This window comes from Vicia villosa, linkage group LG2, assembly GCF_029867415.1.
Source record: "Vicia villosa cultivar HV-30 ecotype Madison, WI linkage group LG2, Vvil1.0, whole genome shotgun sequence".
Classification (NCBI taxonomy): Eukaryota; Viridiplantae; Streptophyta; class Magnoliopsida; order Fabales; family Fabaceae; genus Vicia; species Vicia villosa.
The window spans coordinates 199870-271958 of record NC_081181.1 but is presented as its reverse complement, the minus strand read 5'-3'; the positions used below and the strand labels follow the sequence as shown (position 1 = coordinate 271958).

The following is a 72089-nucleotide window of genomic DNA, read 5'->3' as shown; positions in this document are numbered from 1 at the left end:
AAATACCAATGTATTCAAGTTTAACGAACTTCGTGACTTTTATGTAGTATAGCACACAAAACACTTCGAAAGTACCAAATTTTGAAATTTTAACGAACTTCGTGACTTTTATGTAGTATAGCACACAAAAATCTTCCAAAATATTAAAATTTACAAGATTAACAAACTTCCTGACTTTTATGCAGTATAACACACAAAAATCTTCCAAAAGACCAAATTTTGGAAGTTTAAGAAACTTATTGACTTTTATGTAGTATAGCACATGAAAATCTTCCAAAATATTAAAATTTGCAAGTTTAACGAACTTCGTGACTTTTATGTAATATAGCATACGAAAAATCTTCTATAATACCAAAATTTTCAAGTTAAGAAACTTCTTGACTTTTATGTAGTATAGCACACGAAAATCTTCCAAATTACCAATGTATACAAGTTTAACGAACTTCATGATTTTAATGTAGTATAGCACACGAAAATCTTCCAAAAGACCAAATTTTACAAATTTAACGAACTTCGTGACTTTTATGTAGTATAGCACACAAAAATCTTCCAAAAGATCAAATTTTGCAAGTCTAACAAACTTCTTGACTTTTATGTAGTACATCACAAGAAAAGTTTCCAAAATACCAATGTATGCAAGTTTAGCGATATTCGTGACTTTTATGTAGTATAGCACAGAAAATCTTCCAAATTAGCAATGTATACAAGTTTAACGAACTTCTATACTTTTATGTAGTATAGCACACGAAAATCTTCCCAAAGACCATGTTTTGAAAGTTTAACAAAATTCTTGACTTTTATGTAGTATAACACACGAAAATCTGCCAAATTACCAAATTTTGCAAGTTTAACGAACTTCATGACTTTTATATAGTTTAACACCCAAAAATCTTCAAAAGGACCAAATTTTAAAAGTTTAATGAACTTCGTGACTTTTATGTAGTATAGCACACGAAAATCTTCCAAAAGACCAAATTATTGCAAGTTTTACAAACTTCAAGACTTTTATATAGTATAGCACACTAAAATATTACATAATACCAATGTATGTAAGTTTAACAAATTCTGTGACTTTTATGTAGTATATAGCACACAAAAATCTTCCAAAATACCAATGTATTCAAGTTTAACGAACTTCGTGATTTTTATGTAGTTGTTAGTTGAAGATTTCGTTTGAGAAGAATGTCCTTCGAAGATTCGGAATTTAAAGGAAGATGGTTACTGATGATCATCTTTGGAGATAAAAATGGCTACTGATGGCCATGCTTCGAGAATGATGTTTAAGTTGGAACAAAGATAGTGAGCACCGAAGCTAAATACGAAAAGAATAGTTTTTGGGACTTAAACATTTTTGCGAAATATGCGAAGTACTGAAGCTTAGCGTGTTTTCGTGGCATTCTCGATTCTGATTATGTTGCCACACGTCGAAGGGAGATTCAGGCGGGATGATTTGAATTTCGAAATAGTTTATGTAACCGCACGAAGACAAATGGCATCCCTGGATTTTCTGTGGGCAACGTGGCATTAGATTAGTGTAGGACCGTTAGGGTCGAAACTAGTATAAATAAGGGTCTTAATGTTAGGATTCCGTGTGTTCATTTTGTACAAATCACTCACATATTACTCAAGTATCAAGTGTTAAGAGAAAGAGTTCGCTGAGAAATGTACGTATGACACCAACACCAATTTAAATACATGTGTATTTTTCTCTTTATTAAAGTATCTTTCGATATTACTGCATTTCATTTACTTTATGTCATTTATATTCCTGCACTCGTTACTTTCATGTCATTTAAATTTTCAAAGTATTTAACTTCTCTGCACTTTAAGATTCTTGCACTCTTACAGTTTTGTCTTATGTTTTATTTTTAACTTACCCTTCGCTGATGTTATATTTACGTGTATAACAAGGTGATTGCTAATCTTTATTTCTGTGATTAAGTATTTCTTATTTCAAGACACACCAATCATAGACATAATTCGAACTATCATGAATAACAACCTTTTTGACTATGTCCTAGGATCAATCTAGTCGATCCTGCGAGTAACCAAATCAGATTTATTATAGTTTGGAAGACTAGCGGTTGTTTACCGGAAATAACCGTAAACAAATTGGCACGCCCAGTGGGACAGTGTCAAACAGATTGTTATTAATCTATTGTTTTGTTTTGTCTAGAAAATATCAAGACCTTGTATGAACCTTAGGAACGGTAAATTAACAAACAGTGCACAACCGATTCCCAAACGAAGGTACAACAAGAAAATGGTCGTTACGGCCAGTACAGGGGGAGATCAAAATCCCCCACAAGGGTCAGGAACTGGAGCGGCAAATTCTACGCATGTTTTGACTTCTACTCAAGGAGCGCAGGATATACCGGGTCTGACTAGATCGAGACTTACGGATAGTTCCTAGGCTATACCTGAAAATAATGCAGCGACGACAGGGACTATCCCAGTTTTAGTATCGACTACTGCGCCTCCGTCCTCAAGTGCGAGCGGAATGCAACTTGCCTCGACAAATGCTGCAAATCAGTTATTTACCCCAGGATCATCCGCGTTCGAATGGAGAACAAACAGTCAATATGGAATGCCAAATCCATACATGACAGGTACACGAGCAGCAGGACCCACATATACTACAAACCCGGCAGCGTTTTCGCCAAATGCTGGATCAGTGGGTCGAAGCGCACAAAACACTAGCTTCTCTGCCCAAATACCCAATTTTACCACAAGCAATCAAGCAGCATTCCGACAAGAGATGGACGCAAGTAACCACGATATGTTAGGAACCCTGGCCAGAGAATTCGCGTCAATCCTGAATCCATTAGCAACCAATATTGCCAATGCTAATCGGGAGAATCTGGAAACTTTTCAAAAAATATCTTCTCAAATGAATCAAATGGCAGAATTCATGGGAGTTCAACAACCCAAGCGGAGAAATAACCAATCCTCTTATCGAGAAGGCGGTCCCATTCTAGAACGTATCCAAAATGCGGTTCCTCCTGTAACACCCTTCTAATACCCCGCATAAATAATAAACAATAATCAGAGTAAACATGAATAAGGGCATTACAACTTCCAAATAATTAAACAATAATACTCATGTCATGCCATAAAAGAGAACGTCAACCAAATTTATTCAGATCATCATGTTTAACACAGCGGAATTATCTTTAACATCTGATTAACAAACAGCCAAGTCACAGACTTAAAACATCAACATAAAAATCCATCCAAAATAAAAAGAGTTTAACAAGTAACTCTAAACAACGTCCCCAGTGTTACACGACCAGAGCATGACACGGACCCAACTGACTCTAACGAACTACTTGACGAGCTAATCCTCACCAAGTACGAGAGCTACTCCTCAATCTGAAAAATAACAACAGTAAGGGTGAGTCTCATTCACATTTAACTAATGTTATAAGATATAGATAATAAAATATCATTTCACATGCCATTCACCCAATCACAGTTATGATCAGATTCAAACCATACAATCAGTGAGCAAACAACCAAATTAACACATATTATAACATTGGACAATCTTCCATTCATGTTATAATAGAAAAACAGCCTAATGCAATGCAACTACATGCATGTGGTACCAAAATCTGGGATAACCCAACTCACCGACCCACCATCGTCAAGGATACGGTAACACCCACTCACTAATTCCACACAATGGGAATTAGCTACCACTGATCCACCATCGTCAAGGACCAGCCACATAATGATTATGAATGCATGCATCAACCATAACATGCTCATCACCCACATACATCGATCAATGTCATAATCATCAATAAAACACATATTTCATACCAACAATACATGTATAATAAACACCAGTTATAACCACAACATCATACAGGTAAGACATTCATTAGTGTACCTATAAACATATCCCACCACAAACAAATAAAATCGGGTGTTTTAAAAATAATTCAAGCCACCACTCAAAACACCATTTAAGTATATAAATTATTTGATTAGCTTCACTGTACTCGAAACGGCACCAAAATCCGGTTTACGGTTTAAAAGTTACACATTTTTAAACTTTTCAAAACGGCCTATCGCCAACAGCACGCGGCGCCACACACAGTTCGCAGCGCGGAACGAATAGGAACTACGCCTTCGCGGCGCAAACAAGGGTTCGCGGCGCGGAACGAATAGGAACTACCCCTTCGTGGCGCAACCAAAGGTTCGCGGCGCGTACTGAACACAACACAACTTCCTGGCTTTCTGCCAAGCAGTTCGCGGCGCCAACTCCTGGACGCGGCGCGAACTGGCGATTTCCAGAACTCCGAATCGCAGAAAACAGCCTGCGATTTTGCCCTTCCTTCACCAATTCATGACCAAACCAATCCCATTCCAACCAGATTTGCATACAGTGAAACAAACACATATTATAACACATTTACAATACATTCAACCATCCAATTATCACCAATACATGATCAATATAATCATTATGCATCAATCCTCCCAAAACCTAACACTTCTATAACCTAAGCACAACCCAATTGATACGAATAACACGATCAAATTCTATCATACTACCTATAATCCCATAATAGAAGATAAACGGAAGAGTCCCCCCTTACCTGAAGGTTGATTCTTCGCTCTTCCTCGGGTCGCACTTCTCCGCTCCTCTTCTCTTTTCACGTTCAGACTCTTCTCTTCTCCTTAGTTCTCTTCCTCTTTCCCACAATTCCTCTAATTTGTGGAAAATAAAATAAAACTATTTTAATTAGTAATAGGGCCTACCAATACACCCCCCCCCCCTCTTTACTAAAAGCGACACTGGCCCATCAGTCTCATTATTCCCATTTTTCTCAGTTAACTCAAATAATTCTAATATTTAATCCAAAAATTAATTAAATTAAATAAAGAATTTTATGGGGTGTTACAACTCTCCCCCACTAGAAAAGTTTTCGTCCTCGAAAACATACCTTAGGCAAAGAGTTCCGGGTAGGAGTCCTTCATCTGGCTCTCCAATTCCCACGTGACATTTCCACCGGCTGGTCCTCCCTAAGCTACTCTGACTAATGCTATCTCCTTGCCACGCAATTGTTTCACCTTCCGATCTTCAATCCTCATAGGCAAAGTTTCAACTGTCAGATTATCCTTTACCTGTACATCATCGACTTGGATCACATGAGATGGATCAGCAATGTATTTCCTCAACTGCGATACATGGAATACATCATGCAGATTCGCAAGTGTCGGTGGCAACGCAATGCGATACGCCACTTCTCCAACCCTCTCCGTAATTTGAAATGGACCAATAAAACGCGGAGTCAACTTCCTTGACTTTAGTGCTCTACCAACACCAGTTGTAGGAGTCACCCTCAAGAACACATGATCTCCTTCTTGAAATTCAAGTGTCCTTCTTCTTTTATCATGATAACTCTTTTGACGACTTTGAGAAGTCTTCATCTTCTCCTGAATCATCTTAATCCTTTCTGTTGTCTCCTGAACAATTTCCGGCCCAATCACAACACTTTCGCCAGATTCGTACCAACATAAAGGCGTTCTACACCTCCGACCATACAAAGCTTCAAACGGAGCCATACCAATACTCGAGTGAAAACTATTATTGTAAGTAAATTCGATCAAGGGTAGATAACTATCCCAAGCACCGCCCTTTTCCAACACACAAGCACGCAACAAATCTTCTAGTGATTGAATAGTTCTTTCTGTCTGTCCATCCGTCTGTGGATGATAAGCAGAACTCAATCTCAGCTTAGTACCCAAAGCCTTCTGCAAACCTTCCCAGAATCTGGATGTAAACCTCGGATCTCTATCTGAGACGATACTCGAAGGAATACCATGTAAACTCACTATCTTTTCAATATACAATTGAGCCAGCTTCTCCATTGGGTAATCCATTCTCATTGGTATAAAGTGAGCAGACTTTGTCAACCTGTCCACAATAACCCAAATAGCTTCACAATTCTTCACCGTCCTCGGCAAACCTGAAACAAAATCCATAGATATACTATCCCACTTCCATTCCGGAATAAATAACGGTTGCATAGCTCCATACGGTTTCTGATGCTCAATCTTCGACTTCTGGCAAGTCAAACAAGCATAGACAAATTCAGCTATTTCCTTTTTCATTCTAGGCCACCAAAACAGCTTCTTTAGGTCATGATACATCTTGATAGCACCAGGATGAATACTCAATCCGCTACGATGTCCTTCTTCAAGAATACTCTTCCTCAATTCGGCAATGTCAGGGACACAAACACGGTTACCAAACCTCATTATACCATTCTCGTCGATTCTGAATTCATCTCCTTTATCTTGGTTAATCAGAGTCAACTTATCAACCAACTCTACATCAGTCTTCTGACCCTCTCGGATTTCCTCAAGAATACCACTAGTCAGCTTCAGCATACCCAATTTAACACTGGTAGGAGTGTCTTCACATACTAAACTCAAATCTCGGAATTGCTCAATTAAATCCAATTCTCTCACCATAAGCATAGACATATGCAAGGACTTCCTACTCAATGCATCGGCAACAACATTTGCTTTACCCGGATGATAATTCAGTTCAAAATCATAATCCTTGAGAAATTCTAACCATCTTCTTTGTCTCATATTCAGCTCTTTTTGGTCAAAGAGATACTTCAAACTCTTGTGATCACTAAATACTTCAAACCTTGAACCATATAGGTAATGCCTCCACAATTTCAACACAAATACCACTGTTGCCAACTCTAATTCATGAGTCGGATAGTTTCTCTCGTGCACTTTGAGTTGTCTCGACGCATAAGCGACTACCTGTTGATTCTGCATTAGTACACCTCCTAATCCCGACAACGAAGCATGACAATAAACAATAAAAGATTCCGCCGGATTCGGAAAAATCAAGATCGGCGCACTAGTCAACCTCTTCTTCAAATCTTGGAATCCTTCTTCACATTTCGAATCCCAGACGAAAGCTTGACCCTTCCTAGTCAACTTAGTTAACGGCAACGCTAACTTTGAAAAACCTTCAATGAACTTTCTATAGTAACCCGCAAGACCAAGGAAACTACGGATTTCGGAAACTGACTTCGGAGCTTCCCACTGAGACACTGCTTCTACTTTCGTTGGGTCAACGGCAATACCATCCTTGGAAATTACATGCCCAAGAAAGCTCACTTCATTTAACTAGAACTCACACTTTGACAGTTTTGCATAAAGTTTCTTTTCCTTCAATAGTTCCAATACCACTCTAAGATGATCCGCATGTTCTTCTTCATTCTTAGAATATATTAAAATATCATCAATAAATACTACTACGAACTGATCCAGATAAGGATGGAAGATCCTATTCATATACTCCATGAAAACCCCCGGCGCATTGGTTACTCCAAATGGCATCACTGTATATTCGTAATGACCATGCCTCGTTCTAAATGCCGTTTTCTGAATATCGTCCGTCTTCACCCGAATCTGATGATATCCCGACCTCAAGTCAATTTTGCTGAACACACACGCTCCATCTAGTTGATCCATCAAATCATCAATCCTCGGCAAGGGATACCGATTCTTGATAGTAACCTTGTTCAGTTGTCTATAATCCACACACAACCTCATTGAACCTTCTTTCTTCTTCACTAGTAACACCGGTGCACCCCACGGTGAGACACTAGGACGAATAAATTTCTTCTCAAGTAACTCTTCCAATTGACTCTTCAACTTAGTCAATTCCGATGCCGACATACGATAAGGTGCCATCGACACGGGACTAGTTCCAGGAATTAATTCAATAGCAAAATCCACCTCCCTCTCTGGCGGTAATTCTCTTACATCTTCTGGGAAAACTTTCGGAAATTCACATACTACCGGGAAGTCACTACTCACCGCTTTCTTTTTCGCTTCCATGGACGCAATCAACATAAACACGGCAGCCCCGTCCTTCATTGCTTTATCCACTTGTCTAGCCGTCATCTCTAAGTCCTCAACAATGACATCTTCAGGAAAAATAACCGTTTTCGTGAAACAGTTGATATGAACCCGGTTAAATTGCAACCAATTCATGCCCAGGATAACATCCAGTTGTTCCAACGGAAGGCACACTTAGTCCATTCCGAATTCTCTACCAAAAATATCAATTGGACAGTTCAAACAAGCAAACGAAGTAGTCACTGAACCCGACGCAGGAGTGTCAATGATCATACTTCCATTAATATCAGATATTTCCAAATTCAGTCGTTTAGCACAATCCAATGAAATAAACGAGTGAGTTGCTCCAGTATCTATTATTGCAATTAAAGGAGTGCCATGGATAAAACACGTACCTTTAATCAACCGATCCTCTGGAGTAGTCTCTGAACCAGATAAGGCGAACACCTTACCACCAGCTTGATTCTTCCTCGGCTTAGGACACTTAGGACTAATATGACCTTCTTCCCCGCAGTTGAAACAAGTTACAGTGTTCCCTTTGCACTCAATAGCAATGTGACCTGCCTTTCCACATCTATAGCACTTCTTTTCCTCACTTTTGCACTCGTGAATGCGATGTCCAGGTTCTCCACACTTGAAGCACTTAATAGGGGCACTAGAGTCTCCCCCACTAGGCTTCTTCCAGCCTCCAGCTTTCTGGTTACCCTTACCATATGGCTTACCACGATCCATATGCTTTTTCCCTTTCCTGTCGACTAACTCGCGAGAGTGTGACGACTTCAGTTTAATATTGTCCTCTTCAAAGATTCGGCTGCAGTCAACCAAATCGACAAACCTGCGAATCCTCTGGTATCTGATACCCTGTTTAATCTCATCACGGAGACCATTTTCAAACTTAACACACTTCGAGAATTCACTAGCCTCATCATTATTGTAGTGGACATAATACTTTGCCAGCTCAACAAACTTGGACGCATACTCCGGCACAGTCATGTTACCTTGTGTCAGCTCCAAAAATTCAATCTCTTTCCTGCCTCTAACATCCTCAGGAAAGTACCTCCGCAAGAATTCTCTCTTGAACACAGCCCAAGTGATTGCAATACCTGCAGCTTGCAGTTCGTCCCTACTAGCCATCCACCAATCATCAGCTTCTTCAGACAGCATGTGAGTCCCATATCTCACCTTCAGATTTTCGTCACAATCAATCACCAGGAAGATCCTTTCAATTTCCTTCAGCCACTTCTGGGCGCCTTCGGGATCGTGAGTTCCTTTGAACAACGGAGGGTTGTTCCTCTGAAAACTATTCAGCTGCCTGTCAGCACCAATTCCAGCTCCATTGGCATTCCCTCCCAACACACCAGCAATCATACCGAGAGCCTCAGCAATCGCATCGTCGTTCCTTCCTCCTCTTCCGGCCATTGTTCTGCTAAATATCAAACAATATTTATTAGAACAAGAAGTATCGACAGTGTCAATCTTACACTAATCGCATACGAGGGGTCAACCGACACTAAGACTCTGACTCAAACGACCGACTATGCTCTGATACCACTATTGTAACACCCTTCTAATACCCCGCATAAATAATAAACAATAATCAGAGTAAACATGAATAAGGGCATTACAACTTCCAAATAATTAAACAATAATACTTATGTCATGCCATAAAAGAGAACGTTAACCAAATTTATTCAGATCATCATGTTTAACACAGCGGAATTATCTTTAACATCTGAATAACAAACAGCCAAGTCACAGACTTAAAACATCAACATAAAAATCCATCCAAAATAAAAAGAGTTTAACAAGTAACTCTAAACAACGTCCCCAGTGTTACACGACCAGAGCATGACACGGACCCAACTGACTCTAACGAACTACTTGACGAGCTAATCCTCACCAAGTACGAGAGCTACTCCTCAATCTGAAAAATAACAACAGTAAGGGTGAGTCTCATTCACATTTAACTAATGTTATAAGTAATAAAATATCATTTCACATGCCATTCACCCAATCACAGTTATGATCAGATTCAAACCATACAATCAGTAAGCAAACAACCAAATTAACACATATTATAACATTGGACAATCTTCCATTCATGTTATAATAGCAAAACAGCCTAATGCAATGCAACTACATGCATGTGGTACCAAAATCTGGGATAACCCAACTCACCGACCCACCATCGTCAAGGATACGGTAACACCCACTCACTAATTCCACACAATGGGAATTAGCTACCACTGATCCACCATCGTCAAGGACCAGCCACATAATGATTATGAATGCATGCATCAACCATAACATGCTCATCACCCACATACATCGATCAATGTCATAATCATCAATAAAACACATATTTCATACCAACAATACATGTATAATAAACACCAGTTATAACCACAACATCATACAGGTAAGACATTCATTAGTGTACCTATAAACATATCCCACCACAAACAAATAAAATCGGGTGTTTTAAAAATAATTCAAGCCACCACTCAAAACACCATTTAAGTATATAAATTATTTGATTAGCTTCACTGTACTCGAAACGGCACCAAAATCCGGTTTACGGTTTAAAAGTTACACATTTTTAAACTTTTCAAAACGGCCTATCGCCAACAGCACGCGGCGCCACACACAGTTCGCGGCGCGGAACAAATAGGAACTACGCCTTCGCGGCGCAAACAAGGGTTCGCGGTGCGGAACGAATAGGAACTACGCCTTCGCGGCGCAACCAAAGGTTCGCGGCGCGTACTGAACACAACACAACTTCCTGGCTTTCTGCCAAGCAGTTCGCGGCGCCAACTCCTGGACGCGGCGCCAACTGGCGATTTCTAGAACTCCGAATCGCAGAAAACAGCCTGCGATTTTGCCCTTCCTTCACCAATTCATGACCAAACCAAACCCATTCCAACCAGATTTGCATACAGTGAAACAAACACATATTATAACACATTTACAATACATTCAACCATCCAATTATCACCAATACATGATCAATATAATCATTATGCATCAATCCTCCCAAAACCTAACACTTCTATAACCTAAGCACAACCCAATTGATACGAATAACACGATCAAATTCTATCATACTACCTATAATCCCATAATAGAAGATAAACGGAAGAGTCCCCCCTTACCTGAAGGTTGATTCTTCGCTCTTCCTCGGGTCGCACTTCTCCGCTCCTCTTCTCTTTTCACGTTCAGACTCTTCTCTTCTCCTTAGTTCTCTTCCTCTTTCCCACAATTCCTCTAATTTGTGGAAAATAAAATAAAACTATTTTAATTAGTAATAGGGCCTACCAATACACCCCCCCCCCCCTCTTTACTAAAAGCGACACTGGCCCATCAGTCTCATTATTCCCATTTTTCTCAGTTAACTCAAATAATTCTAATATTTAATCCAAAAATTAATTAAATTAAATAAAGAATTTTATGGGGTGTTACACCTCCGCCTGGTACAACCACTGCTGGCGTGATTCCTCCACAAAGAACAACAACGGTCGAAAGGAATCGGGTAATAGATTTAGAGGCTTCGAATCAAAGAACTGTTCCCGTTCAGCAAGAGTATGAGGAAGAAAGACCCAGATTAAGGGTGGTAGGTAGGAACGAACACCCAGACGAGGTAGTTCAGAGAGTCAGGAGAGAAAACCTGGCTACAGAGAATAACCTTACTGCCATGATAGAGAGAGTTATGGCCAATAATGGCCTCAGTACTGGACTTCGACGTCCAAATTATACATCCCCCATAGCGGATTATATTATGCAAACAGAATTGCCAAGGGGTACCAAAGTACCCAAATTCACGAAGTTTTCAGGGGACACCAGTGAATCAACGGTGGAACATATTGCCAGGTATCTGACAGAAGCTGGAGATTTAGCAGGAAATGAGGATTTAAGGATTAAATACTTCCCTAGTTCGCTGACAAAAAATGCTTTTGTTTGGTTCACTACCTTACCCCCAAATTCCATAGATGCATGGGCCCACTTGGAGAGATTATTCCATGAACAATTTTACATGGGTCAAACCAAGATAAGTCTGAAAGAATTGGCTAGCATCAAGAGGAAATTCACGGAGTCTATTGACGATTACCTAAACAGGTTCCGTTTGCTGAAATCAAGATGCTTCACGACTGTCCCAGAGCATGAATTAGTTAAAATGGCTGCAGGTGGCCTAGATTATTCGATTCGAAAGAAACTGGATACTCAGTACCTGAGAGATATGGCCCAATTGGCAGATAGGGTTCGACAAGTTGAACGGTTAAAAGCAGAAAAGGCTAGAGCAAGTAAAAGTTATAAGAAAGAGAGAGTAGCATACGTCGAAGCAGACGAAGTTAATGGCGAACCTTTCGAAGACTCGTACGACATGGAAGAGGTCGAAATAGATCTTGCTGAGTTAAAGGAAGCGCCACCCTATGCTTGCAAATTACTCACCCCTTCTAATGGAAGAAATCCAGTAGATAATAATAAAAGTGATAGATTACCTAAGAAAACTTATACATTTGATGTTACTAAGTGTGATAAAATATTCGATTTACTAGTGAAAGATGGCCAAATGATAGTGCCTCCTAATTCTAAAATTCCTCCGTTAGAACAACGGAAGAAGAGAGGTTTTTGTAAATATCATGGTTTTCTAGGCCATAAAACCTCACAATGTTTTCTTTCAGGGATCTAATCCAGAATGCTATCAAGGACAGACGTCTGAAATTCGCTGACAAAAGGAAGAACCCTATGAAGGTTGACGCAGATCCTTTGAACGTGGCTAACACTAACTTGTGTGAACCACTTGATGTCAACATGGTGGAAGTATCTGAAATTCATGCTGCTGAATCAGAAATAATTTCAGATGGAAAGCAGGCTACTGAAAGCCTAAATGCCAACCCGATCCTCAATGCTGATGTTGAAGGATCCTTCGATGCTAAAACGACGGAAGTTTTGAAAGAAGAAACCAGTGAGGCCACTGAAGACCTCAGGGTGAAACTTCAACAAATTCAGATTTCTGAAACCCCTCCAGCAGTTGTTAACATGGTCAATGTTAGGCGTCCTTTATCTGAAATCGAAGAACTAGAAAAATGGTTGATAAGAGAGAAAGGAAACATTGAGATCCCGCCTAGAGGAAACAGTCTGAAAGATTATCTCTGGGATTGCCATGTAAAGAATGGTGGAAAAAGGGTGATGTGCCCAAGATGTTCAGTTATGAAAAATCGGAGGGTTCAAGCCAATTTCGAGAGGGCCTTGTGAGAAAGATTAGAGCAACCTTGGAGAGGAGGAAACTTGCTGTTGAAAGTATACCCAAGGTCTGAAGAAAGCTTGGTTGGTTTCTTGGTCAGGTGTCACAACGACAATTCTGAAGTTGCACTATGCCCTAGATGTGGTGCAGTCTATGACGAATTGCTAGCAGGATCATTCGAAAGGGTGTATCTTTATATGGGTCGGGAGACTAAGGGACTTCGTCCTAACTTGTTTGGGTTCGACAATCGGACCCCATCGAGAAGGCCTGGCAGCCCACACCCTAGAGCTTGAAGGGTCACATTCAAAGTTCCTGCAGACATATCCAGGGATAGATGGATGCAAGCTGGTGCCAGAACCAACAAATGGCGAAGTTGGGACCAAGGAGGAAGAACTGCAATGGCATATAGGAAGCAATTCCAGACTTCCAATCGAGAGATGTACAGGTTGGAAAACTACAAAGGTAAAAATCCTATGTCTAGATCCCAATGGAGAAGACATTAGAGGATGAAGAAAGCCCAGAGGGAATTCAAACCAAGGGAGGCTGGAGAGTCAAGTAGCAATCAAATCCCAGTGCTAGGGGCAGGAACAAACAAACCTACAGTGGAACGCAAGTTATTTGATTCTGAAAATGAGAAAGAAGAGGAAAAGATGCATTCCAGCCTTTGGAAAGAAGATGATAGAATGACAAATGATTTTGACTCTGATGGAGTATCATCTATAAACCTCAACTGCAATGTTGTATCTGTACTCCCTCATGAGTTTAATCAAGAAACTGAAGTTGAAGATTGTGAAGAGGCTGACGTCGAAGAGATGGCGAAACACAGACCTGTGTGTTACTATGTGCTGAACAATGGTGCAGTTGAAGAGCAGAATGCTTTCTTCGAAAGGCCAGATGAAGGTATGCGAAACCATTTGAAACCACTCTACATAAGGGCTAAGATTGAAAATGTTGGCATTAATAAAGTCCTGGTAGATGGAGGGGCAGCGGTGAACCTAATGCCCCAATACATGCTGAAAAGAATTGGTATGTTTGATACTGATATAAGGCCACATAACATGGTTTTGTCTAACTACGAAGGCAAAATAGGGCAAACCTTGGGAGTTGTCCAAGTAAATCTAACGGTGGGTTCAGTCACAAGGCCAACTATGTTTATGGTCATACCAGCGAAAGCAAATTATAACCTCTTGCTCGGAAGGGAATGGATCCATGGAGTTGCTGCTGTGCCTTCGACAATGCATCAAAGGTTAACCATTTGGAGAGAAGATGGCATAGTAGAGAATATTGAGGGGGATCAGAGTTACTACATGGCTGAAGTTAACCAAGTTAATAAGACTAACTTCGATAGGAACTTGGCAAACATAGGACCTTGCCATGCTGCGGAAGATATATACACCCCAAACAAGAATGTGTTGTATTACTTGTCTTTACACCCAAATGTTTTCCAATGGAATAGGGAAATAATGGATGGCCCAGAAGATACCGCACCAATGGAGCATTATCCAACAATACGGCCAACAGGCTGGCATGACGACGTTGATGATGTCTAAATCATCATTTTTCGAAAAGATTTCGGCTTATATAGCCGAGAATAAAAGAAAGACGGCTCTTGAAGCTGAATTATCAAACATGTTGGCTAATGCAGGTCTAAGAAAGGAGGAAACGCCAGATTCGGGGATACATATGATCCCTCAAATACCTGAAGATCCAGTTCGAGTCGAAGAGATCTCAGGAGAAGAGATAAGTCAAAGATTGGATGCAATCTACGACGAAGAGCCTTTGGGTTTCGAGAAAGACCCAATGGGGGCAAGTATCAAAATGTTAGCCCAAGATCCACTTGAAGAAGTAAATCTCGGAGATGGAGATCAGAAGAGGGTAACATACATCAGTGCGAAACTGGCGCCAACGCTAAAGTCAAAAGTCATCACGTTGCTGAAGGAAAATAAAGATTGCTTCGCATGGGATTGTGACGAGATGCCAGGTTTGGGGCGAGATTTGGTCGAATTAAAGCTACCCATAAAGGAAGGGAGAAAGCCCATAAAGCAAACTCCTAGAAGGTTCGCACCAGAAATTCATTCAAAGATCAAAGCAAAAGTCGAAAGACTTCTACGATGCAAGTTCATCAGAACCACGAGGTATGTCGAATGGATTGCTAATATTGTACCATTTATTAAAAAGAATGGTTCATTAAGAGTATGCATAGATTTTCGTGATCTGAATGCAGCAACTCCTAAGGATGAATATCCCATGCCTGTGGCAGAAATGTTAGTAGATTCAGCCGCAGGCTTCGAATACCTAAGTATGTTGGATGGATACTCTGGGTATAATCAGATCTTCATTGCAGAAGAGGATGTGTCTAAAACAGCTTTTCGTTGCCCAGGGGCAATATGCACCTATGAGTGGGTTGTAATGCCTTTCGGTTTAAAGAATGCTGGGGCAACCTATCAAAGAGCAATGAGCTCTATATTTCATGATTTTATAGAAACATTCATGCAAGTATACATAGATGACATCGTTGTGAAATCTGTCTCAGATTACGATCATCTCGATCATCTAAGCCAATCATTCGAAAGAATGAGAAAACATGGCTTAAAGATGAATCCCCTTAAATGTGCTTTCTTTGTGCAGGCTGGAGATTTCCTGGGCTTCGTAGTCCATAAGAAGGGAATAGAAATTAACCAGAATAAAACAAAGGCTATCATGGAAACCAAGCCTCCATCCACGAAGAAAGAATTGCAGTCCTTGCTGGGGAAGATAAACTTCTTAAGAAGGTTTATCTCTAATTTGAGTGGACGCACGCAAGCTTTTTCCCCTCTACTTCGACTCAAGCAAGAAAATTTCGAATGGCGTGTTAAACATCAAGAAGCTTTTGATAAAATCAAGCAATACTTGATCCATCCACCAATTTTGTCTCCCCCAAATGGGAAGAAGCACATGCGCCTGTATATTTCGGCTTTAGATAATACAATAGGCAGTATGTTAGCACAAGAAGATGAAAATGGCATCGAAAGAGCCATTTATTATTTAAGTAGGGTACTCAATGATGCAGAGACTAGGTATAGTGCAATAGAAAAACTCTGCCTTTGTTTATATTTCTCTTGTATCAAACTTAAGTATTATATAAAGCCAGTTGATGTTTATGTTTCGTCTCATTGTGATGTTATTAAACATATGCTATCAAAGCCAATATTGCATAGTCGAATTGGCAAATGGGCTCTAGCCCTTACTGAATACTCACTGATATTTCAACCTCTTAAGGCAATGAAAGGTCAGATTGTATCAGATTTCATTGTTGACCATGCAGTGGTTGAGAACCCTCAACAATATGTAGACTTGAAGCCTTGGAAGCTATACTTCGATGGTTCGACTCATAGAGAAGGAACCGGTGTTGGAATTTTGATAATTTCTCCTGATGGAATTCCAACAATGCTCAAGTACAAGATTGAAGGTCCCTTATGCTCTAACAACGAAGCTGAATATGAAGCACTGATTGCTGGACTTGAAGCTTTGTTAGAATTGGGGGCAACCAGAGTCGAAATTAAAGGAGACTCCGAACTAGTGATTAAGCAACTAACAAAGGAGTACAAATGCATCAAAGAAAACTTGATCATGTACTTTGTCATAGCAAATATGTTGTTTAAAAAATTTGAATATGTGGAGCTAAATCACGTTTCGAGGACCAAGAATCAAGAAGCAAACGATCTGGCACAGTTAGCCTCAGGATACAAGGTATCGAAAGAGAAATTAGAGGAACTGATCGAAGTAAGAGGAAAAGCAATGGCTACCAAGCTTTCCCCAAGTGACCTGGAGAATTCACAATTAGGTTTTGCCAACAAAGAAGAGTTTGAGGTATTAAATATAGACTCTTTAGCGGACACAGATTGGAGGAGTCCAATTGTGAACTATCTAAAAGATCCTTCGACAGACACAGATAGAAAGGTGAAGTATAGAGCTTTATCATATTTTCTGATGGGGAACGAATTGTTCAAGAAAACTCCTGAAGGAGTCTTGTTGAAATGTCTAGGAGAAGCAGAAGCATATTTGGCTCTCTCAAATGTGCACAATGGAGCATGTGGGGCACATCAAGCGGGGCACAAAATGAAATGGCTTCTGTTTCGATATGGAATGTATTGGCCTTCTATGTTAAAAGACTGCATAGAATTTGCGAAAGGGTGTCAAGAATGCCAAGAGCATGCAGGTATTCAACACGCTCCAGCGAATGAATTAAGTTCAATAATAAAACCATGGCCTTTCAGAGGCTGGGCATTGGATCTGATTGGAGAAATTCACCCTAAATCCTCTAAGGGTCAAAAATACATATTAGTAGGAATAGACTACTTCACAAAATGGGTCGAAGCGATACCACTGGCGAACGTAGACCAAGAGGCTGTGATTGAGTTTATTCAGAAACACATCATATACAGATTTGGAATCCCAGAAAGTATAACCACAGATCAAGGATCAGTGTTCACTGGGCGAAAAATGCAAGACTTCGCCAAAGAAATGGGTTTCAAGTTGTTTACTTCTACACCTTACTATGCTCAGGCAAATGGACAAGTTAAAGCAGCGAACAAGATAATAATCGGTCTCATAAAGAAACATGTGGGAAAAAAGCCTAAGAGTTGGCACAAAACCTTGGACCAAGCGCTTTGGGCTTGTCGAACATCTCCAAAAGAAGCTACAAACACTACGCCTTTCCAATTGACATTTGGACATGACGCAGTACTCCCAGTTGAGATATATTTGCAGTCAGTTCGGATACAAAGACATGCAGAAATCCCTCCTAACATGTATTGGGAGTTGATGATGAATGAATTAGTAGACTTGGACGAAGACAGACTTCGAGCATTGGAGATGATAAAAAGACAAAAAGAAAGAGTGTCCAGAGCATACAACAAAAAGGTGAAAGGTAAAACTTTTATCAATAATGACTTAGTTTGGAAAGTTATTTTGCCTATAGATCGAAAGAATCAAGCACTTGGTAAATGGTCTCCATACTGGGAGGGACCCTTTCGAATCTTGAAAGTATTCTCGAATAACGCTTACGAGATAGAAGAGATAGCAGAAGATCGCGGGATCTTAAGAGTAAACGGGAAGTATCTGAAGAGATACAAACCAAGCATGCATGAAGTAAAAATTGCAAAAACGTAGATATTGGGGTGTACTACGTGAGCCAAAATGGTTGAACTAACACCAAAATGGCTTTGTGTTCAAACGAACATGTATGGCAAATAAAGAAGAAGACAAAGAAACTTCAAAATATCTTCCATTTATATTAAAAGAGTACATTCATTATAGGAAAGGTGGTTCCCTAAACATTGAAGGTCACAAAATCCAAAACATAAAAAACCTAAAGCAAACTACCTCCTAATTGATCCTTTGGTCTAAACCCTCTAGGGGCAACATGGGCAAGCTTTCTGCCTCGAACATGTCCATGGATCCAGAGTTACGCATCCTCCTTATTATTCCCTTTTTGAGGAATATGTAAGATAAGAGCCTTCCATATGGAAGACAGGTTACAGCCCCTTGACGAGCAGCAGCCATGGAAACTGCTTCAACAAGCCCTTTGAAAATCATTAAAGGGAAGTTGATTTTGTTAGAACAAGATTTGTTCTTATCAATTATCTTAGTTTTGATGATAACAATAATATGAATTTTGCTTAAGATAATATGGTACTCTAATCCAATGCAATTTCCCTTTCAGGAAATATATAAAGAGTACGCATAATTCAGCGCTCAGAAGTTGTGTCTCAAATGGTTCAGCATGCAACATCAGAACATGGTCTGGCAAGACATCAGAAGATGGTCGAAGCAGAATCAGAACATGGGTCTATGGAAGCATCAGAAGAACATGAGATCAGAAGCACTGAAGATCAGAAGATGGTATCACGCAACAGAAGCACTTCAAGATCAGAAGATCAGAAGATGCTATGCACCAAGCTGTTTGACTCTGATGATATTCAAACGTCGTATTCACAAACATCAGATCAGAAGGAAGTACACGTGGCAGACTACGCTGACTGACAAAAGGAACGTTAAAGCTACTAAAGGCAACGTCAGTAGACACAGCGTGAACAAGGCTCGAGGTAGTTGACAAAAGCGTATAACATTAAATGCAATGCTGTACGGAACACGCAAAGCATTAAATGCACTCAACGGTCATCTTCTCAACGCCTATAAATATGAAGTTCTGATGAGAAGCAAGGTTAACGATTCTGAAAAAAGACAATTCAAATTAACTTGCTGAAACGCTATTCAATCAAAGCTCAGAATCTTCATCAACTCACTACATTGCTGTTGTAATATTTTAGTGAGATTAAGCTCAAACGTTAAGAGAAATATCACAGTTGTGATTATAGCTTTTAAGAAGCATTTGTAAACTCTTAGAATTGATTACATTAAGTTGTAAGGAACTAGAGTGATCGTGTTGATCAGTATACTCTAGGAAGTCTTGGCAGTTGGCTGAGCAGTTTGTAACTAGAGTGATCAGGTTGATCAGAATACTCTAGAGGAAGTCTTAGGAGTGAACTAAGCCTAGAGTGATCGTGTTGATCAGTAGACTCTAGAAAAGTCTTAGAGGGTATCTAAGCAGTTGTTCCTGGAGTGATCAGTGTGTGATCAGAAGACTCTGGAAGACTTAGTTGCGGACTAAGTGGAGAACCATTGTAATCCGTGCGATTAGTGGATTAAATCCTCAGTTGAGGTAAATCATCTCTGCGGGGGTGGACTGGAGTAGCTTCGTTAACAGCGAACCAGGATAAAAATAATTGTGCAATTTATTTTTATCGTCTAAGATTTAAAGTCACACTTATTCAATCCCCCCCTTTCTAAGTGTTTTTCTATCCTTCAATTGGTATCAGAGCGCCGGTTCTAAGGTGCAAGCACTTAACCGTGTTTAGAAAAGATTCAGGAAGAGAAAAACGCTTTATTTAAAAGATGGTTGATGAAAGTGAAAAGACTACACCTACACCTGCATCTACATCTGGCTCTGCTGAGCAATACAACGGTAACAATGGTTATACTAGACCGCCGGTATTTGATGGTGAAAACTTTGAATACTGGAAAGATAAACTGGAAAGTTACTTTCTGGGTCTAGATGGTGATCTATGGGATCTTCTGATGGATGGTTACAAACATCCAGTAAATGTCAGTGGCGCAAAGCTGTCAAGGCAAGAAATGAATGATGATCAAAAGAAGCTTTTCAGGAATCATCATAAATGCAGAACTGTTTTGCTGAATGCTATCTCTCATGCTGAGTATGAGAAGATATCTAACAGGGAAACGGCCTATGACATATATGAGTCCTTGAAAATGACTCATGAAGGAAACGCTCAAGTCAAGGAGACCAAAGCTCTAGCTTTAATCCAGAAGTATGAAGCCTTCAAGATGGAGGATGATGAAGACATTGAAAAGATGTTTTCAAGATTTCAAACTCTTACTGCTGGATTGAGAGTTCTTGACAAGGGATACACCAAGGCTGATCACGTAAAGAAGATCATCAGAAGCTTACCCAGAAGATGGGGTCCTATGGTGACTGCATTCAAGATTGCAAAGAATCTGAATGAAGTTTCTCTGGAAGAGCTGATCAGTGCCTTGAGAAGTCATGAGATTGAGCTGGATGCAAATGAGCCTCAAAAGAAAGGTAAGTCTATTGCATTAAAATCAAATATCAAGAAATGCACTAACGCTTTTCAGGCCAAAGAAGAAGATCCTGAAGAATCAGAATCTGAAGAAGAAGATGAACTGTCCATGATTTCCAGAAGGCTAAATCAACTCTGGAAGACCAAGCAAAGGAAGTTCAGAGGCTTCAGAAGTTCAAGGAAATTTGAACGTGGAGAATCTTCTGATGAAAGAAGATTTGACAAGAAGAAGGTCATGTGCTATGAATGCAATGAGCCTGGACACTACAAGAATGAATGTCCAAATCTTCAGAAGGAAAGTCCCAAGAAGAAGTTTCATAAGAAGAAAGGTCTTATGGCAACCTGGGATGAGTCAGAAGATGATTCAGAAGATGAGCAGGCCAACTGTGCGCTGATGGCGACAGAAGATGACGGATCAGAATCTACATCAGAATCAGATTCTGAAGAGGTATTTTCTGAACTTACTAGAGATGAGTTAGTTTCCGGTCTAACTGAACTTCTGGAACTCAAGTCTCAGATTAGTCTCAAATACAAAAAGCTGAAAAAGCAATTTGAATTTGAAACAAAGAAGCTTGAGTTGGAGAATTCTGAATTAAAAGAAAAACTTTTAAAATTATCCAATAATGTTGGATCTCCTTCTGATTCAGAAAAATCCACTCCCAGTCTAAACCATATTCTGAAAGAATATGATTTAAGTTTCAGGAAGTTCTTATCTAGAAGTATTGGCAGAAGTCAGCTAGCTTCTATGATATATGCTGTGTCTGGAAACAAAAGAGTTGGCATTGGTTATGAGGGTGAAATCCCATACAAACTTGAACCTGTTAATGAAATGAAACTCACATACAAGCCATTGTATGATCAGTTCAAGTATGGCCACTCACATGATATTAGGCACACTTCACATGCTCAAAGTTTTCACATTACACACACTAAGAAGCATGTGACACAACCTAGGAAATATCATGAAACTCACATTAAGAATTATCATGCTGTTCCTCCTATTGCTTACAATGTTAAATCCAAGTTCAATCAGAACTTGAGAAAATCTAACAAGAAAGGACCCAAGAAAATGTGGGTACCTAAGGATAAGATTATTCCTATTGCAGATATCCTTGGCTGCAAGAAGGACAAAGCACAACATGTCATGGTACCTGGATTCTGGATGCTCGCGACACATGATAGGAAGAAGGTCTATGTTCCAAGACCTGGTGCTTAAGTCTGGAGGAGAAGTCAAGTTCGGAGGTGATCAGAAGGGCAAGATAATTGGCTCTGGAACTATAAAGTCTGGTAACTCTCCTTCCATTTCTAATGTACTTCTTGTAGAAGGTTTAACTCATAACCTCTTATCTATCAGTCAATTAAGTGACAATGGTTATGATATAATCTTTAATCAAGAGTCTTGCAAGGCTGTAAATCAGAAGGATGGCTCAATCCTATTTACAGGCAAGAGGAAGAACAACATTTATAAGACAGATCTGCATGATCTTATGAGTCAGAAGGTGACTTGTCTTATGTCTGTTTCTGAAGAGCAGTGGGTCTGGCACAGGAGATTAGGTCATGCTAGTTTGAGAAAGATCTCTCAGATTAACAAACTGAATCTTGTCAGAGGACTCCCTAATCTGAAATTCAAATCAGATGCTCTTTGTGAAGCATGTCAGAAGGGCAAGTTCTCCAAACCTGCATTCAAGTCTAAGAATGTTGTTTCTACCTCAAGGCCATTAGAACTCTTGCACATTGATCTGTTTGGACCAGTCAAAACAGCATCTGTCAGAGGAAAGAAATATGGATTAGTCATCGTAGATGATTATAGCCGCTGGACATGGGTAAAATTCTTGAAACACAAGGATGAGACTCATTCAGTGTTCTTTGATTTCTGCATTCAGATTCAATCTGAAAAAGAGTGTAAAATCATAAAGGTCAGAAGTGATCATGGTGGTGAATTTGAGAACAGATCCTTTGAAGAGTTCTTCAAAGAAAATGGTATTGCCCATGATTTCTCTTGTCCTAGAACTCCACAGCAAAATGGGGTTGTAGAACGAAAGAATAGGACTCTGCAAGAAATGGCCAGAACCATGATCAATGAAACCAATATGGCTAAGCATTTCTGGGCAGAAGCAATAAACACTGCATGCTATATTCAGAATAGAATCTCTATCAGACCTATTCTAAATAAGACTCCCTATGAATTGTGGAAGAATAGAAAGCCCAACATTTCATATTTCCATCCTTTTGGATGTGTATGCTTTATTCTGAACACTAAAGATCATCTTGGTAAGTTTGATTCCAAAGCACAAAAATGTTTCCTTCTTGGATATTCTGAACGCTCAAAAGGCTACAGAGTATACAATACTGAAACATTGGTTGTAGAAGAATCAATCAATATCAGGTTTGATGATAAGCTTGGTTCTGAAAAACCAAAGCAGTTTGATAATTTTGCAGATTGTGATATTGACATATCAGAAGTTGTTGAGCCAAGAAGCAACGCATCAGAAGCAGAACCTCTCAGAAGCAAAGAATCGGAAGATCAAGTATCAGCTTCTCTGGAGGATCTAAGCATTTCTGAAGAGCCATCTGTCAGAAGATCATCCAGACTCATCTCTGGTCATTCAGAAGATGTCATTCTTGGAAAGAAGGATGATCCAATCAGAACAAGAGCATTCCTTAAGAACAATGCAGACTGCCAATTAGGTCTTGTATCTTTGATCGAGCCAACTTCTGTTGATCATGCTCTAGAAGATCCAGACTGGATAATTGCTATGCAAGAAGAACTAAATCAGTTTACAAGGAATGATGTTTGGGATCTTGTTCCTAGACCAGATGGATTCAATATTATTGGTACAAAATGGGTCTTCAGAAACAAGCTCAGTGAGAAAGGTGAAGTGGTAAGGAACAAAGCCAGACTGGTGGCTCAGGGTTATAGTCAGCAAGAAGGGATTGATTATACAGAAACCTTTGCACCAGTGGCCAGGTTAGAATCTATTCGCTTATTAATTTCTTTTGCCACTCTGTCGCACGCTCGCGAAAATGAACAGAGTCGCCACCAATATATTTATCCCAAAGAGGGAAAGGAATATCAGAAAACCTGGGATAAGAAATGGATAAGAAAAGAGGTCTTTCGACCAGAGATAGGGTACGGGAGTCGGTTACGCAAGGGGAAGGTATTAGCACCCCTCACGTCTGTGGTACTCCACAGGATCCACTTATGTTTGTTCTATTCTAAGGGTGTATAAATCTAAAGCTTAATACTAAGGGAATGCATGCAAATGAAAGAAAGAAACACGGGGAAAATAAGGTTTTTAAATAGTTGTGCTCGTTCAAGCCCCGCGACTTGATGCCTACGTATCCCTTTCAGGAATCAGAGCGCCGTAGTTCGGCTCTTTAGTTTTTGTTTGTTTTTGTGTTTTTTAGTTGAACAGTTACATTCGCACTCCGCTGCTCGACCTCTGGAGTCTTAAGCTGGGAATGGAGCGGAAATAACGTGTCCGATTAGGAGAAAGAATGCCCTGAAGGCAAGAGAAAGAATGCCTCGGAGGCAAGAGAGAGAAGAGAGAAAATTGGTTTGTGTCTTTTAGGTGTAATTCCATGATGGACGAAAACCCACTACAAGGCTTCGCATCACTTCCTTACTTTGTTTAAGTCTGAGCCTTTATTAAATATTTTGGAATGTTTTTGGTTAAGTGTCTTTTAAGGGAAATTAATTTGTGACTTGAATCATGCCTAAAAAAGAGTTTTTTTGAATATTTAGAGAATGCACATCGAGGCCTACGCCACAATCGTTTCTCTAAATGAAATACAGTTTTTGAATATTTAGAGAATGCACATCGAGGCCTACGCCACAATCGTTTCTCTAAATAACGGTTAAGAAATACACCGAGGCCTACGCCTCAATCATTTCTCTTCCGCTAAATGGGAAAGAACATACATCGGGGCCTACGCCCCAATCATTTCTTTCACACTAAAAAGGTATTAGCATGATTCGCGTCGTCCTTTATTAATGTTTTAAAAGTTGAAAAGGAAAAGAAAACTAGCCTAAAATGAAGTAACTAGCCTAAGGTTATGATTATACCTAAATGTTAGGATTAAATGAACGAAATTACAAGCACAAGCGGAGATCGAGAATACAAGTAAAAATACAAGTAAATAACGATACAAAAATTAGTGTAAAATGGCTAACATAAACACTTGGAAATATGGTACAAGACATGAAAGTGAACGATGCAAAATAGTACAAAAAATCGAATTTAAAGAACTATTATTTTGTTGATTTTTTATGACAAAGTACATGATTTTAATCAAGCAAAAAGAAAATAAAAGCCTAAAACTATTATTTTTATGATCATTTTTTATGTCAAAAGATTGGATATTAAGGTCTAAAAATTATGGTAGAAAAAATAGCATTTTTATGTTTTTTTGTTCAAGTTCTTCAGCACACAAAAATGGTGCATGCTGGGCCGAATGAGGGTGGAAATAGCGCTAGATTGGCCCATAGATTCAGCGATTGATCCAACTTATCATTCAGATTTTTATTCATTTTTTTTTTGCAACTAATCAAATCCAAAATCCATTAATATCAATTAGTTTTCAGTTAATCAAATTCTAATCTAATTAAACAGACTTATGGTGATCAATATTCTAATTCACATACTGATTAATTAACACATTAATTGAAAAAAAAGAATTAAAATAAAAAGGGATTAGGGTTTACATGAGAGTGGCGATTGAAATCTCAGACTCTCCTCTCATCGGACACGACGGCGACACAGCGGAGAGGCTCACTTTCTCCGACCAAATTCGCGGCGCTGACCGGCCATTCGCCTCCGTTCTCGCACTCGCTTCTCCCTGATTTCAACATATCTTCGCTCAGATTCTCTCGTCTCAGCGCGACATCGCGATCTCCGTCTTCTCCTTCGCGACAAAGCGGCGGTGATGTTACCAGTCTTCTCCGGCGAACCTCGATCGCTCAATCTCTTATCTTCTTCCGTTCTCTTCGCATTTGTTTGTTGTTGTTGCCGAAATTGATGAATGAATCGGCGATGATGATGATGATTTGGTGTTCTCGTGCAGAGATGACGTGGAGGCTAGTTGAAGATGCTGAGATGCGATGTGAAGATGATGAAATTAGCGGTGAAGATCGATGATGAAGATGATAAAGAACGGTTCAGAGAAGGTTTTTTTTCGTTTTCTGTTCTCGTTTCTCTGTTATGCGATTCTTATCTCTGAAACTCTGTTATGTTCTCGTTCTTGCAGATTCTCAGTGATGATTGTAGTTTTTTGTTGTGATTGAGAGTGCTGAAGATTGGAGAAGTGAAGAATCCAGAAGATGAACGAAGGTGGCGGTAGAGAGAAAGAGGGTGATGTTATGTGGAGAATGAATCGAAGGAGAGTGGGAGGTGAGGTTCTGAGTTGGAGAGTGAAGTGTATGGATTGGTGAAGAGTGGAAAAATCGTTGTGAAGATGGTTCAAGGTTTGAAGTGAAGCCCCTCAAGAATGAATCCAGGTTCTGACTTTATAGCTATGAAGGTTAGTTAAAACTCTGGTTTTTCTGTTGAATCTCTGTTAGTGTTCAGTTGGTAATTCTGGTAGTTATGAAACTGATTTTCTGTTATGGCAGTTAGGATAGGTTAGTTGGTTAGAGAGTTTGAGAAGTTAGTTATGATATGGTTAGAGAATTAGATACCTGTTGAATGTCATAACTGAATCGGTTAGGTTGAATGGTTAGAAACAGTTAGTAGGAGGCTGGTTGCAAAATGAAATTAAAGCATGGCTTGGCTTGAATGAATCTGTGCAGGGACCTATTTGCTTTATGTGGTTATGGTCCTTTTGATGTTAGTTTAGAAGTTTGGTTAGAAGGTAATTTGATAGCTGATTTAATTGGAAACTTGCTTTGGTAGATATCTGAATTACTATGAATTAGAACAGGTCTGAATAACTGAATGTGTGGGGCTGGTTTTGATGGGTTAAATACTGAATTGAACTTGATGGTGATAGATATAAGTACTGAGCTGTGTGTCTGACTGTTTCTGTTCATCCCCTTTTGCTGATAGTTTTTTTTTTTGTTTTTGAACTCTTCTGGTTATGCTGATTCGGTTCTCAATAGAACAGGGGTTTGGTTTGATTTATGCAGGGCTAAAAAAGTATTATTCTTTGCTCTTGAATGTGTAAATGATAAACTGATATATTTGAAATGGTTTGAATTATGGCAGGTTTGCTGCAGAGTCGGTTTATCCGGAGGTTGCAGCTCCGTTTGGACATGACACAAAGATTGGTCCATATGGAAATAAGTCATGAGGCTGAAGGGGCAGTGACTCAATGGAAATAAATTGAAGCAGGCTTGGAATCAAGATAGGGCTAGAATAGGTTTATATGTACATGTTTTTTTTTGTAATGACAATGATGTTGTAATGGATATTGGACTCTTGGTTTATGGATTTTGAATGAGTATATAAATGTATCTTTGAATAGAATTTGGATAATGGATGTTTGAATTTGCTCTCGGAATTGTGATGGTTTTTTTAATGAACTTTGAATAATATACTCAAAGCGTCTAAGTTTCCTTATGAGTTTCTATTGAGATTCCAATGTATTGTCAAATCAAAAAATGGATGAATATAATCTTTTAAAGAAGGAATAGATTTCTCGACCCATGAAAACACCTGATTATTAATCCACGAAGTAAGTTCGACAACCCAACTGATTACTAATTATTTAGGGAAACAAGCTCCAAGCCAAGGATTTTATTTGGTTGCTCGTATAAATGAATCATGAAGTCCCTCTATCTAAATATCACGTACCACCTGCTTCTTTACTTATGACACGTGGACGAATAAATAAACCTCATTATGATGTTTCTCCGAGCTCTTTATTATTATACGGGATAGGGAAATAAACCCTGATCCATATTCCAGGAGAACTTCAATTGAAGCGGACTTACAAACGATAATGAAAGCCTAATTCGTCCCAAGACCTTTGATCTCATGCCAAGTGATTGATTAATGAATGAATGATGTATTAGATGATCTAGTGAATGTATGCAGATGAATGTGAAACTTTAAGCCAATTAGAATAAAATTAGATGGGCAAATTTTGGGGTGCAACAGCTGCCCCTATTTAATCATCTTAAACATGAAAGTGAGATTGGCGCTAGCCTTTCGAACATTCAAGGTAGAAGAAGATTAAATATCAAGAGAACCTGAAAATTTGCCTGATGAGAGATAAGATCCACTGGGGAAGAAATGGTGTCAACTCCACTGAGGAAAAGTGTATCAATTATGGATTGAACAAATTAACTCTGGGTTAGAAATGGAATAAACATCAACTCTGGGTTGAAAAGGAAAAGTGGGTCGACTCTGGGTCGAAGGATAAAGGGAAGTCAACTCTGGGTTAGACGAGAGGTGAACATCAATTCTGGATTGAGAACAGAAAGGGAAATCAGTATTAGTGGGACAAGATATAGGCATCAACTCTGGGTTGAGAGAAGAAAGAAAGAAAATCAACTCTGGGTTGAAAACAAGAGATAGACATCAACTCTGGGTTGAGAGAAGGAAGGATGAACAATTAGAAATAACCGTCAACTCTGGGTTGAGTGGGAAAGGAAATGAAATTCAATTCTGGATTGAACAAAGGATAACCGTCAACTCTGGGTTGAGTGGGAAAGGACAACAGATAACCGTCAACTCTGGGTGAGAGGGAAAAGGAATTAATTATGGATTGAGCAAGAGATAACCATCAACTCTGGGTTGAGTGGGAAAAGGGAAAAGATGACCGTCAACTCAGGGTTGAGTGGGAAAAAGGAGAAGTCAATTCTGGATTGAATAAAGGATAACCGTCAACTCTGGGTTGAGTGGGAGAGAAAGACAAGGATCAACTCTGGGTTGAATAAAAGATAACCGTCAACTCTGGGTTGAGTGGGAAAGAAAGACAAGGATCAACTCTGGGTTGAATAAAAGATAACCGTCAACTCTGGGTTGAGTGGGAAAGAAAGACAAGGATCAACTCTGGGTTGAATAAAAGATAACCGTCAACTCTGGGTTGAGAAAAGAAATAACCGTCAACTCTGGGTTGAGTGGGAAAAAGGAAACAAGAGATACCGTCAACTCTGGGTTGAGTGGGAAAGAAATAAGATAACCGTCAACTCTGGGTTGAGTGGGAAAAGACAAAAGATAACCGTCAACTCTGGGTTGAGTGGGAAAAAGGATAAAGAATAACCGTCAACTCTGGGTTGAGTGGGAAGGAAGAATAAAAGATAACCGTCAACTCTGGGTTGAGTGGGGAAGACAAGAGGTAAGCGTCAACTCTAGGTTGAGTGGGAAAGACAAATAATGACCGTCAACTCTGGGTTGAGTGGGAAAAGACAAGGGATCGACTCTGGGTCGGATAAAAGATAAACGTCAACTCTGGGTTGAGCGGGAAAAAACAAGAGATAACCGTCAACTCTGGGTTGAGTGGGAAAGACAAATAATGACCGTCAACTCTGGGTTGAGTGGGAAAAGACAAGGGATCGACTCTGGGTCGGATAAAAGATAAACGTCAACTCTGGGTTGAGCGGGAAAAAACAAGAGATAACCGTCAACTCTGGGTTGAGTGGGAAAGAAAGACAAGGATCAACTCTGGGTTGAATAAAAGATAACCGTCAACTCTGGGTTGAGTGGGAAAGAGAAGACAAGGATCAACTCTGGGTTGAATAAAAGATAACCGTCAACTCTGGGTTGAGTGGGAAAGAGAAGACAAGGATCAACTCTGGGTTGAATAAAAGGTAACCGTCAACTCTGGGTTGAGTGGGAAAGAAAGACAAGGATCAACTCTGGGTTGAATAACAGATAACCGTCAACTCTGGGTTGAGTGGGAAAGAGAAGACAAGGATCAACTCTGGGTTGAATAAAAGATAACCGTCAACTCTGGGTTGAGTGGGAAAGAGAAGACAAGGATCAACTCTGGGTTGAATAAAAGGTAACCGTCAACTCTGGGTTGAGTGGGAAAGAAAGACAAGGATCAACTCTGGGTTGAATAACAGATAACCGTCAACTCTGGGTTGAGTGGGAAAAGAAGAAATTAATTTTGGATTGAATAAAAGATAACCGTCAACTCTGGGTTGAGTGGGAAAGGAGAAACAATTAAGAAATATCCGTCAACTCTGGGTGAGAGGTAAAAGATGATTAACTCGGGGTTAAAAGATGAAAGGAAAATCAACTCTGAGTTGAACACAAAACGTCAACTCTGGGTTGAAGAAATATGAACATGATTGACTTTGGGAGATGACACCACAATGTTAACTCTGAGTGATCCAATGGATTATCAATTGAGTGCTCGTAGGGACTTCATCTGATGAGTAACTTGGCTTATGCTTCATATGCAAATGTTTGATTTATCTTATGCACTTCTGGAGATGCGATGTTATGGATTCTATATGTAGTGTATTGATTGATTTGTCAGGGTTTTTGCTTTGTGTGGAATAGATTAGGTGGAGTTCTGAAACTCTGCTTGAGAATCAAGGTGGGGTGGATGCCCCTGTTTTATTGATGATTGGATTATTGAGGGAGATATGCTAATGAGAGTGCAATGATATGTATGATGAATGTATGAATGAAATGATTGTTTCCAAGATATAGGTGGATGGAGGATGCCCTTGTGGAAAGGATCATAGCTTGAAGGATAGAACTTGTGGAGGCGAGGTGTTTGGCTTGACTCCTCGACACTTGTCTCGATATCTGACATTTGATTGAAGATGAAGAAATGACTTGTTTCTATCTTGCCCCAGCTTGTATGATCTTTTGAGATGGAATTTTGATGTGCTTGAATCATGGAGATGTGCAATGGTCTGCCCCAGTGTTGATCATGGAATGATTGCCCCAGATTGAAAGGAATTGTTCCACCAGATGGATGCTTCAAGTATTTGCCTTTGGATGACCAACCTTTGCCTTTGTAGGATTACTCGATGGAATTTCAATGTTGAACTTTCCTTGGTATCAAGTACTTATTTTCAAGTTTAGAGACAATTCTGTTTTGAAAAGGATAATGAGAATGCAATGCACATGTTAATCTCAAAGAAAAGTTTTTATTTGTCAAAATGTAGTACTGATACTAATACAAGTGACAAGCAACATTAGGAGTCAGTTTGAAATGATTTCACAGTTTGTATGCTTTCGGAACGAAACCTGCTTCAATTAGGACTTTTGAGGGTTGTAACGTGGCCGGGTTCACGGTTTAAGAAACAAAGGATAAAGGCTCAAGTTCTACTTAACCCACCCCTTCTTCGTGATGTCCTCCAGTCCTATGTTCAGTTAGTTTGACACGAGTGTTCGCCTTTCAGGAAGGATTGTGATGGATGAGGATCCTTTGTAGCTTTGATGGAGGTGGCAGTCACCCTTTGGTTCTTTTGTTGATGGTCGCAACAACTTGTTCCTCGAAGGTTTTTTTTTCTTTTGCTTTGTCTTTTGCTTTCCCTAACTTTTGCCTGGACAAAAAGTTTCTTTTGATTTTGGATTTCGTTGTCCAGCGGGATATGCCCTAATTTTTGCCTAAGTCATTTGCTTGAAAGCTTTTCTTTCTTTTGACTTAGCGAGCTATTGTTCTTCCTTTTTTCTTTTTTTTTATTCATAACTTTCTTCTATTCTTTTTTGTCTCGTTCGGGAACAAGTTGTATGACTTTTGTGATTGACTTGATGGAAAGGTTGTGACTGCCTTCTTCTCAGTGAATGGGAGACATCCATTGTGGATTGTGCTCTTCTTTTTTTGTCGTGAGAGATGAAATATGATCGATCCTCTGATGGAATACCTGAAAGTCGAGCGCTCGGTCGCACTAACTGAAGACTACCCTGCCCCTGGTTAAGATGAAGGGTTTTGCATTTTTTTTTGAAAAGAAACTACTACTCCATAGGCTCAAAGGGGTTTGCGAAGGTTTCACTCCCTTATAACTCCAGTGTTTGGGAATTGAAACAATGCCTGTACATCGTCAGCAAGATCTTGTTCCAAAAGCATACAATTAGTAGTTCATGTGTTTTTGATTTTCATCATTCTCCTTTTTTAGTTGCTTAAGACAAATGAGTGAAGTATCAATGAACATAATGACAAAGATGAAATGATTTGAGAAAAACATGTATATTACATTATTTTTATTTATTCAAACAAAATGAGTTTCTTACAATGAGAAGTACTTGATAACAACAAAAGTAATACAATTGAAAATACTAAAGAAATCTATACAATGGCAAGCTTGGCCTTATTCTAATGCAAATGAAATGTTCTCTGACAAACATAAAAGTCTTCATGTTCCACTGGTGGAAGCTCCATTGTGAGGTGGCATGGGATTGTTGACCACATTAGGTGCCACAGGTGCGAATGTAATCTCTTTTGCATCAAGCAGATCCTGAACCTTGTCTTTGAGAACTCTGCACTCTTCAGTGGTGTGACCAGATCCTCCAGAGTGGAATTCACACTTGGCATTAATCTTGTAATTTGGAGGGAGAGGGTCAGGAGGAGGCCTCGCTTCAGCTAATTGAATCAGTTTTTGATCAAGCAAGGCGGCGAGAAGTTGGCTATAGGACATTGGTACACGATCATACACCCTTTTAGGCCTATTCTGCCTCTGTTGACCTTGTCTCTGCTGATAACCTTGTTGTTGGACATATTGTTGATACGGAACCCAAGGTTGTTGACCAACAGGTGCCACATAAGCTTGAGGAGCGGTGGCGGCCACTTGATAGCGAGGAGCTTGATCTTGAGCATAGGTGGCACTGGTCTCGCCTTCTTTCTTCTTGACAAAGTTACCCTGAGGCTTCTTATACCCATATTGGTTTGCAGCAGTAGTATTGGCGGGATTCTGGATCTTACCAATTTTCAAACCATTCTCAATTCTTTCACCAATCCTGACTAGATCGGAGAAACCAGAAGAAACACTACCAACCATTCTCTCATAATAATGTCCTTGAAGAGTGTTCATGAACATGTCAACCAGCTCGGATTCAGAAAGCGGTGGATTAACTTGAGCAGCCATTTCTCTCCACCTTTGGGCATACTCTTTGAATGTCTCATTGGTCCTTTGCACTTGATTCTGAAGTTGCAACCTAGTCGGTGCCATGTCAATGTTATACTGATATTGCTTGAGAAAGGCATCATACAAATCCTTCCAAGATCGGATCCTATTACGCTCCAGATTCATATACCAGTTCAGAGATGCCCCAGACAAGCTATCTTGAAAGCAATGGATGAGCAATGGTTCATTGTGAATGTGAGAAGCCATCTTACGACAATACATGATGATATGGCTCTTCGGACAGCTCAAACCCTTGTACTTCTGGAAGTCGGGAGTCTTGAACTTAGGAGGGACAACCAGATTAGGAACTAGACACATATCCTCAGCATCCATCCCATAGGCACTAAATCCTTCAATGGCTCGAATTCTTTCCTCAAGGATTTTGTACTTCTCAGCAGATTTCTCAACGGGTCGAGCTCTTTCAGCAGTTGGTATTGTTTGCATTTCTGGATTAGCAGAACGAGTACCACAGAAAGCAGGAATAGGAATCTCTGTTTGAGAAGGTGGAGTAGGAAATGGGCAAGTAGGCCCAGTCATAGTTGGCACTCCAGAAGTTATGGGCATGGATCCTCCTTGGTTTAAAGCTCCAAGAGTATCAACAGTCATGAAGTTGAATGGCATCCCAAGAGTAGCATTAGTCCTTGCTTGGAACTCAAATGGAGTAGAAGAAGGTGGAACGACCTCAAGTTGGCTAGCAGCAGCTTGGTTACCAACAACGGGAATCTCTTGTGTAGCAGGAACCCTTTCAGTTCGCAAGGCTTGGATAGCTTCCAGGATAGCATCGACCTTGCCTTTCATTTGGTCCATCTCTTCTCTAATGGCAGCCTGATCTTGTTCATAGTTCTCCATGATTCTTCTTCTGTGAGCTCTTGTCAGATATCGGTGTGGAGGAATCGTTTTGACTGATCTGATGGAGAGAAATAGGTAAGAGTCTTGGTAACCATGGATGCACATGCATGAATGCAAAAATGTTAATGAAGATGCAAATGTATCATAAATCAGGATCAAGGCCTCTTGGATAATAGCTTTTCATGGTCATAAGATATGGTCGAATCCTCCAGATTCAGAGGTTCGACGTTGCTTTCTGGATAAACAGCTCGTGCATAAGTCAAATATGGTCGAATCTCCAGATTCAGAGGTTCGACGTTGATTCTGATAGATAATTGATGTAGAACTTCTGCATAAGTCAAAAATGGTCGAACCCTCCAGATTCAGAGGTTCAACGTTGATTCAGGATAGATAACCTTTGCATAAGTCACATAAGGTCGAACCCTCTAGATTCAGAGGTTCGACGTTGGTTATGATAGATAGTCTGAATGGGCATAGGGTAGGATGAAGGCATGTTTTCCTGCAAAACAAAATTTCCCAACCCCTCTCACAGGTAGGATCTAATACAAGGTAGGTCAAAAGGTTGCCAGCGTTAACAGTTCTCCTGAGACACCATCATCGTTGCAAATACATGCCAACGATGGTATCCCATTTGAACCTTAACTGGTCGTGGGTCTCATGATCGCAATCAACAGAACCTGACATTCTGTTGGCGTCATGACTATCCACTCTGTCCTAGGTAGCCTAAGTATCACTCTGGCCTGGGTATTGGGCCTTTTACCTCATAGAAACAACCCACCCAACCTGCAAACAGAGAAAATATGCGGCCCCCACGGGGACCCATAATATAGTCCAGAATGCGAGAAAATAAACATGATATGCGAGCAGTAAATAGTCATGATATGCAAGGCATAAAGAAATAAAGCAATAAAGCAGTGAAGCAATAAAGCAATAAATCAATAAATGAACACCCAAAGAAAAGAAAACAAACACAAGCTAGGATCGACTAAGCTAGTTCCCCAGCAGAGTCGCCAGCTGTCGCACGCTCGCGAAAATGAACAGAGTCGCCACCAATATATTTATCCCAAAGAGGGAAAGGAATATCAGAAAACCTGGGATAAGAAATGGATAAGAAAAGAGGTCTTTCGACCAGAGATAGGGTACGGGAGTCGGTTACGCAAGGGGAAGGTATTAGCACCCCTCACGTCTGTGGTACTCCACAGGATCCACTTATGTTTGTTCTATTCTAAGGGTGTATAAATCTAAAGCTTAATACTAAGGGAATGCATGCAAATGAAAGAAAGAAACACGGGGAAAATAAGGTTTTTAAATAGTTGTGCTCGTTCAAGCCCCGCGACTTGATGCCTACGTATCCCTTTCAGGAATCAGAGCGCCGTAGTTCGGCTCTTTAGTTTTTGTTTGTTTTTGTGTTTTTTAGTTGAACAGTTACATTCGCACTCCGCTGCTCGACCTCTGGAGTCTTAAGCTGGGAATGGAGCGGAAATAACGTGTCCGATTAGGAGAAAGAATGCCCTGAAGGCAAGAGAAAGAATGCCTCGGAGGCAAGAGAGAGAAGAGAGAAAATTGGTTTGTGTCTTTTAGGTGTAATTCCATGATGGACGAAAACCCACTACAAGGCTTCGCATCACTTCCTTACTTTGTTTAAGTCTGAGCCTTTATTAAATATTTTGGAATGTTTTTGGTTAAGTGTCTTTTAAGGGAAATTAATTTGTGACTTGAATCATGCCTAAAAAAGAGTTTTTTTGAATATTTAGAGAATGCACATCGAGGCCTACGCCACAATCGTTTCTCTAAATGAAATACAGTTTTTGAATATTTAGAGAATGCACATCGAGGCCTACGCCACAATCGTTTCTCTAAATAACGGTTAAGAAATACACCGAGGCCTACGCCTCAATCATTTCTCTTCCGCTAAATGGGAAAGAACATACATCGGGGCCTACGCCCCAATCATTTCTTTCACACTAAAAAGGTATTAGCATGATTCGCGTCGTCCTTTATTAATGTTTTAAAAGTTGAAAAGGAAAAGAAAACTAGCCTAAAATGAAGTAACTAGCCTAAGGTTATGATTATACCTAAATGTTAGGATTAAATGAACGAAATTACAAGCACAAGCGGAGATCGAGAATACAAGTAAAAATACAAGTAAATAACGATACAAAAATTAGTGTAAAATGGCTAACATAAACACTTGGAAATATGGTACAAGACATGAAAGTGAACGATGCAAAATAGTACAAAAAATCGAATTTAAAGAACTATTATTTTGTTGATTTTTTATGACAAAGTACATGATTTTAATCAAGCAAAAAGAAAATAAAAGCCTAAAACTATTATTTTTATGATCATTTTTTATGTCAAAAGATTGGATATTAAGGTCTAAAAATTATGGTAGAAAAAATAGCATTTTTATGTTTTTTTGTTCAAGTTCTTCAGCACACAAAAATGGTGCATGCTGGGCCGAATGAGGGTGGAAATAGCGCTAGATTGGCCCATAGATTCAGCGATTGATCCAACTTATCATTCAGATTTTTATTCATTTTTTTTTTGCAACTAATCAAATCCAAAATCCATTAATATCAATTAGTTTTCAGTTAATCAAATTCTAATCTAATTAAACAGACTTATGGTGATCAATATTCTAATTCACATACTGATTAATTAACACATTAATTGAAAAAAAAGAATTAAAATAAAAAGGGATTAGGGTTTACATGAGAGTGGCGATTGAAATCTCAGACTCTCCTCTCATCGGACACGACGGCGACACAGCGGAGAGGCTCACTTTCTCCGACCAAATTCGCGGCGCTGACCGGCCATTCGCCTCCGTTCTCGCACTCGCTTCTCCCTGATTTCAACATATCTTCGCTCAGATTCTCTCGTCTCAGCGCGACATCGCGATCTCCGTCTTCTCCTTCGCGACAAAGCGGCGGTGATGTTACCAGTCTTCTCCGGCGAACCTCGATCGCTCAATCTCTTATCTTCTTCCGTTCTCTTCGCATTTGTTTGTTGTTGTTGCCGAAATTGATGAATGAATCGGCGATGATGATGATGATTTGGTGTTCTCGTGCAGAGATGACGTGGAGGCTAGTTGAAGATGCTGAGATGCGATGTGAAGATGATGAAATTAGCGGTGAAGATCGATGATGAAGATGATAAAGAACGGTTCAGAGAAGGTTTTTTTTCGTTTTCTGTTCTCGTTTCTCTGTTATGCGATTCTTATCTCTGAAACTCTGTTATGTTCTCGTTCTTGCAGATTCTCAGTGATGATTGTAGTTTTTTGTTGTGATTGAGAGTGCTGAAGATTGGAGAAGTGAAGAATCCAGAAGATGAACGAAGGTGGCGGTAGAGAGAAAGAGGGTGATGTTATGTGGAGAATGAATCGAAGGAGAGTGGGAGGTGAGGTTCTGAGTTGGAGAGTGAAGTGTATGGATTGGTGAAGAGTGGAAAAATCGTTGTGAAGATGGTTCAAGGTTTGAAGTGAAGCCCCTCAAGAATGAATCCAGGTTCTGACTTTATAGCTATGAAGGTTAGTTAAAACTCTGGTTTTTCTGTTGAATCTCTGTTAGTGTTCAGTTGGTAATTCTGGTAGTTATGAAACTGATTTTCTGTTATGGCAGTTAGGATAGGTTAGTTGGTTAGAGAGTTTGAGAAGTTAGTTATGATATGGTTAGAGAATTAGATACCTGTTGAATGTCATAACTGAATCGGTTAGGTTGAATGGTTAGAAACAGTTAGTAGGAGGCTGGTTGCAAAATGAAATTAAAGCATGGCTTGGCTTGAATGAATCTGTGCAGGGACCTATTTGCTTTATGTGGTTATGGTCCTTTTGATGTTAGTTTAGAAGTTTGGTTAGAAGGTAATTTGATAGCTGATTTAATTGGAAACTTGCTTTGGTAGATATCTGAATTACTATGAATTAGAACAGGTCTGAATAACTGAATGTGTGGGGCTGGTTTTGATGGGTTAAATACTGAATTGAACTTGATGGTGATAGATATAAGTACTGAGCTGTGTGTCTGACTGTTTCTGTTCATCCCCTTTTGCTGATAGTTTTTTTTTTTGTTTTTGAACTCTTCTGGTTATGCTGATTCGGTTCTCAATAGAACAGGGGTTTGGTTTGATTTATGCAGGGCTAAAAAAGTATTATTCTTTGCTCTTGAATGTGTAAATGATAAACTGATATATTTGAAATGGTTTGAATTATGGCAGGTTTGCTGCAGAGTCGGTTTATCCGGAGGTTGCAGCTCCGTTTGGACATGACACAAAGATTGGTCCATATGGAAATAAGTCATGAGGCTGAAGGGGCAGTGACTCAATGGAAATAAATTGAAGCAGGCTTGGAATCAAGATAGGGCTAGAATAGGTTTATATGTACATGTTTTTTTTTGTAATGACAATGATGTTGTAATGGATATTGGACTCTTGGTTTATGGATTTTGAATGAGTATATAAATGTATCTTTGAATAGAATTTGGATAATGGATGTTTGAATTTGCTCTCGGAATTGTGATGGTTTTTTTAATGAACTTTGAATAATATACTCAAAGCGTCTAAGTTTCCTTATGAGTTTCTATTGAGATTCCAATGTATTGTCAAATCAAAAAATGGATGAATATAATCTTTTAAAGAAGGAATAGATTTCTCGACCCATGAAAACACCTGATTATTAATCCACGAAGTAAGTTCGACAACCCAACTGATTACTAATTATTTAGGGAAACAAGCTCCAAGCCAAGGATTTTATTTGGTTGCTCGTATAAATGAATCATGAAGTCCCTCTATCTAAATATCACGTACCACCTGCTTCTTTACTTATGACACGTGGACGAATAAATAAACCTCATTATGATGTTTCTCCGAGCTCTTTATTATTATACGGGATAGGGAAATAAACCCTGATCCATATTCCAGGAGAACTTCAATTGAAGCGGACTTACAAACGATAATGAAAGCCTAATTCGTCCCAAGACCTTTGATCTCATGCCAAGTGATTGATTAATGAATGAATGATGTATTAGATGATCTAGTGAATGTATGCAGATGAATGTGAAACTTTAAGCCAATTAGAATAAAATTAGATGGGCAAATTTTGGGGTGCAACACACTCAACATAACATCACTCTCTATCAAATGGATGTTAAGAGTGCCTTCTTAAATGGTTATATAGATGAAGAAGTTTATGTCCATCAACCTCCTGGTTTTGAAGACTCTATGTCTCCGAATCATGTGTTTAAACTAAAGAAATCATTATATGGATTGAAGCAAGCTCCCAGAGCTTGGTATGAACGCTTAAGTTCTTTCCTTCTGGATAATGGTTTCACTAGAGGAAAAGTGGACACTACTCTCTTTTGTAAAACCTTTGAAAAGGATATTTTAATTTGTCAAATATATGTGGATGATATTATTTTTGGAACATCTAATGCTACACTTGGAAAGGAGTTTGCTAAGTCTATGCAGGCTGAGTTTGAAATGAGCATGATGGGAGAACTCAAGTATTTCCTTGGAATACAAATAAATCAAACATCAGAAGGAACATATGTTCACCAAACCAAGTATGTGAAGGAACTTCTGAAGAAGTTTAATCTTCTGGACTGCAAAGAAGCCAAAACTCCTATGCATCCAACATGCATCCTAGGTAAGGATGAGGTAAGTAAGAAGGTAGATCATAAGTTATACAGAGGTATGATTGGATCTCTTCTATATTTGACTGCTTCTAGACCTGACATTCTGTTCAGTGTTTGTTTGTGTGCTAGATTCCAATCAGATCCTAGAGAATCTCATTTAACTGCTGTTAAGAGAATTCTAAGGTATCTGAAAGGTACTACTAATGTTGGTTTAGTTTACAGAAAATCTAAAGAATACAACTTAGTAGGATTCTGCGATGCTGATTATGCTGGAGACAGAATTGAAAGAAAAAGTACTTCAGGAAGTTGCCAATTTCTTGGAAGTCATTTGATCTCCTGGTACAGCAAAAAGCAAGCAACTATTGCTCTATCAACGACAGAAGCAGAATATGTCGCTGCTGCTGGCTGTAGTACACAAATGCTCTGGATGAAGAGTCAGTTAGAAGATTATCAGATATTTGAGAGTAACATTCCTATATTCTGTGATAATACTTCTGCTATATGTTTATCTAAGAATCCTATTCTTCATTCAAAAGCTAAACATATTGAGATAAAACATCATTTCATAAGGGACTATGTTCAGAAGGGTGTTATATCTTTAAACTTTGTTGATACAGACCATCAATGGGCTGATATCTTTACAAAACCCCTGGCTGAAGATAGGTTTAAGTTCATTCTGAAGAACATCAGTATGGATTTATGCCCAGAATGAGAAGATGAGAAGTTCTCATGTATGAGTATCTTCTGAAATGAATGTGGAACATTTTTTTTAATCAGAAGTTCTGATCGAATTCTTTTAGAAATTATGATTCGGTTATTACTAACGTTTCATTGTCTAAGTTGATTCAGAACCTCTTTTAAAGCAAAACAGCTGTTACGTTTTATCTCGGGATGGTATACCTGTCGTTACTATTCATGGATAAGCGCGCGTGCAGTTGAAGGGACGCCGACCATAGGTAACTGTGCTAGTCACCTCATTTGTCTTTATTATCTCTCCTCACGTCACGTAACATTAAATGCTAGTCATCATTCGTTTCATTTTATTTTCTTTTAAATACTCTTCAAAATGGTTTTTGGTTTCCTATCTCTCTGTTTTCCTCTTAAAGTTTTCTTTCTCTCTCTCTCTCGTTTTTCTTTTCTTCTCTCAAAACCTAGCGTTCACCCTAAGCCTGTTGTAGCTCCATGACTCAAAGGCGACAGATCTCTGTGCATCTCGGGATGGCTCTTCTAATACCTCTCAAGTCAGATCCTTCTTTGATGTTGTTATCAACTTTCATCCAAAGACAGAAGACTTTCTTGAGTTGTGGGAAGATAGGCTCAACGTCTATGTTGAGGGAAAGCCCCGTTTGCAACATTAGCTCTCTGTCTGTGAACTGTCCCTCACTTCCTCCTTGGTTCTGGGATCTCTCCTACAGTGGAGGTTTCAGTCTGGAAGACAAGAAGTCCTCCGGGATTCTTGATGGGTTGACACAGAGCGTGTCTAGCTAGGGCTCTGTTTTTAATTTTTGTAGTGATTTCCTCTTTGGAAATCCTTTTTTGTATTTGCTAGGAATGTTTCTCATCTTGTTAAACATAGGAACCTTTTGTAATATCTTTTGATTATCAATGAAAAGTTTCTTTGTGTTTTACATTCCAGTAAATGTTTTTTTTTTTTGTCGTTTTATACATCTGAATCTTTTTAAATATTCTTTTTGATGTTATGACAAAAAGGGGGAGAAGATAAATGATAAATGATTTGATTAAATCTATCAGTTGCTGGGTAAAGGCTCCCACACATTCACTAACAAGAACTGCAAGTTCTATATGGTTTAAGTGTTTTGCAGGTACAGAGAAGTGAAGTAAATCTTCAAAGCAAACACCAGAAGCAAAACCATAAGAAGCGTTATTCTGTAAAAGGAATAAGCTCTTGGAAACTGAAGCAAGCTGAGTGCTGTCAAGCTTCATAGATCAGAAGCAAGAAAGAAGAATGAATCAGAAGCACTGATAATAGAATTTGAATATCATTGTCTATCCTGTTCTGACAAAATTCTATTTGCTCTGATACATATAATGTTATGGCTCTGATATATTATTTGCTCTGATACATTATTTCAGCCTATATGGCTCTGATACATATAATGTGTTCAAACATACATTTTATGTTCTAACTCGTTCATGCTGACTTTTGTCGTTTAGTTTTTGTTCTGTAACATTTCAGGATGTAGAGATGCTATGATGATGCTCTGGTACATTCAACGATGTTCTGATACAAATCTAGCATGAAGTGATGTTGGTAGACATTCAAAGTTCTGAAGCTATCCGAGGGAAGCAGAAATCAGAAGATGTGAATGTTCTAAAAGATCCAGAAAACTCAAGTTCTGAAGCTGTCCTGAATGGAAGCAGAAATCAGAAGCTGTGAATGTTCTGAAGATCAAAGAAATTCAAGTTCTGAAGCTGTCCTGAATGGAAGCAGAAGTCAGAAGCTGTGAATGTTCTGAAGATCAAAGAAATTCAAGTTCTGAAGCTGTCCACGATGGAAGCAGGAATCAGAAGCTGTGAGTGTTCTAAGGATCTAAAGAAATTCAAGTTCTGAAGCTGTCCAATGGAAGCAGAAGTCAGAAGCTATGAATTCTCTGAAGGCAGAAGCTTATATGATCGTCTCTACCGAAATAATCAGGGAAGTCTTTTATTAAAGTTCTTCGAGTATTTATTTCAGGGGGAGATTATTTATCTCAGGGGGAGATTGTTAATCTCAGGGGGAGACATATTCATATGCTTATGCTATAGCTGTGTAATTTGTCTTTTGCCGTCTACTCTTTCTGATCGCAAATTCATATCATTTATATATGTTTTTGTCATCATCAAAAAGGGGGAGATTGTTAGAACAAGATTTGTTCTTATCAATTATCTTAGTTTTGATGATAACAATAATATGAATTTTGCTTAAGATAATATGGTACTCTAATCCAATGCAATTTCCCTTTCAGGAAATATATAAAGAGTACGCATAATTCAGCACTCAGAAGTTGTGTCTCAAATGGTCCAGCATGCAACATCAGAACATGGTCTGGCAAGACATCAGAAGATGGTCGAAGCAGAATCAGAACATGGGTCTATGGAAGCATCAGAAGAACATGAGATCAGAAGCACTGAAGATCAGAAGATGGTATCACGCAACAGAAGCACTTCAAGATCAGAAGATCAGAAGATGCTATGCACCAAGCTGTTTGACTCTGATGATATTCAAACGTCGTATTCACAAACATCAGATCAGAAGGAAGTACACGTGGCAGACTACGCTGACTGACAAAAGGAACGTTAAAGCTACTAAAGGCAACGTCAGTAGACACAGCGTGAACAAGGCTCGAGGTAGTTGACAAAAGCGTATAACATTAAATGCAATGCTGTACGGAACACGCAAAGCATTAAATGCACTCAACGGTCATCTTCTCAACGCCTATAAATATGAAGTTCTGATGAGAAGCAAGGTTAACGATTCTGAAAAAAGACAATTCAAATTAACTTGCTGAAACGCTATTCAATCAAAGCTCAGAATCTTCATCAACTCACTACATTGCTGTTGTAATATTTTAGTGAGATTAAGCTCAAACGTTAAGAGAAATATCACAGTTGTGATTATAGCTTTTAAGAAGCATTTGTAAACTCTTAGAATTGATTACATTAAGTTGTAAGGAACTAGAGTGATCGTGTTGATCAGTATACTCTAGGAAGTCTTGGCAGTTGGCTGAGCAGTTTGTAACTAGAGTGATCAGGTTGATCAGAATACTCTAGAGGAAGTCTTAGGAGTGAACTAAGCCTAGAGTGATCGTGTTGATCAGTAGACTCTAGAAAAGTCTTAGAGGGTATCTAAGCAGTTGTTCCTGGAGTGATCAGTGTGTGATCAGAAGACTCTGGAAGACTTAGTTGCGGACTAAGTGGAGAACCATTGTAATCCGTGCGATTAGTGGATTAAATCCTCAGTTGAGGTAAATCATCTCTGCGGGGGTGGACTGGAGTAGCTTCGTTAACAGCGAACCAGGATAAAAATAATTGTGCAATTTATTTTTATCGTCTAAGATTTAAAGTCACACTTATTCAATCCCCCCCCTTTCTAAGTGTTTTTCTATCCTTCAGATTTTCTTCCCACGAAGGGCACAGAGGATAAATTCCAAGTCCTCCACCATGATGCTGTTTTGATCATGGTTTCGTGGACGAAAGTTACCCACGAGCATTTGATGCCAAACCCTGATGACTTTGGCGCTGAAGGGATCGTTATCCATAAGAGTCCTCAATAGAAGATGAGTAGTCATGTTGAAGCTATTGTCATCAAAGGTCTCACCAGAATTGTTACATCTCATCAGGTCAGAGATGGTGGAGGGAGTGATTCTAATATGGGCATGTCGAACCTCAGAGACTATAATGGTTCTGCCTTCCGGATCTATGCGTAGAGATGCAAACATCCAGAAGTCTGCTAGCATGTTGGGGTAAACAGGTCCCTCTAGGATTTCATAGTAGAAATCAAGTTCCTGGTTAGCAAAAAGGACACTGATGCTTATAGAGTTCTCATCAAACTCCTCTTCAGAGATTTTGAACTCCTTTTTTATGCAAGCCCTAATGTTATTGTAAGTGAGAGGTAGCGCCATGTGGAGAAGAAAAAGTTTGAAAAGGGTTTTTCTCAGACTCTGTGTTTTGAGAGAATGCAAGAAGAGAAACGAAGTCTTGGACAAGAGTTTTGAAGCAAGTGTGAAGAAAGAAGTATAATGCTAATCCTTTATATAGACCTGGGGCAATAAAGGAACGGTTTAATTTTAATGATTGATTAGACCGTGTTTGGTATTCCAAAGAGAAGTTATGGCTTCCGCCGTTTCCCGCCCTTGGAAGTTGAGATGCAATCATGAAAAACTGGTGCACGCACGTCTTAAAGAGACGTTTTGAAGAAAGTGACGTCATCACTTAATGATGGTTACGGCTAAGGGAGGAGAAACATCAAGTATAGGCTAAAAGGGGTGCGAAGGATAGTCAGGTCACGTGCTCACATTTATTAAGATTACTGCGGCAATAAAAATATATTGTGGCAAGATTTGAAGAAATTGCTAGAGTGCTACTCGTGATCATTGCAAAATGAAATAAATAGGTAAATTGAAAGACAAAAGGTGCGCATATGTATATTATTCCTGGAGGAATTCGATTACAAAGCAAAATAGGTGCGCATCACAAAATAAAGTACAAAGTTCGAAATGACTAATTGAAATCCCTAGGAAGATTGTCTTTTATCTTCGAATACTGAACCTCCCATGAAGACATGCGAAGTTCAATCAAAGCTCGTTGTTTCTTCAATTCTTCAATTTCGGGCACTAGTTTCTGCGCAGCTTCGAAATGCTGGATTCCTAAATGTGCAACTTCAATCAATTCTTGCTCACTGATTTGTTGAATTGTTGCCTTACGAGATTCAGCCTCTTTTATCTTCTCTTCAAGCTTAATAATTTCCTGCTTCCAGGATTTGATATTCTGCTCACATTCGTCACACTCTTTTTGTTTCTCTGAGCGTTTAAGCTTGAGAGCATCACCCTTCTTCGTTGCATCAGTAACAGCTTTCCAAGACAAACTGTGAGAAGCCACCTTTGTAGTAAGTTGTTCATCAACATTTCAACGTCGAAGAATGTTTGACTGAAGCTGTTCGATCAAAGAACCCAACAAAACAATCACCTCTGAAACTTCTGTTGAAACCAGAAGCAGATCCACCTTTTTCAAAAGTTGATTCAAGCTATGACCTTTGGTAGGATCCTTACTAAGAATTTCGACAAGGTTGGTTTCGAAGAACTTTTCCTTTATCTGATGAAGAAGACCAGAAGTATCCTCTTTGTCACCAGATTCTGTCTGAACAGCTGGAGAAGTTTCGAGCTCAGAGGACGAAATATTATCAATATTCATCATGGCTTTGAGGAAGCTGAGAGGATCAGTTTGTTTAAGTTGCTCCAAATCGGAAGGGGTAGGCTTTGTTGAGGCAGGCGTCGAAGTAGTTTCAGGAGAAACTATGGTCCCAAAGGGCGAAGTTTCGTGAGGACCAACTGTGGCTAACTTGGAGGTTTCCTCCATAGCATCTTGTTCAGATACAGTATCCTCACTACCAGTTGGGTGGCCAGCTGCATTGTTACTACCTGAACATTGTCGATCTGCTCCCATATTTTCACTTTTGTGGGTAGGTGGAGAATCATCAGTTGAATGGCTTTCTTCGACTGCTGCAGTAGGAATGATAGTCGCAAGAGGCTGAGCGTCTTCGACAACTGGCGAAAGCACGTGAGATTTGTCTTCATGGAGTAATTAGAACATATTATGGTGGGAAGGTTGCAAGAAATCTCGTTGCCATAAGAAAGAACATGCACTTACCTTGGAGATTATCAAGGTCAATAGTGAGGGTGAAGGCTTTGAGATCAGAAGTGGCTGTGCCAACATCATCCTACAGTCATAAGGTAAAACGTTAACTTAATTGTATAAGTTAAAGTCTATAAAGATGATTATGTCGTGAAATCCAAATACCTTGGTTGGAATGTTATCTGGACTCGATTTGTGACTCTCTATAACAAGAATGTTACTACCACCTTTTAAAGGTGACTCTTCAGAAGATACCTTTTCACCCGGTGACGTAATTTTCGAAGACCCAGATCCCTTTTCTTTTCCTAAAGGAGTGACGGCCTTCTGTTTTTTCTTTTGGGTTTGTCTGGTTCGAGGAGGAGATTTGTCGTCGTCGTCTGAAACGGCTATTTGAGAAGCTTTTCGCTTCGAATGTGTCGGAGGCTTCGAGCTCTGAAAATGGAGATTGAATAACGTAAGTGTGATTTACAAGATATACAAGCGGAATATAAAGTATGTATATACCGTGGGTTTCTTATCAGTGGTGATAGAGTCACTCCCACTTGGCTTGTTGCTCTTCGAAACTTCAGAAGCTTTCCGCGCAGAGATTTCTTTGATCTTTCTCTTTCGAGTAACGGCTGCAAGTAAAATTGGAATCAGTGTTTCAGTAGAAAAAGAAAAGCTAGTCGAAAGAATGTCTAAACCCAAACCTTCAGGTATTGGAGTCAAGACACGAACATGTTCAAGGTCTATATGGAGATGTCCTTTGAAAGTATCCAGGGTATGCTTAGTCGGGACCACTCGTTCAGCGCGTCTTTTAGTTTGTTCTTGAAGAATTTTAAAAGCATTCCCACACACGAACCAGTCTGGGAAAGGAGGGCTCAAAGCCACACCAAAATCAGCGCTTGGCAGTGAAGGGAATTTTGGAGGATTAAGTTTGAAAGCCACTTCATAACGCAGTTCTGGTCAAACAGACGGGGGCAGTTTCAACTTATCCAGTTTAGCAGAAAACTTTTCACGTAAAATAACTGCAGCTTCACGAATGGTCCGACTAAGATCATCAGGCCTGTAAATAGTTTCAAAGAATTTTTGAAAAGCTTGTATTTCTTTAATATGAGTCGAAGTACCTTTGTGAAAGTTTTCCTGCACATCAGCAAAAGCTTCAGTTAATTCTCGAGTAAGGCTTTCAGCATCGAAGATTTGCATGGTGTAGTAATCTGTCCACCATTGATGGAAATCTGGAGTAGAATAAAAGGCAGGTTCGAAAGGAGTAGGGGAAAGATTGGCAACACCAGCGTATCTGGCAATTTTGGACTCGCATTCTTCTTCAGTTAGATGTAAAGTGTATAGACACATGTGGTTCCTTTTGTCATATAAGCATTTGGGTTTCACCTGGACTAATCCAAACTGTCTTGATACAAGATTTGGTTGGTAGCCAAGAAGAACACATTGGCCCTTGGAGGGTCGAAGTCGGTGATAGAATAGCCTTGGAGTGAGAAAAGCTTCCCAAATGGTCATGGATTCCACCTCCTGATCCTGAGACATTGCTGGAAACTTTCGAGTGAACCATTCGGGACCCACTGTCCTGTTTACGAATGGAGCCATCGAAGGGCTGAATTGATAACGTTGGGCGAACATCATGGTATATGCTAAAAAATGTTCGCGAAGCTTCCCAATCTCTTCTTTTGGAGTGAGCAGAGCCAACCGTGTTCCTTCTACAGTTCGATTTTTTATGTTGGGATCTTCTTCGTTGACAATACCTCGAAATGGGAGGTGAGCTTCGAAAGTAGCATTGAGCCACAGTTGCAGCAGCCAGAAGGGACCAGCGAAAAGTAGGGATCCTGTTGTGTAATTCTTAACAAGGTCTGTTGCTTCACCTAGATTCTCATAGAGAAACCCTAGAATTAATTGGCTCAGGTTTAGTTGTGTTCCAGCATGTAGTTGATTGGCCATACAAAGATACCTCTTTGCTACTTGTATGGACCTAGAACAGAAAATGCATCTCGAGAGCCACAAGGCTAAGAAAGCAATATGCTCTTCATCCGAGACTACCTCATTGTTTTCGTCATGATATTGTTGAATGAACGTAGTGTAAGTAACTGTTGCTTCGTTAAAGTTAATAGTATCAGTATCCATAACATTGGGGTCAAAGGTTTCTCCGGTTGGTCGAAGCCCCGTGATAACAGCTATGTCGAAAAGGGTGGGGGTGACCATTCCACATGGAAGATGGAAAGTGTTATGGGAAGCATCCCAGAAATGAACTGATGCTACTAATATGGTTTGGTTGTATTCTAAACCAGTTTTGGATAATTGGATTAAGTCATAAATGCCCTGTTGTTTCCAGAAAGAAGCCTTGTGTTTCTCTACTCTTGCTAACCAGGCATAGTATAATTCAGGGTCTTTTGCTAGGGGAATTGACCTAAAAACTTTCACAAAATCGGTTACATAGTTTAACCTAATTTTTTCTAGGGTTGAAGAGGTTACAGTCAAAGTATCTTCTGCACCATTAGGATCTGCTAAGACTGGACGGCCATCTTCATCTATCTTGTTCTTACTAACTAAGGGCCTAGTTTTATAATAAGCAGGAAAGAATTTATTCAAAGCAGAATTATTTTCTCCTGGTAAAGGTCCCATGAAGGCATGAGTTTTTCCAGAAAGTTCAAAGGGAATGATTACCTGAGAAGCATAAATGGCGCGCACTTCTGCAGTATTTGGGTTTGGTATGTACTCTTGATCCCCCATCTGTGTAGATTTCTGAAGTTTCAAAGCGGGTTGAAGAACGTTTGAGGAAGACGCCATGAGTAAGTTTGATTTTGGAAATGGGTTTGAATATAACCAGAAACGTTCTTTTCTGTGGAAAGAATGAGGAAATAGAGGTGAAAGTTATATGAAGGTAAGAGTTCAGGTATTTAAAGGTTTAACGGAAACCCTTTCAAATCTTTTGGGTAAAAGCCAAGAGACACGCGGCAGGCGTTGATTTAATCCAACGGCGGTTGAATAGTTGTTAGCTTCACTCCTAGTATATAGGAGTAATGATCATGAAGTAAGACCAGAACGTGGGAATGTAAGTTATGAGTAGACATCTTTGAAAATGACAAGACGTTTTGGAAACAGAGTCATAAATGATTATGATGACAGTCAATGGTCTCGGAACTCTAAAACGAAATCTTGTTATAGCAAGAAACGCCTATTTCTCTTGTTTTTCGAAACAGGCATTTATTGGGGGCAATTTGTTAGCTGAAGATTTCGTTTGAGAAGAATGTCCTTCGAAGATTCGGAATTTAAAGGAAGATGGTTACTGATGATCATCTTTGGAGATAAAAATGGCTACTGATGGCCATGCTTCGAGAATGATGTTTAAGTTGGAACAAAGATAGTGAGCACCGAAGCTAAATACGAAAAGAATAGTCTTTGGGACTTAAACAATTTTGCGAAATATGCGAAGTACTGAAGCTTAGCGTGTTTTCTGGCATTCTCGATTCTGATTATGTTGCCACGCGTCGAAGGGAGATTCAGGCGAGATGATTTGAATTTCGAAATAGTTTATGTAACCGCACGAAGACAGATGGCATCCCTGGATTTTCTGTGGGCAACGTGGCATTAGATTAGTGTAGGACCGTTAGGGTCGAAACTAGTATAAATAAGGATCTTAATGTTAGGATTCCGTGTGTTCATTTTGTACAAATCACTCACATATTACTCAAGTATCAAGTGTTAAGAGAAAGAGTTCGCTGAGAAATGTACGTATGACACCAACACCAATTTAAATACATGTGTATTTTTCTCTTTATTCAAGTATCTTTCGATATTACTGCATTTCATTTACTTTATGTCATTTATATTCCTGCACTCGTTACTTTCATGTCATTTAAATTTTCAAAGTATTTAACTTCTCTGCACTTTAAGATTCTTGCACTCTTACAGTTTTGTCTTATGTTTTATTTTTAACTTACCCTTCGCTGATGTTATATTTACGTGTATAACAAGGTGAATGCTAATCTTTATTTCTGTGATTAAGTATTTCTTATTTCGAGACACACCAATCATAGACATAATTCGAACTATCATGAATAACAACCTTTTTGACTATGTCCTAGAATCAATCTAGTCGATCCTGCGAGTAACCAAATCAGATTTATTATAGTTTGGAAGACTAGCGGTTGTTTACCGGAAATCACCGTAAACAGTAGTATAGCACACAAAAATCTTCGAAAGTACCAAATTTTGAAAGTTTAACGAACTTCGTGACTTTTATGTAGTATAGCACACAAAAATCTTCCAAAATATTAAAATTTACAAGATTAACAAACTTCCTGACTTTTATGCAGTATAACACACAAAAATCTTCCAAAAGACCAAATTTTGGAAGTTTAAGAAACTTATTGACTTTTATGTAGTATACCACACAAAAATCTTCCAAAATATTAAAATTTGCAAGTTTAACGAACTTCGTGACTTTTATGTAATATAGCACACGAAAAATCTTCTATAATACAAAAAATTTCTAGTTTAAGAAACTTCTTGACTTTAATGTAGTATAGAACACGAAAATCTTCCAAATTACCAATGTATACAAGTTTAACGAACTTCATGATTTTAATGTAGTATAGCACACAAAAATCTTTCAAAAGACCAAATTTTACAAATTTAACGAACTTCGTGACATTTATGTAGTATAGCACACAAAAATCTTCAAAAAGATCAAATTTTGCAAGTCTAACAAACTTGACTTTTATGTAGTACAACACAAGAAAAGTTTCCAAAATACCAATGTATGCAAGTTTAACGAAATTCGTGACTTTTATGTAGTATAGCACATAAAATCTTCCAAATTAGCAATGTATATAAGTTTAACGAACTTCGTGACTTTTATATAGTATAGCACACAAAAATCTTCCCAAAGACCATGTTTTGAAAGTTTAACAAAATTCTTGACTTTTATGTAGTACCACACACGAAAATCTGCCAAATTACCAAATTTTGCAAGTTTAACGAACTTCATGACTTTTATATAGTTTAACACCCAAAAATCTTCAAAAGGACCAAATTTTAGAAGTTTAATGAACTTCGTGACTTTTATGTGGTATAGCACACGAAAATCTTCCAAAAGACCAAATTTTGCAAGTTTTACAAACTTCAAGACTTTTATGTAGTATAGCACACTAAAATATTCCATAATACCAATGTATGTAAGTTTAACAAATTCCGTGACTTTTATGTAGTATATAGCACACGAAAATCTTCCAAAATACCAATGTATTCAAGTTTAACGAACTTCGTGACTTTTATGTAGTATAGCACACAAAAATCTTTCAAAATATTAAAATTTGCAAGTTTAACGAACTTCGTGACTTTTATGTAGTATAGCACACAAAAATCTTCCAAAAGACCAAATTTTGGAAGTTTAAGAAACTTATTGACTTTTATGTAGTATAGCACACGAAAATCTTCCAAAATATTAAAATTTGCAAGTTTAACGAACTTCGTGACTTTTATGTAATATAGCACACGAAAAATCTTCTATAATAACAAAATTTTTAAGTTTAAGAAACTTCTTGACTTTTATGCAGTATAGCATACGAAAATCTTCCAAATTACTAATGTATACAAGTTTAACGAACTTCGTGATTTTTATGTAGTATAGCACACGAAAATCTTCCAAAAGACCAAATTTAACGAACTTCGTGACTTTTATGTAGTATAGCACACAAAAATCTTCCAAAAGATCAAATTTTGCAAGTCTAACAAACTTCTTGACTTTTATGTAGTACAACACAAGAAAAGTTTCCAAAATACCAATGTATGCAAGTTTAACGAAAATCGTGACTTTTGTGTAGTATAGCTCAGAAAATCTTCCAAATTAGCAATGTATACAAGTTTAACGAACTTCGTTACTTTTATGTAGTATAGCACACGAAAATCTTCCCAAAGACCATGTTTTGAAAGTTTAACAAAATTCTTGACTTTTATGTAGTAGCACACGAAAATCTATCAAATTACCAAATTTTGCAAATTTAACGAACTTCATGACTTTTATATAGTTTTACACACAAAAATCTTCAAAAGGACCAAATTTTAGAAGTTTAACAAACTTCGTGACTTTTATGTAGTATAGCACACAAAAATCTTCCAAAAGACCAAATTTTGCAAGTTTTACAAACTTCAAGGCTTTTATGTAGTATAGCACAAAAAAATATTCCATAAAACCAACGTATGTAAGTTTAACGAATTCCGTGACTTTTATGTGTTAGAACAAGATTTGTTCTGATCAATATTCTTAGTTTTGATGATAACAATGTATATGAGTTTTGTATAAGAAAATATGGTACTCTAATCCTATGCATTTCCATTTCAGGAAATATATTAAGAGTATGCACAAATCAGCGCTAAGAAACTATGGCTCAAGAAGTTCAAGATGGCAACATAAGAACATGCTCTCGCAAGACATCAGAAGATGGTCAAGAAGAATCAGAACATGGTCTAATGAAGCATCAGAAGGACTTTGAGTTGAGAAGCAGAAGCACTGAAGTTCTTATGGTATCACGCTGACAAGCACTTCAAGGTCAGAAGACAAGAAGATGCTCTGCACCAAGCTGTATTGACTCTGAATATTCAAACGTTGTTTCAACAAATACAAGAATCAGAATCAAGTACAAGATGGCAGGCTACGTTGACTGACAAAAGGAACGTTAGAAGCTAATCAAGGCAAAGTCAGTTAAAGCAGGAAAAGCAAGGCTCGAGGTAGTTGACAAAAGAGTGAAACATTAAATGCAATGCTGTACGGATCACGCAACGCATTAAATGCTCCCAACGGTCATCTTCTCAAATGCCTATAAATAGTGAAGTTCTGATCAGAAGCAAGGTTACAACACTTGAACGCAAAAACACAAACTTGCTGAAACTCTGTCAAATTCAAATGCTATCTGTCGCTACCGCGAAAATCAACAGATTCGCCACTAACATATTTATCTTGAAAAGGAAGGGAATGCCAGCAAACCACAAAACAAAACAACGGTCTCACGACCAGAGAAAAAGGGTAAAGGAGTCGGTTACGCAAGGGGAAGGTATTAGCACCCCTCACGCCCATCATACTCGATGGTATCCACGCTTGTGTCTAAAACTATGGGTGTGTAAGCAAACTGCGCTAACCTGGACTAAAATTCATGCAAAATGTAGGGAAAAGAAAGAGTTGTACTCGCACGGGCCCTACCCCGCTGCCTACGTATCCGTTTTGTGGAATCAGAGGTACCGTAGCTCGGCTAACTAGTTTCTGTTTGTTTTGTGTTTTTTAGGTGAACGAGTTACATGCACACTCCGCTGCTCGACCTTTGGAGACTTAGGCTTGGGAATGGAGCGGAAATAACAAGTTCTTAAGAAAAGAAAATCAAAGAGTGTGGTTTGTGTTTTAAAGGATGCATGAGGAAGACCTAAGCTAAGGGGGAAAGCTTGCTACCTAATGTTAGCATACAAAGGGTACCAGTCTAAACTAAACTATCAACCTACGGGGAAAGGCGAAAGCAAACAGATATACACACAAACGAGCTCCGCTCGTAAAGCAAACAAACCAACGACACTCGTCGAATGGTAGAAAGGAGGTCCCGCCATAGCCAAGGGGAGCAGCTCAACCCAAGTCAACCAAGCATCAGACCTCGTGAAAATGATCGGGCCATAGACAAGAGGAGCGAGTTCCTCTCAGCAACCAAGCTGTCACGGATCGTAAAGGAAAATGGTGCGTGCATACACCGAGCATCAACATCGAGCGACGCGAGCTATAAGAAAGGCGGAGGTCCGGCTACATGAACCCTTTTCCTGACATACTCGATAACAAGATCTTGTACTGGTTCAGAAGCGAGCAATGCGTAGCGTGCGCATACCGAACAGACTCGATGAGACTAGGCGGGGTTGATTGCTAACTCTTTCTGCATGCCTTCTATGAGGACTTAACGGAGTGCCATATAGGACTTATTACACCGTGACTCCCTGCCGCAAAGCACAAATGTAAACACACCAACAAAAACAGAGCCTTTTTCGAGGGCTTGGCCAGATGCATGTCTAGGTCCTACTTCTCATGTTATAGGATGATGCGAAAAGTGGAAAAAGGGACAAGGAGACGATACTGAACGGATAGCAAATCCGCAATGAACTAGCAAGCGTAAGCAGAGAAGTCCGGAATACTTCGCATAAGCCATCATCAAGCAAAGCAGGTCAGAAAGTGTCGTCGTGAAAATAAATCACGAGTGACATGTGGTACACGTCGAGCATAACCACATGAGCAATCTGCAAGAGAAACAATCCAGACAATACAAGAGTATACATCTCAATGAATGAGAGATCAGGTGACTGGCATCGGAAATAGGTTCGTGTCCCACAAATAAAGTGGAACACGATGCAAATCAAGTCGTAAGACAAATCGCACTGGAAGCGAATTTGTGTCCCACAAATAAAGTGGAACACGAAGCAAGTTGAATCACAATTGAAGGCTCTCTCGAAGTATCTCGCACATCTCAGCAAACAAATCAGTAATAACAAGGAGACACGCACCCGCCATAGAAAATAATAAAAGTTAAATTGTAAATAAATTCTAAAACAAAATCTAACAAGATTAAATTGTTTTTTATGGCATTTTATCAAAGAATAATAGAACAAGACTATGTACAAAACAATTAAATTCTAATGAGCGAAAGATATTACATGTTTTATTCTTTTTTATCATGTTAACATCTAACAAAAGTATTGTTTTCATGTCATTTTATTCCTTAAGAAAAATAAGAAGAAAAACTAATTCTAATGTGCAAAGAAATGAATTCAAGGAGGGTTTATTGCTGGAAATAGTGCTGCAGAGAGGAATGAGGCGCTAGGCCCAGGGGATTGAGGCCCAAAGTGTTTTTTGTCTATCCAGAAAAAGTGAGCGTTGGGCCTAAGGGATTATGAGCCCAGGTATTGTCTTTTTTTGTTGATCAGATTCTTTTGCCACCAAAAACGGTGGTATTGGGCTCAAATGGAGGTGAGGTTAGCAAAACAGTGAAGGCCCAGTCTAGTTTGGTCCACATTTAGATTTAATAACAGTACAAGTTAACATACTAATCCAGATTAACAACACCAAATCTTATGCTAATTAACACCAGTTCAAATTAATCTGAAAAGAAAAAAATGAAAGAGTAATTTTAGGGTTACATGTTTGTGACGCATCAGCTTCCTTTGAGAAGCTTCCTTCTCTTCACAAAACGCACCGAACGGCGCCGGTGGACTTCTCCGACGAGATCCTCCGTCGCGCTACCGTCTCAACCTCACGCTCTCTCGCAACGCGTTATTCTCAGTTCTCTCCGATCGTGTTCTCGTATCTCTCTCACATCTCAGGAACTCGGTGACGTTCCCTCATTCTCCGACGAGGAACTACAACACCGCTGCGATAACCACAGCACCGATTGCTCTCCTCTCGGTTCTCTCTCGTCAACTCAAACCTCTCTCGATTCAAGTTCTCTTCCTCAATCTCTCGCTCTCGGTTCTCTATTTTTCATTTCGGATTGCGTGGAACTAATTGTGATGTTGATCGATTTCTGAAGCAAGTTCAAGAATTGTTTGCAATTGTGACGATGTGGATCGAAGAATTGCGTGCAGTTGTAGAATCGGATCGTTGCAGGCTCGTGATGATTCGATGATGATTAGGTGCGATGTTGAACGCGCTTTGGTTCGCCGCAAGGTTGCGTTTAAGAGCTACAATGATCTTCGAAGTCAGGTACGAAATCCGTTCGCCACACCTGCGTTGAGCGTTCTTACGCAGATTTGCTTGTGAACTTCAATTAGGTGATGTTGTTCAGGCTATTGAATCGGTGATTATAGATATGATGAAGATTGAACTGCGATTCCGAGAGAGGTGAAGATGAAGACGCAACGAAGATGAAGGTGAATTCTCAGATTGTGTTTTCAGTTACGATTCTTTTTCTCTTTTGCTTTTTTCCCATTTTCTGATTCTTTTCCCGGTTGGTGAATATGAATGATGATGAAGAAGTCATAGTGATTGATTCTCCGTGAATTTGTGAAGATTAAAGATGATGAAGATTGGAGAAGAGAGGATGAGAGCGATTGAAGGTTCAAGATCGGAGATGGAGGTTCGTTGAGGGATCCATGAAGAGAGGTCAAGGTTCTCAGTTTGTTACGTTACTTTCTTTTTCTTTTTTCTGAGTTTTGTTATGAGCCTTTTTTCTGAGTCTCTCTGAGTTTTTGTTATTTCATACCGAGTTTTCCTTCTTTTTTTTTCATATTTGGTGAACCGGTTCGGTTTTCTTACGGCGCCGACTCCGTTTATTCTTGTGTTGCAGAGCCTGGTTTTATTGCAGGTAACAGCTTGGATTGGTTAACTAGAACATGTCCGGTTCAATTTTATTCACTGAGGAGTATGTGGTTTGAACCGATTTTTGGCATGGATTAAATGGTGAAGCGATGTGATGATCGTGGACCTTGGATGTATTTTGTGCGGTAGTGATACTAGTTTGTGCAGCGAGCTCCTTGAGGTTATAGGACTTTATCACGGGAGCATCTTTGACATATCATAAAGAGACTTGGAAATCAGAAGACTTAAGTATAGAGAAAGTGAAGATGAACTTAGGCCCTCCCTTTTTGTAATTCTTTTGTAGTTGAATTTTGGAATATATGGACATTTTTGAGAATTTTTATAATTTTACTTTTGTAATGGATAACTTTGGTATTTTGTAATGATTTTTGAACTTTGGATGAATAATGATGTATAAATTTTGAAAGAATGAACATATTGTTTTCTTCAAATTGTTATTCAATCCACACGACAAATTCCCACCACTCAAAGTAATCATCTCTTCCAAATTGATCTTTAAATTCCCGCGAAGCTTCTTTTGAATATTGAACAATGAATCTTTTACTTCCACAAGAAATTAGATCAAGATCAATCATGTATTCATTATCTCTGAAGAAACATACAAATCTCATGAATGATTAAAGATGAACATATGAACTTGAGACCTTGAACAAAAGAAACTCTTTTAACTTTTTCTTGATTTTTAATCGACGAAATAAACGTCCTTGATAACTTAGAGCACGGAGAAAGAGGGCAAATTTTGGGGTGCAACACTATCAAACTTCATCTTCAACCTCACTTCATTGTAATATCATAGTGAGATTTAAGCTTAGAACTTAAGAGATATATCACAGTTGTGATTACAGCTTTTTGAGAAGCATTGTAAAACTCTTGTAATTTGTTTACATTCATTTGTAACGGAACTAGAGAAGATCAAGTTGTGATCGGATTCTCTAGAAGTCTTAGAAGGTATCTAAGCATTGTATTCCTAGAGTGATCAAGGTATGAACAGAATACTCTAGAAGACTTAGAGGGTATCTAAGTGGAAAACCATTGTAATCAAGTCTGATTAGTGGATTAAATCCTTAGTTGAGGTAAATCACTCTAAGGGGGTGGACTGGAGTAGTTTCATTAACAATGAACCAGGATAAAAATCATTGTGCAAATTGTTTTTATCTTAAGAGTTTTAAAGTACACTTATTCAAACCCCCCTTTCTAAGTGTTTTTCTATCCTTTAATTGGCATCAGAACGCCGGTTCTAAGGTGCAAGCACTTAACCGTGTTTAGAAAAGATTCAGGAAGAGAAAAACGTTAAGTCAAGATGGTTGAAACTGCTGCTCCAACATCTACATCTGGCTCTGAACAATATAATGGAAATGGTAACAATGGTTACACTAGACCACCAATATTTGATGGTGAAAACTTCGAATATTGGAAAGATAAACTGGAAAGTTATTTTCTTGGTTTAGATGGTGACCTTTGGGACTTGCTGGTGGATGGTTACAAACATCCTGTGAATGCTGCTGGTGTTCTGTTGTCCAGAAAAGAAATGAATGATGATCAAAAGAAGCAATTCAAGAATCATCATAAATCAAGGACAGTTTTGCGGAATGCTATCTCTCATTCTGAGTATGAGAAGATATCTAACAGGGAAACTGCTCATGATATCTATGAGTCATTAAAAGTGACCCATGAAGGAAATGCCCAAGTCAAGGAGACCAAAGCTATTGCCTTGATCCAAAAGTATGAAGCCTTCCAGATGGAGGATGATGAAAACATTGAAACAACATTCTCAAGATTTCAAACTCTTACTACTGGATTGAGAGTTCTTGACAAGGGATACACCAAGTTTGATCACGTCAAGAAGATCATCAGAAGTCTTCCCAGAAGATGGGGTCCTATGGTGACTGCATTCAAGGTTGCTAAGAACTTGAATGAGGTTTCTCTTGAAGAGCTGATCAGTGCTCTGAGGAGTCATGAAATTGAGCTTGACACTAATGAACCTCAGAAGAAAGGTAAGTCCATTGCTTTAAAATCTTCAAATAGAAAATGCACTAACGCTTTTCAGGCTGAAGAAGAAGATTCTGAAGAGTCAGAATCAGAAGATGAAGAAGATGAACTGTCCATGATCTCCAGAAGGGTAAACCAACTCTGGAAGAGCAAGCAAAGGAAGTTCAAGAACTTCAAGAGTTCCAAGAAGCCTGAAAGAGGTGAATCTTCTGGAGTCAAAAGATTTGACAAGAAGAGGGTCACTTGCTTTGAGTGCAAGGAACCAGGTCACTACAAGAGTGAATGTCCAAAGCTCCAAAGGGAAAAGCCCAAGAAGAAGTTTCATAAGAAGAAAGGTCTTATGGAAACTTGGGATGACTCTGACTCATCTGATCAGGAATCTGAATTAGAAGATGAGCAAGCAAACTTTGCGCTGATGGCAAGGTATGAAGATGGATCAGAATCTACATCAGAATCTGATTCTGAAGAAGAGGTATTTTCTGAACTTTCTAGAGAAGAGTAAGTTTCTATTCTAACAGAACTTCTAGAACTCAAGGCTCACCTTAGTATCAAATACAAAAAGCTGAAAAAGCTATTTGAATCTGAAACTAAGAAGCTTGAAGTGGAGAATTCTGAACTGAAGGAAAAAGTTTTAAATCTATCCAAAAATGTTTGATCTCCTTCTGATTCTGAAAAAATCTACTCCAAGTCTGAACAATATTCTGAAAGAATGTGACTTGAGTTTCAGAAAGTTTTTATCTAGAAGTATTGGCAGAAGTCATCTTGCTTCTATGATATACGCTGTTAGTGGAAACAAGAGAGTCGGCATTGGTTATGAGGGTGAAACCCCATACAAGCTTGAATATGTGGATGATATGAAAATATCATACAAGCCTCTGTATAACCAATTCAAGTATGGCCAGTCCCATGATATTAAGCACACATCACATGCCAAAAACTTTCACATAGCACACACCAAGAAGCATGTGACACAGCCCAGAAAATATCATGCAACTCAGAATAAGAATTATCATTCTGTTCCTCCTGTTCTCTATAATGCTAAACCCAAGTTCAATCAGAACTTGAGGAAAACTAACAAGAAAGGACCCAAGAAGTTGTGGGTACCTAAGGATAAGATTATTCCCGTTGCAGATATCCTTGGCTGCAAAGAAGAAAAAGGAAAGCGTGTCATGGTACCTGGACTCTGGGTGCTCGCGACATATGACGGGAAGAAGGTCTATGTTCCAAGACCTGGTGCTTAAGTCTGCAGGAGAAGTCAAGTTTGGAGGGAATCAGAAGGGCAAAATCATTGGCTCAGGAACCATAAGTACTGGTAACTCTCCCTCTATAACTAATGTACTTCTTATAGACGGATTAGCTCATAACTTATTATCCATAAGTCAATTATGTGATAATGGTTATGACATAATCTTTAATCAAAAGTCCTGTAAGGCTGTAAGTCAGAAGGATGGCTCAATCCTATTCACTGGCATGAGAAAGAATAACATTTACAAGATTGATCTGCAAGATCTTAAGGATCAGAAGGTTACTTGTCTTCTTTTTGTTAGTGAAGAGCAATGGGTTTGGCACAGAAGATTAGGGCACGCTAGTTTGAGAAAGATTTCTCAGATTAACAAGCTTAATCTAATCAGAGGACTGCCTAATCTAAAGTACAAATTTGATGCTCTTTGCGAAGCATGTCAGAAGGGTAAGCTCTCAAAACCTGCGTTCAAATCTAAGAATGTTGTTTCTTCCTCAAGGCCATTAGAACTTCTGCACATTGATCTGTTTTCCCCAGTCAAAACAGCATCTGTCAGAGGCAAGAAATATGGATTAGTCATCGTAGATGATTATAGTCGTTGGACATGAGTAAAGTTCTTAAAACACAAGGATGAGTCACATTCAGTGTTCTTTGATTTCTGCACTCAAATTCAATCTGAGAAAGAGTATAAAATCATAAAGGTCAGAAGTGATCATGGTGGCGAATTTGAGAACAGATTCTTTGAGATTTATTTCAAAGAAAATGGTATTGCCCATGATTTCTCTTGCCCTAGAACTCCACAGCAAAATGGAGTTGTAGAGCGAAAGAATAGGACTCTACAAGAAATGGTCAGAACCATGATTAATGAAACCAATATGGCTAAGCATTTCTGGGCAGAAGCAATAAACACTGCATGTTATATTCAGAATAGAATCTCTATAAGACCTATTCTAAATAAGACTCCCTATGAGTTGTGGAAGAACAGAAAGCCCAACATTTCATATTTCCATCCTTTTGGATGTGTTTATTATATTCTGAACACTAAGGATCATCTGAATAAGTTTGATTCTAAGGCACATAAATGTTTCCTTCTTGGATATTCTGAACGCTCAAAAGGCTACAGAGTATACAATACTGAAACATTGATTGTTGAAGAATCAATCAATATCAGATTTGATGATAAGCTTGGTCTTGAAAAGCCAAAGCAGTTTGAGAATTTTGCAGATTTAGATATTGAAATATCAGAAGCTGTAGAACCAAGAAGCAAAGCATCAGAAGATCAAGTTGTTGCTTCTCTTGAGAATCTAAGTATCTCTGAAGAACCAACTATCAGAAGATCCTCAAGACTCAATGCTGCACATACATAAGATGTCATCATTGGAAAGAAAGAAGATCCTATCAGAACAAGATCATTCCTAAAGAACAATGCAGAAGGTCAATTAGGTCTTATGTCTCTCATCGAGACAACTTCTGTTGATCAAGCTCTTGAAGATCCTGACTGGATAATTGCAATGCAAGAAGAACTCAGTCAGTTTACAAGGAATGATTGTGGGATCTTGTACCTAGACCAAAAGGTTTCAATATCATTGGTACAAAATGGGTTTTTAGAAACAAGTTAAGCGAGAAAGGAGAAGTGGTAAGAAACAAAGTCAGGCTGGTTGCTTAGGGCTATAGTCAGCAGGAAGGTATTGACTATACAGAAACCTTTGCACCAGTGGCCAGGTTAGAATCTATTCGCTTATTGATTTCTTTTGCCACTCAACATAACATCATTCTATATCAGATGGATGTTAAGAGTGCTTTCTTAAATGGTTATATAGATGAAGAATTCTATGCCCACCAACCTCCAGGTTTTGAAGACTCTAAGTCTCCAGAACATGTTTTCAAACTAAAGAAATCATTATATGGATTGAAGCAAGCTCCTAGGGCTTGGTATGAAAGATTAAGTTCTTTCCTTCTAGATAATGGTTTTGTAACGACCGTTTTTCTTTAATTATTTATTTATGTGAGTTATGTGAATTAATTGTGAACTATGTGTTAATTATATGCTTAATTAATTTTATGTTGTTTTATTTGGGAATTATTAGTAAATAATATAAGATAGTAAGTGTTGTTGGTTATTGGGCCTAAGTTGGTATTAGTAAGTGGGGGGTGCTAGTTAGAGCCCATTAGTAATTTAAGATAGTAAGGGTTTAACTAAAACAAGGGTTTTAGAGGAAATAGAAATAAGAAGTTCATTTGGGGTTTTTGGTGTAAGAAGAGAGGAGAGGAGAGAAGAGGAGAATCTCAAGGCTGAAGATAGAGTTGGCTTCAATTCAAAACCTAAGGTAAGGGTGGGATTCTTTCATGCTAAAGGGATGTATGATGATGTTTTGGGTGGGGTTTTGATTGTATGTTGTTATCCATGATTGTGTAGAAATTGAATAGAGATTGTTAGAGTTTACATTAGACTTCTATGAAATTGTGAATTTAAGTATGATTGATGATGTTATGATGTTAGAAGACCCATAATAGGTGTTATAATTGTGTCTATAACATGTATTCTATTGTTATTCGTGATGCTTGGTGTTTTCCAACTTGATTGGGTTGAGTTTAGGGGTGTTGGGATGGGTTTCGTATACTGTTTTCTGTGTTTGGGGTTTTCTAAAAATCGCCAGTTCGCGCCGCGAACTACTTGGCAGAAACTCAGGAAAATTGGATTCACTCAGTTCGCTCCGCGAACCCTTGTTGGCGCCGCTAAATGCTTGGCAGGAACTTAGGGATTATTTGATTCACTCAGTTCGCGCCGCGAACCTTGTTGGCGCCGCGAACCCTGTTTTACAGAACTTTTCCAAACTTTGAAATGATGTAACTTTTGAACCGTAACTCCTTTTTAAGTGCCGTTTGAACCTATGTGAAGCTATAGTTGAGACCTTTCTAATGGATATGATTTAGGAATGCTTATAAACCTTTTTTAATCTTTCTTTAAATGAATTTGTTTGATGTTATGATTTGTGTGGTGAAGTGGTGTGTTGTTGTATGATGATGCAACGTAGCGATGTGATTGGGAAGTGGTGAACTACTATAACAGTAGTGATGTTTAGTCGGTATTTGTGATGTATTTGTGAATATCGTGTTTGTATGGATGTTGCATTTAGTGAGTCACGTCCATTGCATTAAGAGACGGTGGCCTTAATGGTAAAAAGTGACGGTGGCCTTAATGACAATTAGCGATAGTGTGCCCAATGGCAAATCTTGAGATGTGGGAGTTTTACTCCAAATGAAACCACATGCATTTGCATAAGTCGAGTCACATGTGAATTGCATTTGAGTCTTATTTGATTATGATATTGTGACTTAATGAAGATATGATTGTTAAGACGTGGTGACTTGATGATGAGATGTTTGTTGTGATTGTGTTGGAATCTTACTCATGAATTATATATATTGTCATAGTTGAATTGATGACATTTTTTCCGTTTCTTAAGTTGATTATGTGATGTGAAATTGTTGTATTGAGCATTGTGATGAGAAGTGGTGACCAATGTATGATCTTTTCTCTTGCTTTGAATATTATCATATGTTTCTTTATAATGAATGATATTTCACCCCTTATGTTTGAATGTTACCCTCCGTTGGTAACATGCAGGTAACGACGTGGAGTAGCCGTGTACCTTATAGCTCGAGTCGGTGTGTCAATGCTCTGATACGTAGCACTCGGGGGGGATGTTTGCGATACTTGCTTGTGTCTTGTTTTATGTTGAATATCTTTTCTTGAACTTTGATGTTATGTCTTGTGGAGACATTTTGGACCTATTGTGCCATGTTGATAAGAATATAAGATTTGGATATTGTGTTGTTAATTGAATTCCGCTGCAATATGATGAAGTTGTTTGGATTTATATGTCCGATGAATTATGAGTTTCCTCCGATATAAGTGTTATGTATCCATGTACTTTGAGCATGAATTGTAGTTTTGTTTAAGTCGAATATGTGACGCCTCAAATTAGTTGCTTGTTTCGATGTTTTATGCTTTGTTTTCTCTTATTAATTGAGGGGTAGATTTGGGGTGTTACAATAGTGGTATCAGAGCAGTCCGGTCTTGTCCGGCCATGTGTCGTGTCGTAGTGTAGTATAACAAGCTTATATTGTTGTTTGTGTTGATTGCTTTTGTGTTGTAGTGAAGACTTGTGATGGCTGGGAGGAATGATGCTGCAATAGCTGCTGCTTTGGAAGCAATGGCTCAAGCTTTGGAGAACCAACCGAATGGTGGAGAGAATGCTGCTTCTCGGAGTTTGGCTACCTTCCAAAGAGAGAACCCTCATGTGTTTAAGGGAACTTATGATCCTGATGGCGCATTGACATGGCTTAAGGAGATTGAGAGGATTTTCCGTGTCATGGATTGTACTCCTGAACAGAAGGTTCGGTATGGGACTCATATGCTAGCAGTTGAGGCGGATGATTGGTGGCTAGAGACCCGTAGGAGATTGGAAGCAAGTGGTGAAGAGATCTCTTGGATTGTGTTTCGCATGGAGTTCTTAAGGAAGTACTTTCCTGAAGATGTCCGTGGCAAGAAGGAAATTGAATTCCTTGAGCTAAGTCAAGGGAACAAGTCTGTTGTGGAGTATGCTGCTAAGTTTGGTGAATTGCCTAAGTTTTACAAATACTATGATGGGCCGAATGGTGAGTTTTCCAAGTGCATTAAGTTTGAGAATGAGTTGCGTCCGGAGATTAAGAAAGCAATTAGTTACTAGAAGATTCGTATCTTTGTTGACTTGGTTGATTGTTGTCGGATCTATGAAGAGGACAACAATGCTCATTATCGTGTGATAACTGAGAAGAGGGGAAAGGGTTATCAAGGTCGTGGTAAGCCTTATGACGCTCCGAGTGGAAAGGGTAAGCAGAAAGTTACCGATGGCAAGAGAACTAGTGGGGGAGATGCACCTGCTAGTGTTACGTGCTTCAAGTGTGGCAAGGTTGGCCATAAGAGCACAGTGTGTACTGCTGATGCCATGAGGTGTCACCGTTGTGGGATATTGGACATACGTCACCTGCTTGCAAGCATAAGCAGATGGTGTGTTTCAACTGTGGTGAAGAAGGACATATTGGAAGCAAGTGTCAAAAGCCAAAGAAGGAGCAATCTAGTGGAAAGGTGTTTGCCTTGTCGGGAACTCAAACCACTAGTGAGGATTCACTCATCAGAGGTACTTATTTCATTAATAGAATTCCTTTAATTACTATTATTGATACCGGTGCTTCTCATTGCTTTATATCTGCTGATTGTGTTAAATGATTGGGTCTTGTGTTGTCTGCTATGAACGGAGAGATGGTTGTCGATACTCCGGCTAAGGGTTCGGTGACCACTTCTCTTGTGTGTTTGAAGTGTCCTGTGTCGATTTTTGACAGAGACTTCCTTGTTGATTTTGTGTGCTTGCCGTTGAGAGGTTTGGATGTGATCTTGGGGATGAACTGGTTAGAGCATAATCGTGTTCACATCAATTGCTATGATAAGTCTGTGAGGTTTTCTTCTCCTGAAGAGGAAGGTGTTGAGTTCTTGTCGGCTAGTCAGTTGCGTTTGTTGGTGAAAGAGGATGTTCAAGTGTTTGCTTTGGTTGCATCAATGTCTGTTGAGAACCAAGCAATCATAGAAGAATTGAAGGCGGTGTGCGATTGTCATACCCCAAAATTTGCCCATACTATTTCTCTTATACAAAGTCAAATCAGTACATAAAGCTCCAGGACACACTCTCCTATGCAAGGCTTTGAAACTAGGGTTTGGTCTGCTCAAAGGAAAATCAGTGAATCAATGGCTCCAAGGCATCCTATATGGCTCAATATATCCCACACTATCTCCATGACAAGTATCAAGTCTCAATTCAAGGGATTGGTCACTCAATTGTTTAGAAAGTCAACAGTCGACTAGGTTAACCTAAAAGTCATATGTGGTCAAAGTAAAGTCAAAACTCCTGATTTTTTGTCAAGATCCTCATATTAAAGTATCCTTCACCATTTGATCAAGAATTGATCATGGTTCATCAAGGAAAGATCAAAAATCAACAAATCAAAAAGTTTCTAAATTAGGGTTTTGTATAGGAAAAGTCAACTGAACTTTGACCAGCCATAACTTTCACATGGAACATCCAAAATTTTCTATCCAAAGCTCATATTGAAGGAAATTTGATTCTCTACAACTTTGTCTATCACATCCCAAGCCTAAAAATGCTTCATTTGAGAGATATGGACCAAAATATTACAGGTCCTTTTCAAAAGTCAACAAAAAGTCACTTTTTTCAAAAAGACATAAAAGGAGCATGGAAAATAATTTTGATATGAGACCAAAGACACTGGTTAGAGGACTCTCTAAGGTTTCTAAAAAGTCCTATAACACTTCCATATCTCAAAAAGTGAGAGAGATATGCCTTGTCAAAGTTGGAATATTTCGGAGGGAAAAATGTGAAAGAATTTGAATATTTTTGCAAATGGGCCTAAGTTATTTTGATTCAATCTTGACCCACAAGTCATCTAAAGCCTCAAACCCAATTCCCACGAAATTTTGGCTTTTATTTGATTTTATATAAATTTTTGATCATTTAAATATGATAATTAACTTATATAAATCATGAAAATCAAAATATTCAATCAAAGAGCCAATTCCAATCAAATCCAATCTTTATGTAAATCAAAAACCTATCAAATTTCGTGCATATCTCATATGGAATAATTGGATCAAAATTTGTCCATAATTAGAAAGATTTTTCAATCAAATTTTCTCTAATGGCAATCAAAGATTTAAAAGGATTCAAGCCAATTTTTTTTAACCTAATATCTCCTCTATAAGTACAGGAACAGAGCCAGATGTTAGGGTTCACGAATTTGCAGCCATAGAATCCAAAACCCGAGTTCAAAGTTCACCAAAAATTTCAAACTACAATTCTGCATTACAAATCAATTCAAGGCGTTTGATCGGTTCCAATACGTTCCTTGGACGTCACTGAAGCTATTCCAATTGTCACACGCAAGCCAAACACTCAGAATCAACCTCTAAAAGCTTCACGGTTTGCTTTTCTTTTTCTCTTCGATTTGCATAAAACACGCATCCATAATCAAATCTAATTGCATATATTTGTTCTATGTGATATACTGAACAATTCTGGATGTTTAATTATGTTTTGGTGCTGATATGAAGAACATGCCATGTTAGGGTTCATGTTCTTAAAATTGGGGTTTTTAATTTAGTGCAAATCAGGGTGTGAAACTGGTACAGGAACGTTCGCATGGCCAAGACGAAGCCAGTGGTGGTTTCACTTTTTATTTTCTGTATGCGTATGTGTTGGTTTGTGGTTGAACAGGTGTAAAAGATAGAGTTTCTACAACTCTCCATAAAACAGCGGTGTAAAAGGATCTGCAACAATTTTGGGTGAAGAAGACGACCAGGTGTCGTCCTACGATTGGCCCGTTTGAATGTGTTTGCGCGCCTTTTTCTTTTTGCCCAAAGTTGGATCCAGTGTGTCATGGTTCACACAAAGGTGGTGCGCCCTCAACCTATTAACCATCAGATTGTTCCAGCTTGTGATCCAACGCACTTGGAGATGCAGGTTCACCATATTCCTCCCCTGGTGCGCCACACTGAATCAAAAGTTAAGTATTTTCCAAATTTTTTTATTTTTAATTACATAGCCTTTTCTATTTTTTTAATACATATATATTATTTTTCTTCAAATAAATTTGTTTTGTATGTGTATAAACTATATAAAAACTTTATAAAAAACATTTTAATACTTATTATTTATTTATTTTATATAATATTTAATATATATATTATTTATAAAATAGATTTAAATTGGTTTAATTATTAAAAACCTCTAAAATTTCATATTTATTTTTATTTAAATTTCAAAAATTCATAAAAATTATTTTTACACTCGATTTTATTTTCTTATCCCGATTTAAATAATTAGGTCGCAAGACCAATAATTAATTAAATCGTTCGTATTTTCTTATTTAATTCGTACCCTAATCAGGGTTTAAAACGATCAGTCCATACACTGAAAATATCTGTTTTTCTGTGCCTTTTTCAGGGTTACTCTTCGAATACACTCCGGCTACGCGCCATGTCAAATACAAAGCTAAGTATTCATTTAAATTTCAAAGTCTATTTTGTTTCCTTTTATTTTTAGGGTTTACCCTTTAAACCTCTTTTGAAACTGTGCATACATTCACCTTTTCTGCCTTTGCCATTTTCAGGGTTAACCCCGAGGCTTCCTCCGACCGCCAACCATGTCAGATCAAATTCAAAGCTAAGTACTTATATGTTATTTATTTTGAATTTCTTTATCTTTTTATTTTTAGGGTTAGCGATGTTCGCCTCCGAACTGATAATGCACCCACCCTATTTCTGTTTGCCATTTTTTTCACTTTTTCAGGGTTTGCCAAACACCAAAGCTTCGCATAGTCGGTAACCCTAAACACTAATTATTACTTATGTTAGACTTATTTGTTTATTACTCCGCTGGTTTCAATTCCCCTTTCCTCCGCTGGTTGCAATTTCCCTTCCCCCATTATCACTGTTAATATTAATTGTTGTGGTAGTAATTTTAGGGAGTGTAACTCTGAACTGAATTAGCATCACTTAAACTTGCAAGATAATATAACTGAATATAATCACGTGATTGGTGCACACACGCACACTTTTGGGTAAACCTCTCTGTTGCCTGTTGCCTGTTGCCTTGTTGCCTTGTGTTTTTGTAGAATAGTCAGTCCCTCGAATACGAGGATACCTCAGCCATGTTGCCTCGATTAAGATCATGGTCCCTAATGATGCTGCCTTCGATACACATGATCTCGACCCTCGGAAGTTGCCTACGAAAAGGCTGAGGTATCCTCTGGCTGCCTACGAAAAGGCTATTCTGATCCTTCCCTTAGACTACCTGCCTCTCTATGGCATGGGTCAGTCTTATGGCGAACGATAATGCGACGACCCTTCAACCTCCAAATGAAAGGCTTCCTGCCCTCTTATGGCAAGGATAGACTCTTTCACCCTGAAAGGCTAAAAGAAATTTTTTATCAACTATCAAGGTAATTTGCCCTTCATTGCATGCTTTGGTTTAAATATTTTTCCTAAACATTTTCAAGGCTACGCTCATTTACGACTAAAGTCCTTGTCTCTTCTTCTACATTTCTTTTCAAAACAAGCAAAACAATTAAGAGCCCATGGAAAACCATGGATGCAAAGGGTGCCTTACACCTTCCCTTTGCATAATTACCCCCCAAACCCTATTTTATTTAAAAGGTTTTTCCTGTTCTTTTAGCCTTTCTGATTAAATTTGGATAAAATAAAAGTCGGTGGCGACTCTTGCTATCCGTACATTTCGAAAAAGTCAGTTCACCGTATTACAGCGATTTTCCTGAAGTTTTCTTTGATGAAATTCCTGATGTACCGCCTGAGAGAGAAGTTGAGTTCTCTATTGAATTGGTACCTGGTACTAGACCTGTGTCTATGGCACCGTACAGGATGTCTGCATCTGAATTGTCTGAATTGAAGAAGCAGTTGGAAGAATTGCTTGAGAAGAGGTTTGTGAGACCTAGTGTGTCGCCGTGGGGAGCTCCAGTGTTGTTGGTTAAGAAGAAAGATGGAAGTATGAGACTTTGCATTGATTATCGTCAGTTGAATAAGGTGACAATCAAGAATAAGTATCCACTTCTAAGAATTGATGACTTGATGGATCAATTGGTTGGTGCTCGGGTGTTTAGCAAGATCGATTTGAGGTCGGGTTACAATCAGATTAAAATGAAAGATGAGGACATGCAGAAGACGGCTTTCAGAACACGTTATGGACATTATGAGTATTCCGTGATGCCCTTCGGTGTTACGAATGCACCTGGAGTATTTATGGAGTACATGAATCGTATTTTTCATGAGTATCTGGATCGTTTTGTGGTGGTGTTCATTGATGATATTTTAATTTACTCTAAATCAGAATCAGATCATGCTGAGCATTTGAAGTTGATATTGCAAGTCTTGAAAGAGAAGAAGTTGTATGCTAAGTTATCCAAGTGTGAGTTCTGGATGAAGGAAGTTAGTTTTCTGGGGCATGTCATTTCTAGTGATGGCATCGCAGTGGATCCGTCTAAAGTTGATGCTGTGTTGAGATGGGAAACTCCTAAGTCAACTACCGAGATTTGAAGCTTTTTGGGACTAGCTGGCTATTATAGAAGGTTCATTGAAGGTTTCTCTAAGTTAGCCCTTCCGTTGACTAAGTTGACTTGTAAGGGTAAGGCCTTCGTGTGGGATGTTTCTTGTGAAGATATATTTACCGAGTTGAAGAAAAGGTTGATGTCGGCACCGATTTTGATATTGCCTAATCCAGAAGAATCGTTTGTGGTTTATTGTGATGCTTCTAAGATGGGTTTAGGAGGTGTGCTCATGCAAAATGGTAAAGTTGTTGCTTATGCATCAAGACAGTTGAGAGTTCATGAGAAGAACTATCCTACGCATGATTTGGAACTTGCTGCTGTAGTGTTAGTGTTGAAGATTTGGAGACATTATCTTTATGGTTCTAGATTTGAAGTCTTTAGCGACCATAAGAGTTTGAAGTATCTGTTTGATCAGAAGGAATTGAATATGAGGCAACGAAGGTGGTTAGAGTTATTGAAGGACTATGACTTTAGTTTAAATTATCATCCAGGAAAAGCTAATGTTGTTGTCGATGCCTTGAGTCGCAAGACTTTGCATATGTCGACAATGATGGTTAAGGAGTTAGAATTAATTGAGCGATTTCGAGACATGAGTTTGGTATGTGAAGTGACCCTTAAGAGTGTTCGATTGGGTATGTTGAAGATTAACAATGATTTTCTGGATAGTGTCAGAGAAGCCCAGAAGTTGGACGTGAAATTGGTTGATTCAATGATTGGAGTCGATCAAGCTGAGAAGGGTGATTTTAAGTTATATGCGCACGGTGTGTTGAGATTCCGTGATCGGATTTGTATTCCTGATGATATGGATTTGAAAAGACCTATTCTTGAGGAAGTTCATAGGAGTAATCTGAGTATTCATCCCGGAGCTACGAAGATGTACCAAGATTTGAAGAATTTGTTTTGGTGGCCTGGAATGAAGCGTGACATAGCTCAGTTTGTGTATGCTTGTTTGATTTGTCAGAAATCGAAAGTGGAACATCAGAAGCCTGTTGGATTAATGCAACCATTGGAAGTTCCGGAATGGAAATGGGATAGCATTTCTATGGATTTCGTGACGGGTTTGCCGAATACCATGAGAGGACATGATTCGATTTGGGTGATCGTTGATAGGCTTACGAAGTCTGCTCATTTCATACCTATTAACATCACTTATCCAGTTGCGAGGTTGACGGAGATTTATGTCTGCGTGATTGTGAAGTTGCATGGTGTTCCTTTGTGTATTATTTCGGATAGAGATCCAAGGTTCACTTCAGATTTTTGGAAGAGTTTGCAAGAAGCGTTGGGTTCTAAGTTGAGTTTGAGTTCGGCGTATCATCCTCAGACAGATGGTCAAACGGAAAGAACGATTCAATCTTTGGAGGATTTGCTGAGATCTTGTGTTCTTGAGCAAGGAGGTACGTGGGATACTTATCTTCCATTGATAGAGTTCACTTACAACAATAGTTACCATTCGAGTATCGGTATGGCACCGTTTGAAGCGTTGTATGGTCGGAGGTGTAGGACTCTGTTGTGTTGGCATGAATCGGGTGAGAGTGTAGTACTTGGACCTGAGATTGTTCGAGAAACTACCGAGAAGGTGAGGTTGATCCGTGAGAAGATGAAGACTTCGCAAGGTAGGCAGAAGAGTTACCATGACAAGAGGAGGAAAGCTTTAGAATTCCAAGCTGGTGATCACGTATTCTTGAGAGTTACGCCGGTTACCGGAGTGGGGAGAGCCTTGAAGTCGAAGAAGCTCACTCCTCGTTTTATTGGACCGTATCAGATTTCAGAGAAGGTTGGTAATGTGGCGTATAGAGTGGCTTTACCGCCTAATCTTTCGAATTTGCATGATGTGTTTCACGTGTCGCAACTTCGGAAGTATATTTCTGATCCTTCACATGTAATTCATATGGATGATGTACAAGTGCGGGATAATCTCACAGTGGAGACTATGCCGATAAGAATTGAGGATCGCGAAACGAAGGCGCTTAGAGGAAAAGAGATTGCTTTGGTGAAGGTGGTTTGGTCAGGAACTACCGGTGAAAGTGTGACGTGGGAATTGGAGAGCAAGATGCGCGAGTCGTATCCCGAGTTATTCGATTGAGGTAATTTTCGATGACGAAAATATTCTAAGTGAGGGAGACTTGTAACGACCGTTTTTTTTTAATTATTTATTTATGTGAGTTATGTGATTTAATTGTGTACTATGTGTTAATTATATGCTTAATTAATTTTATGTTGTTTTATTTGGGAATTATTAGTAAATAATATAAGATAGTAAGTGTTGTTGGTTATTGGGCCTAAGTTGGTATTAGTAAGTGAAGGGTGCTAGTTAGAGCCCATTAGTAATTTAAGATAGTAAGGGTTTAACTAAAACAAGGGTTTTAGAGGAAATAGAAATTAGAAGTTCATTTGGGGTTTTTGGTGTAAGAAGAGAAGAGAGGAGAGAAGAGGAGAATCTCAAGGTTGAAGATAGAGTTGGCTTCAATCCAAAACCTAAGGTAAGGGTGGGATTCTTTCATGCTAAAGGGATGTATGATGATGTTTTGGGTGGGGTTTTGATTGTATGTTGTCATCCATGATTGTGTAGAAATTGAATAGAGATTGTTAGAGTTTACATTAGACTTCTATGAAATTGTGAATTTAAGTATGATTGATGATGTTATGATGTTAGAAGACCCATAATAGGTGTTATAATTGTGTCTATAACATGTATTCTATTGTTATTCGTGATGC

General features: G+C 38.8%; 1 long non-coding RNA gene across 1 annotated transcript; it reads left to right on the top strand.

Moving 5' to 3' along the window:
* The first annotated feature begins 54765 nt into the window (after positions 1–54765).
* Positions 54766–56381, top strand: LOC131645744 (uncharacterized). Its single transcript, XR_009297176.1, has 3 exons — positions 54766–55357; positions 55440–55762; positions 55941–56381. It is a non-coding gene; the product is annotated as an uncharacterized LOC131645744 (long non-coding RNA).
* The last annotated feature ends 15708 nt before the right edge of the window (positions 56382–72089 follow it).